We start from the raw sequence: 72,089 nt of genomic DNA on the forward strand, positions 1-72,089 counted from the left end.
TGTGATGAGTGCCAAAGAGCTGGTGGAATTTCCAAGAAGAATGAAATGCCCCTCACCAATATTCATGAGATTGATATTTTCGATATGTGGGGCATCGACTTTATGGGGCCATTTGTGAGTTCATGTGGAAACACTTATATTCTGGTTGCTGTTGATTATGTTTCCAAATGGGTTGAAGCTATGGCTTTGTCCAACAATGAGGCACGGAGTTTGGTGGCTTTCTTAAAGAAAAATATCTTCACAAGGTTCGGCACCCCAAGGGCTATCATTAGTGATGGGGGTTCTCATTTTTGCAACAAAGCCTTCGACACTTTACTTTCTAAGTATGGTGTTAATCATAAGGTGCCAACCCCTTATCACCCACAGGCTAGTGGACAAATTGAGATCTCCAACAGGGAGATCAAGAGCATATTATCCAAGACTGTCAATGCAAACCGGACTAATTGGTCAAGGAAACTTGATGATGCTTTATGGGCATATCCTACAGCTTACAAGACTCCAATTGGTATGTCTCCGTACCGGTTGGTATTTGGGAAAGCATGCCATTTCTCGGTTGAATTAGACTACAAGGACATGCGGGCGCTGAAGAAGTTGAACCTTGAATGGGATGTAGCTACCAATCTCCGGGTAGAGCAACTAAATGAACTTGATGAGTTCCGGTTCCATGTTTATTCCAGATCGTCCTTATATAAGGACAAGATGAAGTACTTACATAACAAATATATCCAGAACAAAGAATTCAAGGAGGGTGACTTGGTTCTTTTATTCAACACTCGGTTACGGATGTTTCTGGTAAAGCTCAAGTCAAAGTGGAGTGGCCCATTTGAAGTGGTGCATGTAACTCCGTTTAGTGCTCTCGATTTGAAAACCAAAAATGGTGAAATCTTTAGAGTCAATGGACACTAACTGAAGCATTACCTTGGTAAGATTGATGATAGCCACGTAGTGGCCATGATCCATTTCAAATGATGATGGTAATATGCGTCATGCCGCGACGTTAAATCAGGCGCTTCTTGTGAGGCAACTCATGCGTTTTTATTTCTTTTGATCTTCTTCTTAGATTAGACATTGTTTTGGATTAACTGTGTGTGAAGTGTATGTAGGAACTGGTTGTGTAGTGCAGGATTTTGACTGGAAAAATTTGGCTAAGTGTTGGACGTTCGTGGACCTCACCCAAAATTTTGCGGTCCGCGTGAGCATTTCACAGCATCACATTTTTTTCCGCGGACGCGTACTTGATAAGAGCAAAATTCCAACTCTCTAAAGTTGGACTGTGAAAAATATTCTTTAGATATCGCGTCCGCATTGAATTTCGCGGCGGCGGCCAATATTCCGCGGATCACGCCCATGTGCTTGAAGCTGGTCTATATAAGGGTTCAACATTTCATTAGTATAAATAAGGGTTCTTTAAACATTTTACAGTTTTCGAACCCTAACGTTTCACCGCACAAAAAAAAGAACTGTTCATCTCATCCTGCTCTCAATTTTCATCTCATTCACATTAAGAGTTCATTTCCTACTACAATCATACAACTGGTATGTTCAAATCCATGATGTGATTTTGTATTTTTCTTTTCTTCTCTCTTTGTTTTAATTTTTCTTTGTTAGTTAGAGTTAGATGCATGCCATGATCTCAAATTAATGCTTAATTGATACTTAAATATATGTGGGTAGTGTTTATATACCTAATGTGGGCTGGGGTTACTAACTTTGCATGGTTAATTGAACTAATTTTTGAACACTTAGTGAAAACCCTAGTTATCAGTGTTCTTAGTACCGATATTATTGGAATTTCACGGTTGCCGTCAGTTTTACGCGATCCGCGATAGGGTAGGTGGCCATGTTCATTTTTTGCGGTCTACGCTACCCCAGCTTTTAGTTACTGAGTAATTGCTAAGAGTCCGCGGTTACTTTTACGCAGTCTGCGGTTACTTTTACGCGGTCCACGGTTGGTCCTTCGCGGCTGCATTCAAGTTTTCGCGGTCCGCGCCTGTGAACTTCAAAGAGTCTGTTAATTGCTTTCGCGGCCGCGTTCAGTTTTTCGGGGTTCGCGATTGGTCATTCGCGGCTGCGTCAAATTTTTTGCGGTTCACATGTGCCCAAGATCAGAGAGTCAGGGGTCTGAACCTGACCTCTTTGCGGCCACGTTCAATTTTTCGGGTCCGTGATGGACATTCCGCGGCCACGGCCACTTTTTTACGGTCCACGATGCCCTATTTTGAGAAGCCCTGTTCTTTATTTCATCTGTACTGCTTTAAGGCATGATTGAACCCCAATTCTAATTATCTTACACTAATTGTGTGTTTACAGAAAATGGTGTGATCTCGTGGAGCAGACAAATCAAAAGGGAGGGCATAATCCTCCCGAGGCCAGGGCAAAGGAAAGTAGGCTTTACCCTTAGCAGCTCAAAGAATCATAAGCAAAAAGAAAACCCTCACTAGACCTCCTGCCGATTCATCAGACACAAGTGAATATCTCTCATCCCGAGATATTTCTGAGGGGGAATCTACACAACCTCGACAAGAGGCCCAATCACAACTCTTTCGCCTAATCGATGAAACTACCTCCTCTTCTGGGTCGTATGATGGCTCAGAAGGAGATAGTGAGGCATCAGAGCCATCTTCCCCACCTGTTGCAACTCCGGCCTCAACAACTGCTCCTATCAGTGTAGATGAAGATGACGAGGTCCCGGATGACGGGAGAGGTTGTGATACCAATGTGGGTGATCTTGCTAAATCAAGGAAACCCGAGGTGTGGGCGAATATATTCGTGAGCGAGAAAGCATACCTCAAATTCCGAGAATGGTGGCCCCAAAGATCGCTCATCCTTGAGAGATAGTTTATAGAAAGAGATCTCCTTCCTCACAATCCAAATGTCAAGATTCAGTTTGAGGAGATAAAAGGGTGGAAGTGCTTCACCAGCAAGATCCTGGATGCCAATGAGTACCTTGTCAAGGAGTTCTACACAAATGTTGCCCATATCAAAAAGGGCACAACTGTGACAAAGTTACGGAACTTGAAGATACGGTTTGATGGCGACACCTTGAACAAATATGCCGGTTTTGAGGATGTGGAAGTGGTACAGTATTTATAGAAGATGACCCTAGATGAAGCAGCCTGGCCTTGGCTAGCATAAGTAATAGCCATCCCAGGGACAACACCGGCCTGGCTCGCAGCTGGAGTCCCAATCGCCAGAAACACCCTCAGCTTTGAAGCCAATGGGTGGTGCACATTTGTATGTAGCCAGCTTGATCCTAGCCATCATGATAGTGACATCCCACTCTCCCGAGCGATCCTAATAGCTTCCATCATGGCGGGGTATCCAATCAATGTGGGGAACCTCATGTCCCACCACATCTCCAAAGGAACCGGAAAAGAAGAAAGGTCCTACCCCTACCCTGACTTCATCACTGTGTATCTCGAGGACCAAGGGGTAGAGGGGATGCACTATGACACAAAGGTGAAGCCAAAGAATCCTTTCTCCTGGTATAGACTTCAAGGACTAGACAACCCTAAAGCAAAGGGTAAAGCCACTTTCTCCACTGGCCAGTCTGAAGAGCCAAGGGTAGTGGCCACCGGGTCAGAGCTTTCCACAGCAGAAGAACCTTCAGCTACCATGCCTCCTCCTTCATCCGGGCCATCCATCACTGTGCCACTATCTATGCCCCCATCTTCTATTTACCCCCAGACTGCACTGCAGGTTTCTCAGAACTTATCCAGCATCAACAACTGGATGCAGGTAGCTACATCAAAGTTGTCTGTCTTATCCAGTGCATTAGCAGCACAGTCAGCCCCAGCATAGCTTCGGGTACCTCCATCAGTGGATGATTCATTGACGGAGCTTCTGTCCAACCAGAAGAAGCTCCTGGATAACTAAACGAAGATCCTGGAGACTTTGGATACTCATGGCAAGGTGATCAAGGATCTGGGCAAGCAGGTAAAGAAGATGAGAAAAACTCAGGCGTCAAAGGAGTTAGTGGAGAAGCTGAAGAGGGAGATAGAGAATTTCACTTATGCTGTAGACATCCCACTTGACTTGCTTATGGAAGAGACTGCCCCACCAGCACAGGCAGTAGAGCATAAGGCAGACAGAGCTCCAGTTAGAAGATTTATGGTTCCTCAGTCAGAGGATTTGGAGATCCAGTTAGAGGACCCAGAGGGAGCTGATGATCCCATACAGACAGAGACCACATAGGGAATTTTCTTTACTCTCTAACCCTTCCCTGATCTTATTTTGATTTTATTTGGGGGGGTGGGGTTGGGTGGTGGTGGTCCATTTTGATTTGGTGATGATTTGATAACATTGGTATGTAATAATTATGATACTATTTTTCTTTACCTTTATTTATCGCTAGTTTCACTTTCGTTGTTTTTTCACTTTTGGTATGTATATAACTTTACCATTCTATGTATTTATTCATTTCCATTTTGTATATATTCGTTCACTCCATTATTGTACATATTCATTTTTACTTTCCGTAGTTTACTTTATAACTTCTTTCTTATTTTTCCTTAATAGCTTAGCTTCTTATTTTCTTTAGTAGCTTATTTTTGAGTTTTTACCTTCTTTTTACTTTCTGCATGATCAATAAGCCTTTGGTTTTCTTAATGCCACGGTTCATTTCAAATATGGAGGTTGTATGAACCGGGTGGCTCTTCCCAATGATGGATGGCGTGACAACCTTCTTAAGGGATCGAGTTCATTTTCTTTTTGTTTTGGTGTATATAGTAGCAGTAATGAATAAAAGTGTCTAAAGAAGGTTTCACTTGGTTCTAACACATTTACCTTCGACCTCATGGTAAGATACAAGTTTATTGGCAAAGATTAGCTCTAGTTGTGACCTTTAGACTCTTTCGTTAGCTAAAACAATCATCGAGTGGTTTCCTTGAGCCATTTGTGATTTTCAAATCTTAGCTAGGGTTGTTGTGGGCCCTAGACTTTGTTCTCTTTAACAATCCAGTGGCTTGAGAAGTGGGGTACTGAATTGCAAGTCCATGTCCCGTGCCAATAAGTCTAGAACTTGCCCTGAATGTTTGTCTAGGCAAAATTCTAAGTGTAGCTCGACTTGAAAAATGATTGTAGGCTCTCCTTGGTCCAAGTTGAACTTTGAAAGCTTCCGTAGCCTACCAATATGATATCCCTAGTCAACCCCTTTGAGCCTAAGCCTTTTTCATTCAATAGCCATATTACAAGCCTTTATCCATTCTATAATAACCCTCTCTTGGCACCCAATCTTTCCTTAGCATTCATGATGAACAATTGGCAAAAGCATAAGTTTGGGGGAGAGACGAGTAATTTGAAAATGATAAAAGGTTTAAAGAAGAAAAGGAATTGTTGAAAAGGAAGGGAAAAGAAAAGGAAGAAAAGCCAAAAATAAATACATCAAAAAGAAAGAGAAGGTTGAAGGGATTCAAAGAACATAATGATGAAAGGCAAGGAATGATGAGAAAAGGAGAAAAATGATTGTCATGAGTAAGAAAGAGTGACGGTTTATCTCTCTAGTTCCCCTAAGGAAGAAGAAAAATGACTCAAAGAGTCAAGAAAGTATGAGCCGAAATGAGAAAATGGAGTGCTTAAGGAAAAATGAAACCATCATAGTTCGTTAAGTCCTATCTTGATCCAAAAGCCTTCATTACATCCTTGCTAAAGCCCTATATGATTTCAAGTTGAGTGAGCTTACATTAGTGGTGATTTACATAAGGGGCAAGCTTATGGTACTTAGAGCCGGACTTGTAGCATTCTTTTGAGAGTGATGAGCGCACTTCTTCACAATCCTTATTTTGAGTGTTACATTCTAAAAGGCGAGATTTGCTCATGGAGAGTAGAAGAGGAGGAGTTTGGGATCCACAATGACCTACGTGAGAGAGCGAGCTTCCTTGATGAATTGAGTCAACTCTTGATGCTCTAGTGTCACATTAGAACTATGGAACTCAAAAAGTCATAACACGATGTTTTTGATAATTCATTAGTGTTGAAGGTAATTCTTAGTCCCAGTTGATGCTTGATGAAGTCACCTTAGGCCAGCTGAAATATCCTTTTCTTTTTCTTGTGATGGTGGGAATTATCTTATTTGCTTGAGGACAAGCAAAAGCTTAAGTTTGGGGGAGTTGATAAGTAGGGATTTTAGCCTATTAATTGCTCTCTTTTTTGTGTTTTGGGCCAAAATTGCGTGAAGGTATTTCTGAAAACTAACTTAATATGCTTGCTTGCAGGGATTGTTCAAAATAAGCCAAAGGAGCCATAATCAACTCATAAAGGAGTCAAAAATTGAACAAAAACCAAAACTGGGCGAAGAGGTGTGGAATGCAGACCGCGACAAAATAGTGCGGCCGAGAAAGTATCAACGCGGACGCGGCCATTATTTCGCGGTCCGTGATATGAAGAATCAGATAGATGGTTTTTTGGGCACAAACATGAACGCGAACCGTGACAAGAAGTTGCGGCCGTGAAAGTACCAGTGCGACCGTGATGGGAATTTTGCGGACCGCGGTTGCTAAGGTTCAGAGAGTGCATAATCCAAGAAAAAATGAGAAGTGCAGTCCGCGGCAAAATTACACGGCCGCGGAAGTCTCTCACACGGACGCGGTAAAAATTACGCGGTCCGTGAAACAAGGTTCAACCCAGGTCCAGATGTGAAGAAACACGGACCGTGATCAGAATTACGCGGTCGCGAAAGCAAGTGTGCGGCCGCAGTCAGAATTACGCGGCCGTGAAACTTCCGCAGGGGTATTTTTGTCCAGAAATTTCCACTTAGGATAAATAGATCTTTTTGTCAATTTTAGGTTATGTTATGTTTTTGCTGAGTACGTGAGACGGCTAGGTTTTCCTCTTTGGGCAATATTTTACAAGATTTACTTTACAACATTAGATTTTCATATTTTAATTTAGTATTATGGATTATATCTTCTCTTTATCTTTGATTTCTGCTATTATTATGAGTAGCTAGACCCATAGCTAGGGTCGTGATTCAACCCTAGTGTGGGTATTTAATGGGTCTTGAATTTTAGGACTTGAATGTTTATGGGTTAGTGATATTTAGCCTAGTTCTTGCTAGAATTATAGAATTAGTGGTTGCAAATATTGATTCATGCCTTTATGATTTTGTCTCTTCTTGAGTTAGAGGGATTAAGTTTGGGAAAACTAGGCTAACAAGTAATTGGGGTGAACTCAAGAAATTGATAGCCCCAGATAAAGGGTTAAACCTAGAGATAGTAATACCCGATTTGAGCTAATATCACATGACTTGCATGAATACCTAGTTGGACTTGAGAAAGCCAAATTGGGCAAAATCACTCAAACTATCGAGAGATATAAAGTGAGTACTTGGGTGTGATGGCTATATTACGATCCCAAATTAATCAAGCTTACCCTAGATTCTTACTACCCGTTCGATGTCCACCTAGGCGAAAGTCACTACCCCAGTACTTTTAAACACTTGAAAACCAACATCAAAAATATTGTACTTAGCTTTAATCTTAGCATACAATAGAAATAGAAATAGAAGTAGAATCAGCACCTTCATGTTTGGAAGTGCAATTAGGAACAAAACACACAGCTAGACTTAGATATCAACCTAATTCCAAATCAATTAACTCCCTGTGGATTCAATCCCGACCTTGTTGGGTAAAACTGCATCGACCATCCTCGCTACTCAATAGTAGTGTAGGCTTGGACACGATCACTTGGCCACACAAAATGCCCTGTACTTCCAATATACGAAACTCCGGGTTTTTGGTAAGATTTTACGGGGCCTTATAATATACTTATTCTGTTGGGACCCACTGTGGTCATTTCTGTTGTTGAGTTATTTGGATTAATTGTAATTACATACTTAGTCATATTCATTCGTTTACATATCATATCTCGCTCTTTGTTATCATTTGTTGTCACATCATGTTATCATTGTTTGGGCTGCCTTGCATGAGATTTGTGAGCTCGAGAGACTAGAGATGTTGACCGAGTGAGGCTCAGGGCCTGATTGTGAGTGATATTGATGGGATGGCAGCACGCCGCAGTAGGCTTTATTGATTCATGATGAGATCAGACTACTCGCCGCAGCATGCCATGATTGGCTTATATTAGCGCTTGGATAGGATCCGCCACTCCGGAGTATGACATACCAGCAGTTAACACAGGTACCTACTGAGTACGAGTGCCGAGTGCAAGTGCTGAGTGGTTGAGAGGGCTGAGTGATTGGGAGGTGCAGAGTGATTGAGAGTGTTTAGTAATTGGGAGGTGCTAAGTGATTCAGCGTGCTGGGTGAGGTTAAATACTCTGAGAGTATGAGCATATGAGTTTTATCACTATGATGCATTACATTTGACATGCATACTTGGCATGTAGGCATAGAGATGCATTTCCTCATGCTAAATGGTATTTTGGCATTCATGACTTCACAAGCACAATGACATATAGGCATAGAGATGTACTTTCCTCATGATATCTGAGAATGGAATCACCTTATCTGTTGTTGACCGTTTTTGGGAAAAATCATAGTTTTCTGATACTCTGATATTTTGGAGATTTTGGTGAAAGATTTGGGTTTTACTGTTATACCTGAAAAGCATGCCTATTTTCATTAATTGCAAACGAGTTGAGCATCACATCTTTGAGTTATTACTTGTCATGTTTTTATTATATTGTTACGAGTTGTTCTTGGCTATTGGTGTTGGACTCTGACCGTTGTCCAAGATCGTCACTATTTTCAACCTAAGGTTTGGTTTGTTACTTATTAAGTACATCGGGTCGGTTGTACTCATACTACACTTCTGCACCTTGCGTGCAGATATTGGAGTTGATGTTGCTGCATGTGGCGGGAGCTGGCCTTGAAGATGTACTTGCGTTCCGATTACAATTGCCTCTTGTTCTTGGTAGTTTTGATTTATAAATTTGATCATGTACATTTCGAATAGATGAGGTATTTATTTCATACCAGCTTTGTAAACTCTAAGTCTTAGAAGCTCATGATTTGTACTACCAGTCCTTGGGGAGTAGTATAAAATTCAGTTATTTCATTCTTGACTCTTATCACTATCATTATATTGTGGTTTATTGTTAATTGGCTTACGTAGTGGGTTGGGTTAGGTGCCATCATGACTAGTTAGATTTTGGGTCATGACAAGTTGGTATTAGAGCTCTAGGTTCATAGGTTCTATGAGTCATGAGCAAGTGTCTAGTAGAGTCTTACGGATCGGTATGATGATGTCCATACCTATCTTCGATAGGCTAAAGGCCATTTAGGATACTCTTCCCAACTTTTTTCCTTTATCGTGTGGCATTGATTCAGCTTGAAATGTAGCTCTCTGAATTCCTTCCACTCACTCGTATGTACATGTGAGCACTTGGTATCAACTATACATCGTCGACTTGTGGATTTCACGGATGAGGTGTAAGATGTATTTCCGTGTTTTGGTGATGACCCAGTCTGGAGGACTTGAGGCCCGATTTGGACCACTACTTAGGCTTGGTAGTTTTAGTTATGTGAGGATGTGCTTTTGGACATCTATGTCCAGTGGTGTCCCTATGAGTGGGACTGGTGGCTCGGTGAGTGGTTGGATGGCTATATGATTAGTAAGATGTGACTACGGGATGTGTTCAGATGGTTTGATGTGACGGGAAGAGTTTGTTTTAGATGTGAAAAGGAATATTGGATGCTTAATTTCTGTGGATGTGTCATACAGTCTTGAGTTATGAAGGTTTTGGGAGATTCTTTCCTATTATTTCACTTGTGGAACGAAGTAGATTTCGATGTCTTGTTGATGAGTTCAAACTTAGGAAGATTAAGTGATTACGTAGTAGTTATGGTTGTGAAAGGGTATAGAGAGATGCCAGTTTGAGGCTAAGTAGGTGAGTTATCACCTATGGGGTAATCTACGGATGTATGAGGGGTATATGGCGCGTTATGATTTTATCCTAGATGGGATCAAGCGGAAGGTTTCTAACTGATCAGGTATGTATTTTGCTGGTGACTCAGAGTTGATTATGAGATTCTCATATTTTTCATATGATGGCACGATAGATGCGGTGTGTTGTGTGGGATTAAGATTCGCATATGCAAGGTCACAGTTTAGTTTTGAAGGGAAGGTCATGAATTATTAGACAAAATGGACTGTTTCAGATGACTAGATAAATTCTATTACTACTTGGTATTGCTTGAGAAGGGTACGCATTTTAGAAGGCGCATTATATGTTGACTTGCGGATGCTTCATTGATATTGTGGTACTCGCATGGTTGATCGACTGCTGATATTCAGATTTTTGCTATGTGGTACGGAAGATTTATAAATGTATTTCTCGTGGGAATGATTATGTATGAGAGATGCGTTAGTCATTCGAGTGGTGGAGTTGGGATCGACTATGGTGATTCATGTGTTCTATGGATTTGGAGACTAGGAGTTCTCAAAAGCAGATTGTTTCGGAGTGGCGGACTGTGAAGATGTGGCCAAAGTTTGCTAGATGACAGTAGGTGCTATAGTTAGGTCATTGTGGATGCTTGGAGGGCCATTTATCCATTTGGGGATGATCGGAGTTGATTTATGGGCTTATTGGTAGGCCCAATGATGATGTGCATTCTACATCGGGTCGGATTTGTTGACTCAACATCATGATTGCTAAAAGGTGTGCCATTCAGTTAGAGTTAAGCATGTTAGTGTTCAGATATGTTCTATGTATTACTCCCCTGTGCTACAAGGGGTGGTGATTCGTTGGTTATATGAACACATGGTGTGGTCATGTTTGGGCCTTATAGCAGAATCCGAGCGAGATGGTGATTTGGGTGTGGAATGGTTGATCGTACCATGGTTATGGTCTTTTCGGGTTGTGGTATATTGTGTTATTTACTTCTCCATGGTTTTGGTCATGCACTTCGTGTACTAGCTATCGAATTGCATATGGTTGATGATTTTGAGCATTGTGGCTTGAGGTATTTCATAGGACCAGTATTGGATGTGGTCACGCATTGAAACAGAGTTATGTTGGGATATGCTCCTTTGTGTCATATTCGTGTGTCTTGGTTATACTATGTATGATGGGTTCATATCATTGCGGTTGTGGTGGTACTTGTTGAGCTTGCGGGATGGTTCTCTCATTTGAGTCATTTTTCATTTTTGGGTGCATTTGAATTGTTGTGTATTGGAGCACATACTGCATGGTTTGTGGCTTAAGGTTTTATTGATATGGCATGTCAGTAGAGTGGTTGTATTGATGAGATGGGGTCGTTGGACCTAGAATGGATGTATTTGATTATGGTATGTATGGAGGAATAATATCGGAAGTCAGCATAGGATTTGGATTTGGTTCTTGGTGGACGAGAAAGGGCTCCATGACTTGTTGATCTAATGAGTGGTTATGAGTTTCTGTATGTTTCTTTCATCATCGGAAGAGTACGAAGGTTTTGAATGAGGTTTTACTTGATACGAGGTTTATTACAGGTTTTGGGTTTGTTTTGAGTAGCTACTATGATCGAGAATTATTGCTACAAGTATACGAGTTATGTGGTATATCATATGATTACATCTTGGGTTATATTTATGGCTTGATACAACTTGTTCACACTTATACAGTGTGTAGATGCGAGATTCGAATCTTGTATAAAATTTCGGATGTTGGAAGTTGGGTTCTAAGTTTATGAGCAAAGGTTGAATTAAGGATTTTCAGTTATGTTGTGTTGTCAGACTTATATGGGTTGGGGTGACACGGGATTTCCGCTGGGTATGTGCATGGTAAGGTTACATTGCGATTTGATGGCTTTGGAACGACTCTTGGCATGTTCGAGGACGAACGCATGCTTAAGTGGGGGATAATGTAACGACCTGATCGATCGTTTTGAGCTTTAGCATTCCATTCGGTGGTTTGACACTTTGAGTAGCTTCATATTATGTATTATGACGTGCGTGTATGGTTGGTTTTGGTTTTCGAGTGGTTTAGGATTGATTTGGCAGAATGATTCTCGTTTAGAAGCATTAAATTGGAAGAGTTGACCAAAGTTTGACTTTTGGATAAACAGACTCGGAAACGGGTTTTAATTATTCTAATAGGTTTGTATGATGATTTTGGATAAGTTTGGGTTGTATGGTGATTATTTTCGGTTTCAACGTCGATTTGAGCATAAAGGTTACCATATTGAGAAAATGGCATTTGATTCTTGTTTTGACTAAACCATTATATACGTATCATAATTTTGGAACCATAGCAACTGAAATCATCAAGTTTCGACATCATATGCGAAATTTATGGTCATTTTACTAAGAATTGGGTTGTTAAATTTTTCAGATTGTTCATTTGTTCATATTTTGAGTTGGGAATCTCGGATTTGGGCGATTTTCACCACATAGGTTGGGGTAAGTATTCTATACTCCGTTTTGGTTATATTTTATCAATCCATCTTCCTTTTTTGCATTTGATTGATGATTTAGAAGTTAAATTTGGGGGGGTTTGTCTAAATTTTCATAAAGTGAATTTTTTGACTTTTGAACATCAATTAAGAGTCGAATTTGAGTGAAACTAGTGTGGTTGAGTGGTAATTGAATGGGTTGTTTTATTTTGTGAGTTTCATCGGATTCCGAGGTGCGTGCCTGGGTTTAACGTTTTGGTTGACTTTGGGATTTTGATTAAAGATTCGACCTTTACCAATTGGGTTTGTTTCCTTTGGCATTATTTGATGTTTTGGAGTTGCTTTTGGCTAGTTTCAAGCCATTCGAAGGTCGGTACGCACGGGATGGCATTTCTAAAGTATTGTTTGGCTTCTTCGGTGTTGGATTCAGCTTGTTCGAGGTAAGTAACACTTCTAAACTTGGTACTGAGGGTATGGATCACTGAATATATCTGTTATGTGTTGGGCTTGAGGTGACACACATGCTAAGTGATGGGGATGTGGGCGTGTGGGAGTGCATCGTGTGAATTATGACTCGATTGATTCTTTGGTACTGTGCAGTTATCTATCTTGTTTCTATCCATGAAATTCATATGTGTTAGAGTAATTGATTTGTGATCCATGTTAGAAATCATGTTTAGGCCATATACGTATTCTGTTGGACCCACTGAGGTTATTTCTATTGTTGAGTTATTTTCTTAAATTGCAATTACATACTCAGTCATATTGATTCATTTGCATATCATATCTCAGTCTCTGTTATCATTTGTTGTCACATCATGTTATCATTGTTTTGGCTGACTGGCATGAGATTTGTGAGTCCGATAGACTGAAGAGATTGATGACTGAGTGAAGCCCATGGCCTGATTGTGAGTGATATTTAGGAATCGAGTTGCACGCCACAGCAAGCTTTATTGATTCATGATGGATCAGGTTGCACGCTGCAGCAAGCTTTATTGATTCATGATGGATCGGGTTGTATGCCACAGCATGCCATGATTGGCTTAGATTAGTGTTTGGGTAGGATTCGCCCCTCCGGAGTCTGACATACCAGCAGTGAGTGCAGGTACCTACTGAGTGCGAGTGCCAAGTGTTGAGTGATTGGGAGGTGCTGAGTGATTGAGTGTCTTGAGTGATTGGGAGGTGCTGAGTGATTGAGCATGCTGAGTGAGGTTGAATACTCATAAAGTATGAGCACATGAGTTTTATCATTGTGATGCATACTTGGCATGTAGGCATAGAGATGCATTTCCTCATGCTAAACGGTACTGTTGCATTCATGACTTCACATGCACATTGACATGTAGGTATAGAGATGTACTTTCCTCATGCTATCTGACAATGGAATACCTTATTTGTTGTTGAAAGTTTATGGAAAAAATCAGAGTTTTCTGATACTCTCATATTTGGTGATTTCGGTGAAAGATTTGGGTTTTACTGTTACACCCGAAAAGCATGCCTATTTTCCGTAATTGCGAATGAGCTGAGCTGAGCATCTTTGAGTTATTACTTGTCATGTTTTTATTATATTGTTACGAGTTGTTCTTGGCTATTGGTGTTGAACTCTAACCGTTGTCCAAGATCGTCACTATTTTCAACCTAAGGTTTGGGTTGTTACTTATTAAGTACATGGGGTCGGTTGTACTGATACTGCACTTCTGCACCTTGCGTGCAGATATTGGAGTTGATGTTGCTGCATGTGGCGGGAGATGGCCTTGAAGATGTACTTGCATTCCGGTTACAACTGCCTCTTGTTCTTGGTAGTTTTGATTTATAAATCTGTTCATGTATATTTTGAATAGATGATGTATTTATTTCATACCAGCTTTGTAAACTCTAAGTCTTAGAAGCTTATGATTTGTACTACCAGTCCTTGGGGAGTTGTATAAAATTCAGTTATTTCATTCTTAACTCTTATTATTATCATTATATTATTGTTTATTGTTAATTGGCTTACCTAGCGGGTTACGTTAGGTGCCATCACGACTAGTTGGATTTTGGGTCGTGACAGATATACCTAAAAGAGAACTTGGTTCCAACAGCTTGCTCATACACAACTGCCAATTTAAAGAGTCTTAAGGACATACTTGAAATTGACGGAGAAGGATTTTCATCAACCTAGAGAGAATTTGATTAACGTGTTAGCTTTAAATATATTAATTGGCTTACCTAGCGGGTTGCGTTAGGTGCCATCACGACTAGTTGGATTTTGGGTCGTGACAGATATACCTAAAAGAGAACTTGGTTCCAACAGCTTGCTCATACACAACTGCCAATTTAAAGAGTCTTAAGGACATACTTGAAATTGACGGAGAAGGATTTTCATCAACCTAGAGAGAATTTGATTAACGTGTTAGCTTTATATATATATATATATATATATATATATATATATATATATATATATATATATATATATATATATATATATATATATATGTGTGTGTGGAAAATAAAAAGATGACTCGGGAAGGAGATGCTGAATTACATCAAGTGTTGAAAACCCTTGAGGACAGAAAGAGTTGAACATTTTCTCTTGTGATGGAGTAATTTCAAATATTTATTATTTATATATAAGGATTCAAAGCCAACACCAAAAACCAAGGTCATAGAATATTTTCATATGGAAAATATGAAAGACAACGTAGAAATGCAAAAAGGTTTTCATTTTGAAACATAGCTTAGACTGAGACAGACATTGACACAGGTAATAGTTGAGTCACCTTGTGGCCTTTCCGAAAAAAGATTTGATAGAAAATACTAATACATAAGGTGCCTCCCATTATATGATTCTTTCAGGCTCCTGACGCTGTAACATGCCGTGGTCCATTTGGATGGTACACTTTCTTCTTACACTACAATTACGTAAGAAGAAATTAGAACGATGCATTAACGTTCTATACATTCAATAGCTTAGTACTTCTTATATATGTAAACATAACTTATTTTTTAAAATATATAACATCCTGACCGGTCATTTTGAGTTCAATTTGATAGTTTGAGGTCATGAGCATTGTTATATGGTATATTATGACTTGTGTGTATCGTCAGTTTTGGTTATCTAGTGGTTCAGGATTGATTTGGAAGAATTATTCTCAACTAGGAAGCTTTAAGTTGGAAGAGTTGATTAAGTTTGACTTTTGTGTATTTGACCTCGGATCATAGTTTTTATGGTTCTGTTAGATCCAGATGGTAATTTTGGACTTGGGAGTATGCCTGGATTTGCATTTGGATGTTTCAAGACGGTTTTGGCTCTAATTGGCGAAAGTTGGCAATTTGAAGGTTTGGAAAGTTCATAGGTTTGACTGTAAGTTTACTTTGATATTATCGGACTTAGATTGTTGTTCCGGGAGTTGAAGTATGTTTCTTATGTCATTTGAAACTTGTGTGTAAAATGTGAGGTGATTCCGAGTTTTTTAGACGTGTTCGGCGTAAGTTTGGAATTTGGATTTTAAATAGTTCATAAAACTTGAATTGGGGTACTATTTGTTGTTTTATACTATTTTATGAGATTTGAGGCCTGGAGTATTCCGTATTATATTTTGTAACTTGTTGGTATGTTCGGACGGGGCCCCGAGGGGCTTGGGTGTGTTTCAGATTGATTTCAGATCATTTCTCTCATGTTTGTCTTGCTGGTTTTTGCTGGTGTAAGTTGTGAATAAGGAATTGGACTGGAGGATATTTGTTCTTCATGTTCGTGTCCAATCTCGGTTAGCATAAAGTCAACCCTCGATCAAACCTTTTAACTCTCCAAACATCAAGTTTTCCAACTTTTGCCACTTCAAGCCGAAATCATCTACGAACTTTCAAATCAACATCCGGGCACACTCCTAAGTCCAAAATAACCATAAGGAGCTATCGAAACCATCAAAATTCTATTCCGGAGTCATTTACACATAAGTCACTATCCGGTCAACTCTTTCAACTTAGGCTTCTAACCTTGACACTAAGTGTCCTAACTCATTCCGACACATCCCCGAAACTAAACCAACTACTGCGGTAAGTCACATAACAACAAATGATCATAGAATAAGGAATAAATGGGGGAATGGGGCTATAATACTCAAAACGACCGGTTGGGTCGTTACAAATACCCACTCTTATACCACCGCGTGTGTATCAATATCACAACACAATAATCAACTTGCACGACATGTGCCCGTATGCCACAACATTACCAAATTAACAATAACAATGTTGCCGGACCTCAAATCAATCTTAAAGAACACCTTCGCTCCCTAAAGCTGGTCAAAACGATCATGAATGTGCGGCAAAGGATACGTGTTCTTGATTGTAACTTTGTTCAACTACCTATAGTCGATTCACATCCGCATAGTACCATCCTTCTTCTTAACAAACAGAACTGGTGCACCCCACGGCAACAAACTAGGCCTGATAAATCACTTATCAAGAAGTTCCTGAAGATGATATTTCAATTCCTTCAACTCAGTTGGTGCCATATGATAAGGAGGAATATAAATGGGCTGAGTGCCCAACACCAAATCAATACAAAAATCAATATCCCTGTAGGGTGGCATGCCCGACAGCTCTGTAGGAATCACATCCGACAAGTCTTGTACCACCTGAACAAAATCAATAGTAGAGGTATCAACATCAACATCCCTCACAAAGGCAAAATATGATAGACACCCCTTCCCAACCATCCGTTGGGCCTTTAAATAAGAAATCACCCTGCTGGGAGCATAATCTAGAGAACCTCTCCACTCGAACCTTGGCATCCCCGACATTGGCGATCTTAGCATGACAATCCAGAATAGCATGACATGGAGACAACCACTCCATACCCAAAATCACGTCGAAATCGACCATACTAAGCAATAAAAGATCGACTCTAGTCTCCAATCCCCCAATAGTCACTACACACGACCGATATACACGGTCCACAATAATAGTATCACCCACCGGCATAGATAGATGAACATGTGAAACTAACGACTCATGGGGCATATCCAAATAATGAATAAAATAGGATGATACATAGGGATAAATAGAACCACGGTAAAATAATATGGAAGCTTCATTGTACCACACTGAGAAAATACATGTGATCACTACATCTGAAGCAACAACATCTGGCTGGCAGGAATAACATAGAATCAGGCCTGACCACCACCTGATCGGCCTCCCCCTCTAGGGCGACATGTAGCTACTTGGGACCTACCCTGAGCTCGTTGGGCAGGTGGTGAAGTGACTAGTGAGGAAGTCATAGCCTGAACCCTCTGTTCAACTGGAACTCCCGGGCAACGAGGAAACTGTCTCCACATATGCCCAAACTTCCCGCACTCAAATAAACTCCCTGCTGGTGATGGTGGGTGCTAGAATGGGCCTCGAGTACCACAGTGACTACTAGAAGGACCTGGCACAGATGAACCCTGAACCGATGGAGCACGGGATGAACTCTGAGCTGGGAGAGCATTGAGAGATGACTGACCCGGACGAGCACTGTACGAACCATGGCTAGTTGATGCATCATGATGAACTAGATGAGTTATCCGAGCGGGCCTATAAGGACGACCCCTACTGTAGGAGAACAGCCCCCCATAAGGAACACCACTGAAACTACTCAAACCACGACGCCTCTTTGCCTCCTTCTCCTCACGCTCCTGACTATGGACCATCTCTAGCTGCCGAGTAATATCAACCACCTCGTCAAACCTAGCACCTGATACACTCTCCCGAGTCATAACAAAATGCAACTAATAGTGAAGGCCATCAATGAACCTCTAAATCCTTTTCCCAACCAAACTGCGTGACGAGCCAACTCTGAAAATCTCATCTCATACTAGGTCACAGACATGTCCTCCTGACGTAGCTACTCGAACTGCCTGCGCAGCTCCTCCCTGCGGGTCTGTGGAACAAACTTCTCCAAGAAGATAAAGGAGAACTCATGCCATGAAAGTGGTGTAGCATTGACTGGCCTGCTCCTCTCATAGGCCTCCTACCATCTGAAGGCAACCCCTGATAACTGAAAAGTAGTAAAGGAGACTCCACTAGTCTCCAGAATACCCGCTATGCGAATAATCCTGAGCATCCTCTGACTCGGCCCCACTGAATGATGGAGACCTGAGCCTCCCGAATCTCTCCAGCCTCTTCTGCTCCTCATCAGTCATAATGGGACCCACCTGGGCTTGACCAATTACAATCGGCTAGGATTGTAGTACCCCCGATATCTGAAGTCCCTGCATCATCTGCTCTGGAGTATGGGCGGCGGGAGTCTGAATATCTCCTTGAGCAAGGTTGGTGCACACAGTCAATATCTAAGCCAAAGCCTCCTGAAAGATTGGAATCACAATGGGCACACCTTGAGCCTGAGCTGGCCCCACTGGCTCAACAACATCTGGAACCTGCTCTTCAACTGGAGCAACTGGTGGATCTGCAGGTGCTGCTCTAGCCGCTCTCCGAGCTGCACCTCTGCCCTTACCGTGACCCCTACCACAGCCCCAACCTCTCACGGCCCTAGTCGGTGGTAGTAGTAGTTGTCCATCCGGTCTGGTAGCACGTGTCCTAACCATCTTTGAGAGAATAGAATAAAAGAAGTTTAGTTCCCGGAATCAACAATTCGCATGACAAGTATACAATAATGTGAACTTTTCCTAAGGATTCAACAGCCTCGCGAAGATAAGTACAGACATCTCTGTACCGATCCGCAAGACTCTACTATACCTGCTCATGGCTTGTGAGACCTATGTAACCTAGGCTCTGATACCAACTTGTCACGACCCAAAACTCAACCTGTCTTGATGGAGCCTATCATGCTACTAGGCAAGCGGACAACTAAACATACCAACACTTTCAAAGTTAAAATATACTAAAACAGGTTTAAATAAGTAAAAATCTCATAAAACTGGATAAACCATCATGACTCGATACAGAAGATTCCTAAAACTATGGTGTCATTGAGTACATGAGCATCTATACAAATACAAGGTCTGATACACTGTCTAAAAAACAAAAACTGAATAAATAAAATTGAGGGATAGGGGAGGAGAGTCAAGGTCTGTAGACGCCAGGGCAGCTACCTCAATAATCTCTGAATTACTAGAAACTCTGAAAATTAGCAACCACCATTTCCGGAAATGCGTGGATCTGCACACGAAGTGCAGGGTGTAGCGTGAGTACAACTAACTCAATAAGTAACAAGTGGAATTGTTGGGCTGAAAGCAGTGATGAGCTTCACATGTACGGGTCAATTACAGAATTATAGTACAGAAATGTAGGCATGCTTCCAAGTTTAATAGTTAAAGCTCAAACAGGTAAGATATGTCAAGTTCAATTCAAACAAGATATGGTACATATCGATATCAACATGTCAGTTACGTATGCTAACTGAAGTACAAAATAGTAATGAAATCATATGCATACTCTCAGAGTATCAATCACCTAATCCTCCTATTAACTCCATCCTCACAATCACTCCATCCTCACAGTCACTCAATATTCCCAATCGCTCGGCACTCGCACTCGCACTAAGTAGGTACTTGCGTTCACTGTGCGTGTGCAGACTCTGGAGGGGCAAATCCAGCCCAAGCACTATAAAATGCCAATCATGGCATGAATCAATAAAACATGATGCGGCGAGTAGCCCGATCCCATAAATGTCCTCACAATCAGGCCCTCGACCTCACTCAATCATCAATCTCTCCAATCTCTCGGGCTTACAAGAATCATGATAATCAGCCCAAGTAATTATGATACGATGTATCAATAAATGACAACATAGATTGAGATATGATATGCAAATAATCGCGGTGATTGAGTACATAATTGCAATTTAAGCAAATAATTTCAACATGCAACACGACCTCTGTGGGTCCCAACGGTACCAACATGTATCCTAAGCATGATTTCTAAAATGACCTGCAGCTCAATTTCTCTAACACATGGAGAATATACGGATAACGACAATATTACTCAACCATACAATTCCATGGAATTGACCAAGTCACATTAGCTACGGTGCACGCCCACACACCCGTCACCTAGCATATGTGTCACCTCAACACCAACCACATAACACGTAATTTGAGGTTTCATACCCTCAGAACCTAGTTTAGAAGTGTTACTTACCTCAAATAGTGCAAATCTCTACTCCAATAAGCCCTTGTCGTGCAAATCGGCCTCTGAATGCCTCGAATCTATCCACAAACAATTTGATCCAATCAAAACGAGCTAAAAGAATCAATTCCATATGAAAATACTAAGTTCTTAATCAAAAGTCAAAAAGTCAACTCAAAAGTCGACCCCCGGACCCACGTTTTAGAATCCGATAAAAGTTACAAAATCCGGAAGTAATCCACTATGAGTCCAACCATACCAAATTCTGACTCCAAATCGTCACTCAAATCCCCAAATTTAACTCTCCAAATCCCTAGCCTCCAACACCCAAAATTTCACCTCAAAAACACACAAACTAGGTGGGAAATTCAATGGGGAAATAATATTATTGAATAAAAATTATCACAAGGGACTTATCTCAAGAAACCCCTCGAAATCCCTCTCAAAAATCGCCTTAGTCCGAGTTTGCAAAGTCCAAAATGAGAAAAATCACGAAACCCTCGAATTAAATATTCTGCCCAGTGCTTTCGCTTCTACGGTACCGCTTTTGTGGTCAAAAATCCGCTTCTGCGGAAAACACTCAACTCCCATCCTCTCCCACCTGCAGCCAATCTTCTGCATCTACTGGTGCGCTTCTACGAGATATCGACCACTTCTGCGGACCTAACCTTGCCTCCAATAATCCACATCTGAGGGCTCACATATGCGGAAAATCCTTCAATTTTAACTTTTAATTCGTTAATCATCCGAACTCCACCCAAGGCCCCCGAGACCTAAACTAAGCATACCAACAAGTCCTAAAACACGATACAAACTTAGTCGAGGCCTCAAATCACGTCAAACAATATCAAAAACATGAATCGCACCTCAATTCCAGCCAAACAAAAACTAGGAAATTCCAACTTCTACAATCGATGCTGAAACCTATCACATTAAGTCTGATTGACCCAAAATTTTGCACACAAGTCATAAATGATACAACGGACCAACTCCAACTCCTGAAACCCAAATCTGATCTCGGTAACCACAAAGTCAACTCTCGATCAAACTTCTCAATTTCCAAAACTTCTAATTTTGCAATTTTTGCCATTTCAAGCCTACATCAATTACAGACCTCCAAATCACTATCTGGACACATTTCTAAGTCCAAAATCACTCAACGGGGCTATCAGAACCATCAAAACTCCATTTTGGAGCCATTTACATGTAAGTCAATATTCGGTCAACCTTTTCAACTTAAGCTTCCAACCTTGAGACTAAGTGTCTCAACTCATTCGGAAGCATCCCTGAAATCAAACCAACTGCCCTAGCAAGTCACATAACGACAATTGCGCATAACATAATGTAAGACCCAAATGGTCATTTGCACTTCGCTCGGTAGTTTAGGGGCATGAGTAGCTCCGTATGATGTATTATGTCTGGAGTGTATCATCGGTTTTGGTTTTCAGGTGATCCGGAGTTTGATTTGGAAGAATGAATATCATTGTTGAAGCTTTAAGTAGGAAGAGTTGACCAAGTTTGACTTTTGTGAATTTGACCTTGAAATGGCATTGTGATGGTTCTGTTAGGTCCGGATGGCGATTTTAAACCCGAGCGTATGCCCGAATTTGCATTTGGATATTTTTAGAAATATTTGGCACTAATTGACAAAAATGTGAAATTTGAAGGATTGGAAAGTTCATAATTTTGATTGAGAGTTGACCTTGTGGATATCGTACGGAGTGTGGTTTCAGGAATTGGAATAGCTTCGTTATGTCATTTGGGACTTATGTGCAAAGTTTGAGTTCATTCAGAGTTGATTTGTTATGTTTCGATGTGACTTTTAAAAGTTGAAAGTTGAAAGTTCATTTAGGTTTGAATTGAGGTGCGATTCATCGTTTCAATTTTTTATCTGTGATTTGAGCCCTCGAGTTGGTCTGTGCTATGTTATGGGACTTGTTGGTATATTTGGATGGGATCCCGAGTGGCCCGGGTGAGTTTCCGGCGAGGTTCGGGTTATTTTCATTTTATGTTGCATTGCTGAAGGTATGCTGGTTCTGGTGCTTCTGCATCTGCAGAAGATGGACGCATATGCGGATAATTAGTCGCAGAAGCGCACCTGTGTGTGCACAGAGGCAACGATGTGGAGCGCAGGTGTGAAGGTTTTCGCAGCAGCAAAATGTTTCTACCGCAGGTGCGAGGTGAACTGGGTCTAGCTATTTTCCCAGAAGCGAAACATTTTACCGCATAAGTGGGGGTCGTAGATGCGACAATGTGACCGCATATGCAGAATTTCTGGGCAGAAGCTATAAAATCGAAGTTTTTTGTTCTTTTATCATATTTTGAGATTTGGGGCTCGGGGTGAAGCGATTTTGGAGGCAAATTTCATCACAAGGATTGGGGTAAGTGTTTTATACTCGGTTTTGATTATATTTTGTGATTCTATCTTCTTTTTCGGTAATTGGATTATGAATTTTAAAGGAAAATTGGGGGTTTTAGCCTAATGTTTCATAGAGTGAATTTTGGAGTTTTCAACATCGATTCGGAGTCGGATTTGGGTAAAACTAGTATGGTTGGACTCGTAAGTGAATGGGTTGTGAAATTTTATAAGTTTTGTCGAGTTCTAAGGTGCAGGCCTGGGTTGGAATTTTGGGTTGATTTTGGGCTTTTGATTAATGATTCGACCTTTATCGACTGGGTTTGCTTCCTTTAGCATTATTTGATGTATTTGAGTTGCTTTTGGCTAGTTTCGAGCCGTTCATAGGTCGGTACGCGCATGCGAGGTGACGAGCGCGTGGGCGTGCACTATGTGAATTGTGATTTAGTCACTTCCATGGAACTGTATAACCATCTTATCTAAACATTTTTACTGTACACTATGTGTTAGAGCACTTGAGCTGTAATTTATGCTAGAAATCATGTTTAGGCTATATACTGGCACAATTGGGACCCACAGTGGTCATTATTTGTTGTTGAGTTATTTGCTTAATTGCAGTTATGTACTCAGTCGCATTCATCATTTCATATCATATCTCAATCTCTGTTGTATATTGTCTCGTATCATTGATTAGGTCCGCTTAGTATGAGTGTTATGAGCCCGAGAGAGTGAAAAGATTGGTGACTGAGTTGGAACCTGAGTGTCGTGCTGTAAGTGATATATATATATATATATATATATATATATATATATATATATATATATATATATATATATATATATGTAATCAAACAGTATTGTATATTCGGTCCTCGTGATCATTTTATGTATTCAGTTAGAGTTCGTGACTGAATACTACCAGTCTTGGGAGGTTGTATACTCATATTTATTCCGCTGTTAGTTTTGGTTACTTATTTAATTAAAAAGAAATGACTTCAAAATGTAATAGAAATCGGCTTACCTAGTCTTAGAGATTTGGTGCCATCACGACGCCTGTGGTGGGATTTTGGGTCGTGACATATATGTGGATCGGGCTATACGCCGCAAAAGGTATTGTACAATGACTGAGTGTACTGAGTATTGAGCATGGTGAGAGAGAATATGAGACAGTGAGATTGAGTACTCTGAGAGTGTGAGTACATGAGTTCATCACTGAGATACATTGCATTTGACATGCGTACTTGAGATACATGCATAGAGATGCATTCCCTTCTGCTTCCTAGTTTTGGTAACGTTCATGATTTCACCTGTATATTTACATGTACGCATAGAGATATATTTTTCTCATGCAATATGAAAATGAATCATCTTATTTATTGTTGAATGTTTTTTGGAGAAATCATAGTTTTCAAACTTACTCATATGCTTTTGGGGTTTTCGGTGAAATATTTGGGATTTACTGTTATACTTGAAAAGCATGTCTATTTTTCCATAACTGTGAACGAGTTGGGCATCTTACCTCTGAGTTATTTTCATGTACCCTTTTATTATATCGTTATGAATTGTTAATGGTTATTGGAGTTGGACTCTGAACCTTGTCCCAGCTCCTCTCTACTTTCAACCTAAGGTACGTTTGTTACTTGTTGCGTACATGTGTCAGTTGTACTCATACTACACTTCTGCACCTTGCGTGCAGATATTGGATGCTGATGTAGCTGCGTACGGCAGGAGCTGGATCTGAAGATGTACTTGAGTTCCAGTCATAGCTGCCTCTTGATCTTGGTAGCTTTAGTATTTAGGATCTGTTCATGCATATTTCTAACAGATGGTATATTTTATTTCAAACCAGCTTTGTAAACTCTATATCTTAGAAGCTTATGATTTGTACTACCAGTCCTTGGGAAATTCATGTATAAAAGCAATTGTATTCTCATTTTTTTCTTAATAAATCTCATTAAATTGGATGGTTGTTATATGGCATACCTGACGGGTTAGGTTAGGTTCCATCATGACTAGTTGGATTTTGGGTCGTGACAATTTGGATCGGTATGATGACGTCCATACCTATCTTTGAGAGGATACAGGGCATTTAGGATAATTTCCCATCTTTCTTTCCTTATCGTTCGAAATTGATTCAGCTTGAAACATAACCCTTTGAATTCCTTCCACGTATTCATATGTGCATGTGAGCGCTCGGTATCAGTCGTGCATCGCCGGCTTGTGATTCTGTGGATGAGGTGCGAGATATGATTTATGTGTGTTGATAATGGGCCAGTCTGGAGGACTTAAGGCCGGGTTATGACTGTAACTTGAGCACTGGGATTTCGGTTGTGTGAGCACGTGCTTTTGGATTTATATGTCTGGTAGCATCCCTATGAGTGGAATTTGTGACTCGATGAATGGCTGCATGGCTATATGATGAGTATGATGTGACTACAGGATGTGTTCAGATGGTTTGATTGTGACAAGAATAGTTCGCTTGAGATGTAAAAAGGGCTATTGGGTGCTTGATTTGTAAGGCCCCATTAAAAATTTCCTAATGATTTATGATTTTAAAGTGTGCCAGCGATATTTAAGGATAACGTATTCGAATATTAAAGGAGTCCTATGGGATAGGACCACATCACTTTGAAATGAAAATATATGTTTAAGGTGTGTTGGAACATAATAAGGAGTTTTGTGAATGGTAAGAATTTGTGTGGAACAAGTTTGATACATTAAGTTGAAAGGATGTCTTAATTAGCACAAGACCCGACTTCAAACGAATAGAAATACCACAATATAAATACTTAGGTGGTGATATACCTATCAAATTAAATCCGTGTGAGTCTAGTTTCTAACTCTTCAAATCGTTTGTCATTTGGACATTTCTGCAAGAAGTTATGACCAAATTACCAAAGGCTAGCAGAGGAGTGAACTGCGGATGCAAAGCATCCGAGGCCGCATCCGAAAGAAGGGCTGGCAGTGAACTGCTGCCATAGCATCTGGGGAAGCATCCAAAACCCAGAAATCTGGGCCTATAACTACAATTTCGGGGTTCATTTCCCTCACTTCACTTGGACGAATTTTGGAGCTCTTCTCAACTCTCTCAAGACCACCAACTCCCCTCTTCTTCAAGGTAAGCAATCCCCATTATCTTGGTGTGAAATTCCATCATTTCTACACTAGTATTGATGAAATCTACACATAAAATACTTAGATCTTCAAGAAATTTCTTCAAGAACTTAAAGGAGGGTTTTTCAAGATTTCTTCCAAAAGGTAATCCTACACCCTTAGACTTACATGTATGCATATATTATGTGAATATGAGTGAGAATTAAGTATTGGAATTTATGGTATGGTGGTTGGAAGCCATAAGTTCTCAATTTAAATATATAACCATTGTAGAGATTGAAAAGTGATTATTTGATGGAATTTTGTTGGTTGGGTGTGGATGGATGGTCATGTATGTGATGTTGGAAGTTATGAATTGTTTAAGAATGATAGTGGGATAAATTATTGGTAAATGGTAGTAGTTGGATGAATTAATTCTATGGTTAAGAAGTGTAGAGATTCATGCCTACTAGGTGTTTGATAAAATGCCTAAATGGCCTAAATTATGGAATTTGTTACTAATATTTGTCCCATTAGATGTTGTTATTATAGATTGAAGTTTCTTAGTGTAGTGGATCAGTGTAGTATCACTAAGGGATGGATTTGAGGTATGTTGGCTAAACTACTCTCTTAGAATTGAATTCCATGCTTTTCTCGTGAGTTTCAAGTATGGTTGGCTCAAGTTCCTAATTCCTATGTTCTGAGTTATTCCTTATAAACTTGACTACTGCGAATGAGCCTTATGTCGAAATATATATGTTCAAAGTATGGGTTGTGTATTAAAATATTATGGCTTTGTGTCGTGTTCCAAATGAAAGCTAGTATTCCAAATTGTGTGAGAAAAACTCGATATGCTTAAGACTCTAAATTGCTCGTATGTACTCAAGTCGTGCCCAAATGTTTTTGATGAATTTCATCATTGAAGCTTTAAGTTGGAAGAGTTGACCAAGTTTGACTTTGGTAAATTTGACCTCGGAACAGAGTTGTGATGGTTCCGTTAGGTCCGGATGGAAAATTTGGACTCAGGCCCATGCCAGGATTTGCATTTGGATATTTCTAAAAGGATTCAGCACTAATTGGCAAAAATTAGAAATTTGAAGGATTGGAAAGTTCATACGTTTGACCGAGAGTTAACCTTGTGGATATCGGATTCGGATTGTGGTTCCGAGAATTAGAATAGCATCGTTATGTCATTGGGGACATGTGTGCCAAATTTGACTTCATTCTGAGTTGATATGTTATGTTTCGACGCGAGTTTTGGAAGTTGAAAGTTTATTTAAGTTCGAATTGAGGTGAGATTCATTGTTTCGATGTTTTTATGTGTGATTTAAGGCCTCAAGTAGGTACGTGCTATGTTATGGGACTTGTTGGTATATTTGGACAGGATCCCGAGCAATCCGGGTGAGTTTCGGATGAGGTTCGAATCATTTTCATTTTATGTTGCATTGCTGAAGGTATGCTGGTTCTGGTGCCTCTGCATCTGTTGAAGAATGGACGCAGATGCGGATAAGTGGTCGTAGAAGAGCTAACAGGCTTGGCTGGAGATCATCGCAGATGCAGAGGAAGAGGCGCACCTGCGTGTGCATAGAAGCGACGATTTGGAATGCAGGTGCGAAGGTTTTTGCAGCAGCGGAATTTTTCTACCGTAGGTGCGAGGTGAGCTGGGTCTAGCTATTTTCGCAGAAGCGAAACATATTACTGCAAAAGCGGGGTCGCAGATGCGACAGTGTGACCATATATACGAAATATTTGGGTAGAAGCTAGAAAATCGAGGTATGGTGTTCTTTTATCATATTTTGAGATTTGGGGCTCGGGGTGAAGCGATTTTGGAGGCAAATTTCATCACAAGGATTAGGGTAAGTGTTTTATACTCGGTTTTGATTATATTTCATGATTCTATCTTCGTCTTTGGTAATTGGATTATGAATTTTAAAGAGAAATTGGAAGTTTTAGCCTAAGGTTTCAAAGAGTGAGTTTTTGAGTTTTGAACATCGATTCGGAGTCGGATTTGGGTGAAAATAGTATGGTTGGACTCGTAATTGACTGGGTTGTCAGATTTTATAAGTTTCATCGAGTTTCAAGGTGTGGGCCTAGGTTGGACTTTTGGGTTGATTTTATGCTTTTGATTAAAGATTCGACCTTTATCGATTGGGTTTGTTTCTTTTGGCATAATTTGATGTATTTAAGTTACTTTTGGATAGTTTTGAGTCATTCCGAGGTCGGTACGCGTGTGATGGCATTTTTATAGCATCGCTTTGCTTACTCGGTATTGGATTTGTCTTGTTCGAGGTAAGTAACACTTATAAACTTGGTGCAGAGGGTATGAAACCATGAATTACGTGTTATGTGATTGATGTGAAGGTGACGCGCATGCTAGGTAACGGGCGCGTGGGCATGCACCATATGAATTGTGATTTAGTCGCTTTCATGGAATTGTGTAGCCATCTTATCTGAACATTTTTACTGTACACTATGTGTTAGAGCATTTGAGTTGTAATCTATGCTAGAAATCATATTTAGGTTGTATGCTGGCACAATTGGGACCCACAGTGGTCATTCTTCGCTGTTGAGTTATTTGCTTAATTACGGTTATGTACTCAGTCTCATTCATCATTTCATATCATATCTCAGTCTCTGTTATTGTATATTGTCACATCTTGAATCATTGATTAGGACCGCTTAGTATGAGCGTTGTAAGCCCGAGAGACTAGAGAGATTGGTGACTGAGTTTTTGTGGGTGGTATATATATATATATGTGTTGTGAGTGATATCTATATATATGTGGATCGGGTTGCACGCCGCAACAAGCCTTATGGCTATATATATGTGGATCGGGTTGCACGCCGCAACAAGCCTTATGGCTATATATATGTGGATCGGATTGCATACTGCAACTATCGTAAGGCTATATATGTGTGTGTGTGTGTGTGTGTGTGTGTGTGTGTGTGTGTGTGTGTGTGTGTGTGTCTGCGTGTATATGGATCGGGTTGCATGCCGCAACAAGCCTTATGGCTATAGATATGTGGATGGGGTTGCACGCCGATACATGCCTTATGTCTATATATGGATCGAGCTGCACGCCGCAACAAGTTTTGTACAGTGCTAAGTGACTGAGTGTATTGAGTATTGAGCATGGTGAGAAAGAATACGAGACAGTGAGATTGAATACTCTGAGAGTGTGAGTATATGAGTTCATCACTAAGATACATTGCATTTGACATGCATACTTGAGATACATTCATAGAGATGCATGCCCTTCTGCTACCTAGTTTTGGTGACGTTCATGATTTCATATGTATATTGACATGTAGGCATAGAGATGTATTTTCCTCATGCTATCTGAAAATGAAACATCTTATTTATTGTTGAATATTTTTTGGAGAAATCACATGTTTTCAAACATACTCATATGCTTTTGGGGTTTTCGGTGATAAATTTGGGATTTACTGTTATACTTGAAAAGCATGTCTATTTTTCCATAACTGTGAAAGAGTTGGGAATCTTACCTCTGAGTTATTTTCATGTACCCTTTTATTATATCGTTATGAACTGTTTCTGGTTATTACACTTTTGTCACGACCCAAACCGATGGGCCGCGACGAGTACCCGAGTCCTACCTGTCGAACACCTCTGAGCATGCAACTAAGATATAAACATGATTAACATCTGCTAAATTACGAGAATAACATACACGAGGGAAATCTGCCCAAAAGACATATGTACATATACGTGCGGAATATGTAGGGCGAGCCAACAAGGTTGCTATAGACATCTATATACCCCAAAACTGGAAGCCAGCAAGTACACATACTATCCAACTATACATATTGTCTACAGATATCTAATAGAATATACTACTGTACAAGGACGGGCTGGGTCACGTCATACCCATATATGTATACAAGCATATCATACCACAATCAAAAGCAGCTACGGATCAAATGGAGCATGCCAACTCTCGCTGATCGAGGTTCCTAAGAAGGGGAACCGTCTGCTTGTTTACTTACACCTGCGGGCATGAAACACAGGCCCAGGGAAATAGGGCATCAGTACGAATAATGTACTGAGTATGTAAGGCATAAAAATTAGTACATAAGAGACATAGATGAAACATGGAATAAAACATTCCGTCTGTAAGTGTAAATCACTTTGTAAATCCTGAAATATTTATAATGTCATGCACGTGCGTATAAGTGTCGTGTCATGCATAGGTAAAGGTGTACATATCATCATCAAGCCACTGAGGGCAACCCATCATATCATCTCGGCCACTGTGGGCAAAATCATCACGCGTACCAGCTGATTAGGTGGTGCTGCGTATATAACGATGTAACCTTTTCCCATATCCCATATACATGTAATATACGCGTATATAACGCCATCTTGTCATGGGTCAATGTACATGTATAAATGCATAAGAAATACGTTAATAAGATTTCTCGAAATATCATAAAAATCAATATGCCTTTCGGATAAACTTTATCAAATACGTATTTTTCTGAGACCCATGAACAGAAGATATAATAATAATTCATATGGGGAATCAAGAATATAAACACCCCTAGTATTTCTATGAATAGAGTCATTTATGAAAGTTGCGTATTTTGCTCGTTTCATTTATATTATTTGGATAATGCCAAAAAGAAAGAAAGGATAGCCTTAACATACATGAGTCAATTTTCTTGACAACCCCTCTAACACACGTTAATTGCGACAAAACAGATGGCAAGATCGGAGTAGGGAAAAGTCCATATGAAATGCTCGAAGCAATAACGTTGCTATGCAAAGATAATCTTGGCTAAAACTCTTTCTCAATAACGTGCTATGTTCCTTTGGATGAAACTCTTTCTCAATAACCTTGCTATGTTCCTTGGCTGAAACTCTCTTAAGAGATTAGAAAATGATTTGAATTAGGAATGTTATCCTTAACTTTTAGGTAGGCCCCACATTTCAAGCTTGGTGTCACATTTCTTTCTTAAAGTGTGACACCTTTCAACCTTTATTAATAGTCATTAAATGAGAAAGGGATGCTTGCCACGTTTTGGAGGGTTAAATCTTATCCCAAGGTTATTAGTTAATTACCCACTAATTTTAATTAACTAGCTAATTCTCCCATTAACCAATAATCCACATTATTAAGAATTATCTCAAATTACTTAAAATACTACTCACTTTTAATACACTTTACGTACCCTACTATCGTGGTCATGGGGTACCTTGTATGGCATTAGTCCATAAATGTCGGGTATTGTAGCTCGGACCGTATTTTATCCTAAATCGACTACCCTCAACGAAACTCATTTTATTTGATTTATTTACCCTTTATCCTTCACGGAACTTACTTATCACTTGTTATAAATAGCATAAATGCGTATAACCTCAAGATAATCACATCCCCGAGTCTACGTCGATTAACTTATGGCGAAACGTTAACGTACGAAAATGCGAGATAGAACATCCTTCCCCCCTTAGAAACATTCATCCTCGAATGTTTAATTCCCCGGTATCTATATAAACCTTGGCAGAGTCGCTTTTGTAATAGTACTACTATCAATCCTTCACGTAGAGAACTCAATAATTCAATGCCACATATTGCCACAATTATCACTCACGACAATGGCCCCACACGACCAATGATAATAACTAATAAAAGAATACATACATGCACCTTAAGGCTGTGATGTCTTAGTCGGACCCTTCTCTGGGAGAGGAAATAAGTTAGGATATCTAGACTTCATGTCTTCTTCAGCCTCCCAAGTCATTTCTTCCACATTGTTGTTTCTCCAAAGTACTTTCACTGAAGCTACGTCTTTAGTCCTCAATCTCCGAACCTGTCTATCTAGTATAGCAATGGGAGTTTCCTCGTATGATAGGTGTTCTGTGACCTGAACATCGTCAACTGACACAACTCTGGAGGGATCTCCGATACATTTATGAAGCATACACACATGAAAGACTGGATGTACAGATTCCAAGTCATAAGGCAAGTCTAATTCATACGCTACCTGTCCTACCCTACGTATGATCTTATATGGTCCAATGTACCGAGGGCTAAGTTTTCCTTTCTTTTTGAACCTCATAACGCCTTTCATCGGTGATACCTTTAGGAATACCCAATCTTCAACCTGGAATTTCAAGTCTCGCCGTCGATTATCCGCATAAGACTTCTGACGGCTTTGAGCTGCTAATAACCTTTCCTGTATAAGCTTAATTTTCTCGATTGCCTTATGTACCAATTCTGGTCCTATTAATATAGTTTCCCCAACATCGAACCACCCTATAGGTGACCTATACTTTCGTTCGTAAAGAGCTTCGTATGGAGCCATCTGAATACTAGAATGATAACTATTATTATATGCGAACTCAATAAGTGGAAGATAATCATCCCAGCTACCCTTGAAGTCTATCACACAAGCCCGTAACATATCCTTAAGTGTTTGAATAGTACGCTCAGCCTGTCCGTCTGTCTAGGGATGAAATGTTGTACTAAGACTTACCTGAGTCCCCAATCCTTTTTGGAAGGACCTCCAGAAATTATCTATAAACTGAGCTCCAGAAATTATCTATGGACACCATGCAGTCGTATTATCTCCTTAATGTAAAGCCTTGCATAATCCTTTGCGGAATTTGTAGATCTAACGGGCAAAAAATGGGTTGATTTTGTAAGTCTATCAACAATTATGCATATAGAATCGAACTTACGCTGGGTACGAGGTACGCCTACGATGAAATCCATATTGATTACTTTCCACTTCCAAGTCGGAATCTTCATAGCCTGCAATAATCCACCGGGTTTTTGATGCTCAATTTTGACTTGCTGACAGTCAGGGCACTTAGCAACGAACTCTGCTATATCCTTTTTCATTCCATCCCACCAATATATTTCCCTGATATCATGATACATCTTTGTTGCTCCTGGATGAATGGAATAACGGGAATAGTGAGTTTCTCCCATGACATGCCGACACAGCCCTGCAACATTAGGGACACATAATCGTCCTCGATATATGAGGACCCCATCTTCTGTAATCTCAAATGGTGTCTTCTCCTTCTGAAAGGTTGTATCCTTATAATGAGGTAACACAGGATCCTTGTATTGGCGTTTCTTTACTTCTGTTACTAAAGAGGATGTTGTCGTGTCCTAAATAGTAATTTTGGTATCACCTGAATCCAATAATCGCACTCCAAGACTAGCTAGCCGATGAATCTCCTGGGCTATTCCCCTCTTCTCTGATTGTAAATATGATAAGCTACCCATAAATCTATGACTGAGGGCGTCGGCTACTACGTTCGCCTTCCCCGGATGATGTAAAATATCAACGTCATAGTCTTTAAGTAGCTCCAACCATCTCCTTTGACACAAATTCAATTCCTTTTTCTTGAAGATATACTAGAGTCTCTTATGATCCGTATAAATATCAACATGAATGCCATACAAGTAGTACCTCCACATATTTAGCGCATGAATCACTGCGGCTAACTCTAAATCGTGTGTCGGGTAATTCTTCTCGTGCTTTCTAGAAGCATAAGCTACAACCTTACCATGCTGCATCAGTACACAACCCAATCTAATTCCCGAAGCATCATAATAGAAAACATAACCATCAGTCCCTTTTGGGAGCGTTAGAACTGGTGCTGAAGTTAATCTGTCCTTCAGTGCCTGGAAAATTCGTTTGCAAGCATCAGTCCATTGAAACTTTGCTCCCTTCTAAGTCAACTTTGTCAAAGGTGCCAAAAGAGAAGAAAACCTATCTATAAACCTCCTGTAATAACCTGCCAAACTGGGAAAGCTACGAACCTCTATCGGTGTCGTGGGTATAGGCCAAGTCTTTACTGCCTCAATCTTTTGTGTATCAAAACGAATACCTTCACTTGAAATGGCATGCCCAAGGAAAGCTACAGAACTCAACCAGAATTCACACTTAGAGAATTTTGCATACAACTTTCCTTTTTGTAGAACTTTGAGCACAGTACGCAAATGATTTGCATGCTCAGTCTCTAAACGAGAATACACCAATATATCATCAATAAATACAATTATGAACAGATCTAGAAAAGGTTTGAACACACGATTCATCAATTCCATGAATACTGCTGGGGAATTAGTTAAACCGAATGACATAACACAAAACTCAAAGTACCTGTATCTGGTCCTGAATGTTGTCTTCGGAATATCTTTCTCCTTAACCCTTACCTGATGCTACCTGGACCTCAAGTCTATTTTTGAGAAACACTTGGCACTTTGCAACTGATCAAATAAATCATCAACCCTCGGGAGGGGGTACTTATTCTTGATCATCACCTTAATCAACTATCTATAATCTATGCACATTCGCAAGGAATCATCTTTCTTTCTCACAATTAACACAGGTGCTCCCCACGGAGATGTACTAGGTCTGATAAAGCCTTTTTCAAGCAAGCCCTTTAGTTGTTCCTTCAACTCTTTCAGCTCTGCGGGGGCCATTCTATAGGGACGAATAGATAGTGGTTGAGTATCTGGTAGTAGGTCAATAGCAAACTCAATTTCTTGCTCTGGCGGAAGACCCGGAAGCTCATCGGGAAACTCATTAACCACAGGGATAGATTGAATGGTTGGTGACTCTACTTTCATATCCTGAACCCGAACTAAGTGATAAATATAGCCCTTTCTTTTAATCTTCTTTGCCTTGAGATAGGAAATAAATTTACCTCTCGGCGATGCCGTATTACCTTTCCACTCCAAAATAGGCTCCCCTGGAAATTAAAATCAGACCATCTTCGATCTATAATCAACGTTGGCATGACAAGAAGCCAGCCAATCCATACCCATTATAACATCAAATTCTACCATATCTAACTCGATTAGGTCCGCTACTGTAGATCGAATATGAACTATTATTATATAAACTCTATATACTCGCCTAGCTATCACTGAGTCCCCAACAGGTGTAGATACCTCAAAAGGTTTAACCAATTCAGGTTTTATTCCAAACTTACTAGCAACCAACAGAGTGACATATGATAAGGTGGAACATGGGTCAATCAGTGCATATACATCATATGAGGAGACTGATAATATACATGTAACAACATCGGGTGATGATTCTTGATCCTATCGTCCTGCTAATGCATAAATGCGATTCTGAGGACCTCTCAAGCTAGATGCTCTAACTTTACCTCTACCACGACCCATTGGTACTTGTGAACCTTGCCCAAGGGGCTGAGCTATGCTTGCATCACCTCTCGTCGGACAATCCCCCATAACGTGGCCTGGATAACCACAAGTATAACAAACACCCAACCCCATACGGCACTGTCCGGCATGTTGCTTAGTACACTGAGCACATCGCGGCAAGGGCAGCCTTATCTGACTTGACTCACCCCTATACTGAGAACTTGAGGCCTTGGAATTCTGACGAGGACCTAAATATGTGGAACGATCAAATCTCTTACCGCCATACTGAGGGGGTGCGCTAGTCGATGACTGGGCTGGATGCCTTGGGTATTGTGGTCTCTGACCACCTCGAAACTCACCAAAAAGACCTGAAGACCTCGCTCTCTTATTCTGGGCCCTATCATGCTCACGATCGGCCCTTTACTTCTGCTTACGCTCCTCTACACCCTGAGCATATGCCTGAATATGGGAAATATCCATGCCTCACTAAAGTGACACCGACATACAATCGTTAAGAAAGTGCGGCTCTAACCCCATTACGAACCGGTGAACCCGATCCTCCATCTTAGATACAATAGTGGGAGCATACCTAGCCAACAAGTAAAACTGAAGACTGTACTCCCGAACACTCATGTTACCCTGCCGAAAGGTCAAGAACTTATCAACTCTGGCCCGTTTGAGCTCTGGTGGCAGATAATGATGAAGAAAACCCTTTGTAAACTCCTGCCATATTGTTGAAGGGGCATCCTTACCTCTGGACAACTCCCAAGACTCGTACCAATTTACTGCAATATCCTGAAGTCTATAGGAAGCAAGCTCAACTGACTCAGTTGCACTGGCCTTCATTACCCTCAAAGTCCTCCGCATTCTATTAATAAATACCAGTGAATATCGGAGGGTCCAAATTAATGAAATCAAAACCCTCGAACTGACGGACCTATCTGCATGAATAATACCTATATCATGACGGCGAGCCTGTGCAGCTACTAATCAAGTTAATACTTGAATAGCATCACTCATCTCTTGACCCGGTACATCTGGTTGAGGAGCTGGACATATAGAGGCAGACGCTGGAGCTGGTGCCCCTCGGAGCTCTTCTGGAGGGGGCGGGGTACGTGAAGTCTGAGATGGAATCTCATTATGAGAATCTCCCCGAGCCCTGGTAACTCGTGGCGCTCGACTAGTAGTCCCACCAACCATGGACTTGCCCTTCTGGGCGGCTGTAGTCTTCGGAGGCATCGCTGAAAATGTAACATATCGTTAGGAACATGAATTCGTATATCGTACAATATAAGATAAGAAGGGAGGATAACATCCTATATGTCTTATAGCCTCCTATGTATAAGTATGGCACACAACACACCCATAAACAAGACTCTACTAGACACGGTCTATAGACAACCCTAGGAGAGAACTGCTCTGATACCACTTTTGTCACGACCCAAACCGATGGGCCACGATGAATGCTCGCGTCCTACCTGTCGAACACCTCTAAGCATGCAACTAAGATATAAACATGAATAACATCTGCTGAATTACGAGAATAACATACATGAAGGAAATTTGCCCAAAAGACATATGTACATATACGTGTGGAATATGTAGGGCGAGCCGACAAGGCTGTTATAGACAACTATATACCCCAAAACTGGAAGCCGTCAAGGCCACATACTATCCAACTATACACACTATCTACAGATATCTTACCACAATCAAAAGCAACTCTGGATCAAATGGAGCATGCCAACTCTCGCTGATCAAGGATCCTAAGAAGGGGGACCGTCTGCTTGTCTACCTGCACCTACGGGCATGAAATGCAGGCCCCGCGAAATAGGGCATCAGTACGAATAACGTACTGAGTATGTAACGCATAAAAATCAGTATATAACAGACATAGATGAAACATAGAATAAAAAATCCGCCTGTAAATATAAATCACTTTGTAAATCCTGAAATATTTATAATGTCATGCACGTGCGTATAAATGTCGTGTCATGCATAGGTATAGGTGTACATATCATCATCAAGCCTCTGAGGGCATCCCATCATATCATATCGGCCTCTGTGGGCAAAATCATCACACGTACCAGTTGATCAGGTGGTGGTGCGTATATAGCGTCGTAATCTTTTCCCATATCCCATATACATGTAATATACGCGTATATAACGTCAACTAGTCATGGGTCAATGTACATGTATAAATGCATGAATTGCATAAGAAATACATTAATAAGATTTCTCGGAATGTCATAAAAATCAATATGCCTTTCGGATAAACTTTATCAAATACATATTTTTCTGAGACCCATGAATAGAAGATATAATAATAATTCACATGGGGAATCAAGAATATAGACACATCTAGTATTTCTATGAATAAAGTCATTTATGAAAGTTGCGTATTTTGCTCGTTTCATTTGTATTATTTGGATCATGCCAAAGAGAAAGAAGGGATAGCCCTAACATACCTAAGTCAATTTTCTTGACAACCCCTCTAACACACGTTAATTGCGACAAAACACGTGACGGCAAGATCGAAGTAGGGAAAATCCGTATGAAATGCTCGAACCAATAACGTTGCTATGCAAAGATAAATTGGCTAAACCTTGTTCTCAATAACGTCGCTATGTTCCTTTGGCTGAAACTCTTTCTTAATAATGTTGTTATGTTCCTTGGCTGAAACTCTCTTAAGAGATTAGAAAATGATTTGAATTAGGAATATTATCCTTAACTTTTAGGTAGGCCCCACATTTCAAGCTTGGTGTCACATTTCTTTCTTAAAGTGTGACACCTTTCAACCTTTATTAATAGTCATTAAATGGGAAAGAGATGCTTGCCACGTTTGGGGGGTTAAATCTAATCCCAATGTTATTAATTAATTACCTACTAATTTTAATTAACTAGCTAATTTCCCCATTAACCAAAAATCCACATAATTAAGAATTATCTCAAATTACTTAAAATACTACTCACTTTTAATACACTTTACGCACCCTACTATCGTGGTCATGGGGTACCTTGTATGGTATTAGTCCATAAATGCCGGGTATTGTAGCTCAGACCGTATTTTATCCCAAATCGACCACCTTCAACGAAACTCATTTTCTTTGATTTGTTTACCCTTTATCCTTCACGACACTTGCTTATCACTTGTTATAAATAGCATAAATGCGTATAACCTCAAGATAATCTCATCCCCGAGTCTACATCGATTAACTTACGGCGAAACTTTAATGTACGAAAATGCGAGATATAACAGAGTTGGACTTTGACCCTTGTCCTAGCTCGTCTCTACTTTCAACCTAAGGTTAGGTTTGTTACTTATTGAGTACATGGGGTCGGTCTTACTCATACTACACTTTTGCACCTTTCGTCCAGATGTTGGATGTTGGTGTAGCTGTGTTCGGCGGGATCTAGATCTGAAGATGTACCGGCGTTCCTGTCATAGTTTCCTCTTGATATTGGTAGCTTTAGTATTTGGGATATGTTCATGTATATTTCTAACAGATGGTGTATTTTATTTCAAACCAGCTTTGTAAACTCTATATCGTAGAAGCTCATGATTTGTACTACCAGTCCTTGGAAAATTCATGCATAAAAGCAATTGTATTATCATTTCTTTCTTAATAAATCTCATTAAATTGGATAGTTGTTAATTGGCTTACCAGATGGGTTGGGTTATGTGCCATCACGACTAGTTGGATTTTGGGTCATGACACATAAGCAGCAAATGGGGGAACAGGGCTACAACACTCAAAACGACTGGTCGGGTCGTTACATATCGTCGGCCTCGACCCTGATATTTGACTGGTACCTGTTGTGGATGTCAGCCTAGGTTATGTCACGCCCCAAACTCAGGGAGTGCGACCGACGCAAAACCAATTGAACTCGGTTGAGTAAGCCTATTAGAGTTCTTTCTGCCCAACTCATCCATGAATAAAGAGATTAAATAATTTTGTTAATCAAACAATAAAGTGATCATGTCAGCAATACCAATTTCTTACCATTAGTTACTTTATTTTAAAGTCTCAAATTTCACACACATTCTTCATAGTATGAAGTGAAAATAGTAATCCGAACACAATATAACTATTTTGACTTCTCCAGCACCAATATACAACCCACACTATGTCTACGGAGCCTCTAATAGATACAAAAGAGTACTATGATAATTCCGGTAACAAGGCCCCGGCTGTACCTCAAACACAATACACGAGGAACAAAAGATGCATGACTCCGAAATTAAGTGGGGCTCACTAAGTCTGCTGGAAAGAGAGTGTACCGCTATCACTGATCAGTGTCTTCTGCTGTGGAACCACCTGCATCCATTGAAGATGCAGCGCCCCGGCAAAAGGGACGTTAGTACATATGGAATAGTACTAGTATGAATGACAAAATACCCTCTCAATAGAATAATAAATAATACAACAAGAATATCATAATATCAATGGAATCCTTAAACAACATCAAACCTCAATTTAGGATCAAGACAGTGTTCAAATAAATTTCCATATTTTTAAGTTGGAGATTCTTAGTACCGATATACCCTCGTTCATAATACCATTATTCATAATAACAGTACCACTGTACTCTTAGCACGGACTCCGATCACGACCCGATCGGCTATGCTATCTCATTAGAGAATCAACCACAATCACTCTCAATATCAATACCACCGTACCTTTAACACGGAGCCCGATCACGATCCGATCGTCTAGCCTATCTCATTAGAGACATCGACCACAATCACAATTTTAATTATAATTTCCAGCACAATCACCACCATGTATGCGGCATGGTGTCCGATCACGACCCGATCGACTAGGCTATCTTATTTGAGACATCAACCCTTTTTATATCAATCATCTCATTTCATACGTCTTTCACATCTGTTCATTTCATTGGCACTAATGGCCATAATTATAAAATTATTCTTGGCACATTGGCCGTATTTAGTATTTTATGCTCACCTTTTCACTTTGAAACATCAACATCATCATCACCAACAACAACAATTCAAATCAAGGTGTGTAGTGCACATGTGAGCAATTAAGAGTCTAAGGCACATATAAATTCTTCACAAAATATGGCATAATAGCCTTCGTTTGAATTTGACTTGAAATCGAACATTTTTAATGCACAACCCATATTTTTAACACATACTCAATTGATAACGTAACATAAATAAAGCATTTAGGATACTTGTTGAACATATATCTGTCAACCCAATATTACTCGGAATAGCCAATTTTATAATGAACCACTCGGGACTTACATAAATTACCCGAATATCATGGGATTCAATTCTAAGAGAAGTGTTTAACCAACATAACTCAATAGAGCTTCCTTAACTCTAAATTGTTCCGGAATTCTTAACAACTTCAATCTATTGTAGAAATATATCAAATTAAACCAAAATTAGGAGGATGATCATAGTTCTAGCTCATTTGAGCATTTTATCAAACACTAGGTGTGCATTAAGGTTTCAAGGTCCTTTTATGGAGGATTCCATCATCCCACAATCCATTCTTTACCATTTTTGGCTCAACAATCTTCCTACACCTTTTGATAGCACATGCATGTAAGATAGACAACTCCCATGCTCAAAGATTATCTTACTAATTACCCAATTCTAGACAAAATTTGATATTGAGGGTTAGGGTGTAGAATCTTACCTTTAGGATGAAGGCCTAGTGAGTTTTCCTTGTTAATCTTCCAAGATTCGAGCAAGAATTGAAGAACAAATTGTTAAAGAAGACCTTCTCACTCTAGGGTACTCTCTCACTCAAAAAGTGTTAGCTTTTTGGTCAAAAAAGGTACGAATCATCTATTTAATAAGTGGGGTCGGGTTATAAAAATCCAAAAAATATTGCCCCGGAGAGGATCTGAGATCGCATAATTGATATATGGTGCGCGAAATGGCCCTTCAGAACGGGGCTAGCCAGCCCCAGTGTCCAACCGTTATGCGGTCCGCATATCAGTTCTGTGGCCGCACAGTGCATCGCAGACCTGTTCTGCGGTCGCATAACGCGTCATAGAACCTCCCTCCACAGAATTTCCAAACTGGTTCAATGATTAATGTGCTGCCCGTGAAATCGTTTTGCGGTCGCATAACGGACCGCAAAATAACAAAAAAAATTCCCCAGTTACATGCCTCACCCTGCGGCCATTATGCGGTCCGCAGAGTGATTCTTAGGCTGCATAGTGGGCCGCAGAAGTGTCTTTCTTTTGCCAAATGTTCCCTCTACTTTCTATTGCATTGTTCAACCCAAAAGGTCCTTTACTTTCCTCAAACACGTAAGCCCAATTTGGCACCACGAAACATTATTTCCTTTTGCGAAATTTTAGTGGGCTTTATACGTAAATATTTTTAAATTTTCCGGGGTGTTACATTCTCCCCCGCTTGGGATCATTCGTCCTCTAATAACGGTAAAAATTTGCTATTAGCATCAAATGTGGCCTAACTATTAATTCTCACTCACCAGTAGATTTAAATTTTGGCTAACTCCCTAAATTTCCAAAACTTTTACCAAAGTCTCCCTTGTAACTTGGCCTATCCACCTACCAGAGAACCCCAAAAACACATCCTAACAACATATACTTAATACAACGACATAACATAACACAAAACAACACCAACTGTGGCCTCACAAGAAATATATTACCAAAACGGAACACCCTTAACGCCAATTGTACAAATGATACATAATTCATAGAACTCTTAGAATTTTCATAAATCACAACTTTGTAATTACATAGCTATTGAAACAAGTAAGGATACTTTTTCTTCATTTCTTCCTCCGCCTCCCAAGTAGCCTCTTCAACATGTTAGTTTCTCCATAACACTTTCACGGAGGTAATTTCTTTATTTCTCAACTTTCAGACTTGCCGATCGATAATAAAAACTGGAATCTCTTCATAAGTCAATTTCTCATTAACCTCTATAGTCTCAACCGTAAGAATGAGTGTCGGGTATCCAACTACTTTCTTCAACATAGACACATGAAACATCGGGTGCTCTAATGAAATCTCAGGTGGTAGTTCAAGCTTGTACGCCACTTCACCGACCCTCTTAATGACTCTGTACGGTCCAACATACCTCAGACTCAATTTCCCTTTCATACCAAATCGCATTACACCCTTCATGGGGGAAACCTTCAAGACTACTCAATCATCTTTTTTGAACTCCAAATCCCTACGACGAACGTCCGAATATGACTTCTGATGCTTCTGAGTAGTCTTCAATGGCTCTTTAATGATATTAACATTTTTCATAGCCTGATGCGCGAGGTCTGGCCCTATCAACTCTGCTTCCCCAATTTTGAACCACCCAATGGGAGATCTACATCTCCTCCCATATAAAGCCTCGAATGGTGCCATCTGAATTCTAGAATGATAACTATTGTTGTAGGAAAATTCTATGAGTGGAAAATGATCATCCCAGCTACCTTTGAAGTCTAGAACACAAGCGCGCAACATATCCTCAAGCATCTGAATAGTCCACTCTACCTGCCCGTCAGTCTGCGGGTGAAAGGTTGTACTAAGATTCACTTGAGTACCCAAACCTTGCTGAAATTTCTTCCAAATATTAGCAGCGAAGTGTGCTCCCTGATCAGAAATGATAGAAACTGGAGTTCCATGCAACCTGACTATTTCTTTGATATACAACTGAGCAAACTGTTTCTCTCTGTCGGTAGCCTTAACCAGAAAAAAGTGAGCTGATTTCGTGAGTCGATCCATAATCACCCAAATTGAGTCAAACTTGCGCGGAGTGCAAGGTAGTCATACCACAAAGTCCATACTAATCATTTCCCACTTCCACATTGGAATTTCTATGTTCTGTGCCAACCCACCGGGCCTTTGGTGTTCGGCCTTCACTTGTTGATGATTTGGACATCTCGCCACAAAGTACGCTACATTTCTAGTCATATATTCATAGAACCCAGGTGCACGGAATACCTAGAAGTGTGAGCCTTTGTCATGATTCGTTCCCAGAGACCATCTACATTTGGAACACATAGACGCCCTTGGTACCTTGGTGTACCATCACCCACGCCAAGAGAAAAGGCCATGGTCTTATGTTTATGAACAATGGATCGTTGTATTGCTTCTCTTTGACTTCCACAACAAGCGATCATTCAGCCCTATTTTGCACAATTACCCCTCCTTCACTAGAGTCTGCAAGACGAAATCCCAAACTAGCCAATCGGTAAACTTCCTTGGCCAATGGTCTTTGATATAACTCTAAGTGTGCTAAACTACCCGTAGATTTCCGGCTAAGAGTATCCGCCAAAACATTTGCCTTTCCCGGATGATATAGAATATCAATGTCGTAGTCCTTGAGTAACTCAAGCCATCTTCTATGCCTAAGATTCAATTCCTTCTGCTTGAAAATATATTGAAGGCTCTTATGGTCCGTGAATATATCCGCTTAGACCACATAAAGGTAATGACGCCAAATCTTCAACGCAAATACAACTGCTGCAAGTTCTAAATCATATGTTGGATAGTTCTTTTCGTGATTCTTGAGTTGCCTAGAAGCATAAGCTATCACCTTGTCGTGTTGCATTAATACACACCTAAGTCCGATTCATGAAGCATCACAATATACTACAAACCCATCTGAACCGTCTGGTAGAGTCAACACTGGTGTCGTAGTCAATCTCGATTTCAACTCCTGGAAGCTCCTTTCACAAGCATCTGACAATTGGAACTTAATTGACTTCTGGGTCAATTTAGCCAACGGAAAGGCAAGGGTTGAGAACCCTTCCACAAACTTTTTGTAATACCCCGCTAAGCCTAAGAAATTGCGAATCTCTGTTGGGGTTGTAGGCCTCTACCAATTCTTCATAGCTACAATTTTCTGAGTAACAACCTTAATTCCTTCACTAGAGACGACATGACCCAAGAATGTGACAGATTCTAGTCAAAACTCACATTTTGAAAACTTTGCATACAATTGGTGCTGATACAGAATCTGCAGAACTGCCCTAAGATGATCGACATGGTCCTCCCGACTCCGCGAATAAACAAGAATATCGTCAATGAACACTATCACAAAAGAGTCAAGAAAAGGCTTGAAGACTCGATTCATAAGGTCCATGAAAGCTGTTGGGGCATTTGTTAGCCCAGAAGACATTACCAAAAATTCAAAGTGCCCATATCGGGTTCTAAAAGCTGTTTTCGGAACGTCCTGCTCCCTGATCTTCAATTGGTGATACCCGGATCGTAAATCAATTTTGAAGAAGTACTTAGAACCTTGCAATTGGTCAAATAAGTTATCTATCCTTGGCAATGGGTACTTATTCTTGATTGTGACCTTATTAAGATGCCGATAGTCAATACACATTCTCAATGACCCATCTTTATTTCTTACAAAAAGGACCGGTGCACCCCAAGGCGACACACTCGGTCAGATAAAACCCTTTTTCTAACAAGTCTCTCAATTGTTCCTTTAGCTCCTTTAATTCTGCTGGTACCATTATGTAGGGCGGAATAGATATAGGATGTGTGCCTGGCATCACATCAATACCAAAATCAATCTCCCTATCTGGTGGGATCCCAGGGAGTTCATCCGGAAAGACACCCAGAAATTCATTGACAACAGGTACGGACTCAAGTGTAGGTGCCTCAGCATCGGTGTCCGTAACCCGGACCAAATGGTAAATGCACCCCTTGTTGATCATTTTTGTGGCCTTAAGGTAAGAAATACACCTACCCTTCGGCACTACATCATCACCATTCCACTCAATAACTGGCTCATTTGGAAATTTGAACCTAACAGTCCTGGTTCGGCAATCAAGCTTGGCAAAACAAGAATAAAGCTAGTCTATCCCCATTATCATATCAAAATTGACCGTTCTCAATTCAATAAGATTGGCCACGATGTCCCGACCACGCAACGTGACAACGCAATCCCTATAAACCCGCGCGGCCAAAATAGACTCACCAACTGGAGTAGATACAGAGAACGTCTCATGAAGTTGTTCCGGTTCTATCCCAAATTCCATAGCAACATAAGGTGTGACATATGACAAAGTGCAACCGGCATCAATAAGAGCATACACATCATGATATTGGATAGTTAATATACCTGTGACAACATCTGGAGAAGCCTCTGAATTCTGGCAACCGCTCATAGCATAGAAACGGCCGGATCCTCCCGAACTCTATGCTCCACCCCTAGTTGTACCACGCCATGCGGGTGTTGGATTGCCTTGAGCTGGAGGAGCTGTTGTGGATGTAGTAGCTGCAGAACTGGCTGGTTGTGCCATGCTCGCACCCTGGTAGGACGAACGACAATCCCTTTGAATGTGACCCCTCAATCCGCACCCGTAGCATCTGGGTAAGCCAGTGTAGCATATTCCTAGGTGCATCTTTCCACATCTAGGGCATGGGGCCTCCTCTACTGCTGGAATCTACCACCATGATGACCTTGCTTGTAGAATCCCCCATTGCCTAGACTAGGCCTGAAACGGTTCCATTGCTATTGCTGGTAGAGCCCTGATGGCGGTGCACTAGCTGAAGACTGGGCAAAGGACTGATATGGCCCTGACAACCCTCCCATGAACGTTGACTTGCCACCACCAGAAGAACCACCCAAGTTACCCGCAGACCGGGCCTTATTACTACTCTTAGAATTCAAGGTTGTTGTAGCGGCCTCATTAATTACCAAGAGACTAAGTCCCTTCATAACTCGGCTCACTCTAGCCTCCATAGTAGGCAACATGTAAATAGCATACTTGGACAGGTTATCATATGGTAATCCCACACACTCAGGCTACCTTGCCTCAGGTTCTCAAACTCAGCAACACGGGCTGCCTTAGTCTCGACAGGCAAGAAATGATCAATGAAGGCATCTAAAAACTCTCCCCACCTCGCCGAAGGGCTCCCTTCTTCACGGGACTCTTCCTACAGTTAAAACCAAGAATATGCTACCTCTTTCAGGCGGTAGGAGGCCAATTCCACTGTCTCCGTCTTAGTAGCATGCATAACTCGGAGAGTCTTGTGCATCTCATCAATGGAGTCCTGGGGGTCCTCCTCTGGGTTAGTACCCGTGAACACTGGAGGATCCAACTGGAGAAACCTGTTCACCCTGGAACTAGTAGAATCGCATGGCTGACTGGAAGAAGTGGGTGCAACATTTGATATCTGGGCCTAGGAAGCCACTATCCGAGACAACATCTGTATGGATCCCCTAAGATCAACATCATAAACACCAGAATTGGAAGCTGGAACTGGAGATGGAGATGGTATATCAGTGGGAGGGATCGTTTCACCCTCAGTAGGTGTAGGGACAAGTGTGGTCTGGTCAGTTGTAGTAGAATCAGGCAGTGTAGTAACCGGAGGAATATTCTCACTCCTTGGGTTCTCACCCGCATCATCAAATATAGGATCAACTGTCACTCTTGGGGTGACATTGGCTCTTTGGCCAGTTCTTGCCTTCTTCTTAGGTTCCATGTACTAAAAGTTAAAGTAAAGCAGGAGTTAAAGGAAGAACAATCTTGCCATCAGCTTTATCGTACGATCGAGAACATGAAAGAAGGGTATTATTCCTAAATGCCCAAGTAGCATCCTAATTATAGATGTGGTCGACAACACACCGATAAGAAGGACTCTACTAGACGCGGCTCCGAGAAATCCTAGGACACATTAAAACCTTAGGCTATGATACCAAGTTTGTCACGCCCCAAGCTCGGGGAGCGCGACCGGTGCTCAATCGAGTGAACCCGGCCGAGAAAGCCTATTAGATTTCCTTCTACCCAAATCATCCATGAATAAAGATAGTAAATAATTTTGTTAATCAAACAATAAACTGATCATGTCCGCAATACCAATTTCTTACCATCAGTTACTTCATTTTAAGGCCTCAAATTTCACACACATTCTTCATAGTATGAAGTGGAAATAGTAATCCAAACATAATATAACTATTTTGACTTCCCCACCACCAATATACAACCCACACTATGTCTACGGAGCCTCTAATAGATACAAAAGAGTACTATGATAATGCCAGCAAGAAGACCCCGGCTATACCTCAAACACATTACACGAGGAACAAAAGATCCATGACCCCAAAATGAAGTGGGGCTCAGCAAGTCTGCTGGAAAGAGGGTGTACCGCTATCACTGATCAGTGTCTCCTGCTATGGAACCACCTGCATCCATTGAAGATGTCGTGCCCCCGGTAAAAGGGACGTTAGTGCATATGGAATAGTTCTAGTATGAATGACAAAACACCCTCTCAATAGAATAATATATAATACAAATAAGAATATCATAATATCAATAGAAGCCTTAAACAACATCAAACCTCAATTTAGGATCTAGATAGTGTTCAAATAAATTTCCATGTTTTTAAGTTGGAGATTCTTAGTACCGATATACCCTCGTTCACAATACCATTATTCACAATAACAATACCACCGTACTCTTAACACGGAGTCCGATCACAACCCGATTGGTAAGGCTATCTCATTAGAGACATCAACCACAATCACTATCAATATAAATACCCTTGTACCTTTAACACGAATTCCGATCACGGCCCGATCGGCTAGGCTATCTCATTAGAGACATCTACCACAATCACAATTTCAATTATAATTTCTAGCACAATCACCACCATGTATGCGGCATGGTGTCCGATCACGACCTAATAGACTAGGATGTCTTATTCGATACATCAACCCTTTTTATATCAATCATCACATTTCATACTTCTTTCACATCTTTTCTTTTCATTGACACTAGTGGCCATAATTATAAAATCATTCTTAGCACGTTGGCCGTATTTAGTATTTCATGCTCACCTTTTCACTTTCAAACATCAACATCATCATCACCAACAACGACAATTCAAATCAACATGTGTAGTACACATGTGAGCAACTAAGAGTCTAAGGGACATAGAAATTCTTCACAAAATTTGGCATAATTGCCTTCGTTTGAATTTGACTTGAAGTCGAACATTTTTAATGCACATCCCATATTTTTAATACATCCTCAATTGATAAAATAACATAAATAAAGCATTTGGGATACTTGTTGAACATATATCTTTCAACTCAATCTTACTCGGAATAGCCAATTTTATAATGAACCACTCAGGACTTATATAAATTACACGAATATCGTGGTATTTTATTCTAAGAGAAGAGTTTAGCCAACATACCTAAATAGAGCTTCGTTAACTCTAAATTGCTTCGGAATTCTTAGCAACTTCAATCTATTGTAGAAATATAATAAATTTAACAAAAATTAGGAGGATGATCATAGTTCTAGCTCATTTGAGCATTTTATCCAACACTAGGTGTGCATTATGATTTCAAGGTCCTTTCATGGAGGATTACATCATCCCACAACCCATTCTTTACCATTTTTAGCTCAACAATCTTCCCACACCCTTTGATAACACATGCATGTACGATGGACAACACCCATGCTCAAATATTATCTTACTAATTACCCAATTCTAGACAAAATTCGAAATTGAGGGTTAGGGTGTAGAATCTTACCTTTAGGATGAAGGCCTAGTGAGTTTTTCTTGTTAATCTTCCAAGATTCGAGCAAGAATTGAAGAACATATTGTTGAGGAACATCTTCTCACTCTAGGGTACTCTCTCACTCTAAAAGTGTCAGATTTTTTGTCAAAAAATGGTACAAATCATCTATATAACGAAGTAGGATCGGGTTATAAAAACCCAAAAAATGTTGCCTCAGACATGATCTTCGATCGCATAATTGATATGTAGTGCGCGAAATGGGCCGCGAAATGGCCCTCCGGAACTGGGCTGGCCTGCCTCGCTGTGCGACCGTTATGCGGTCTGCAGATCAGTTCTACGGTCGCACAGTGCATCGCAGACCTGTTCTGCGGTCGCATAACGTGTCGTAGAACCTCCTTCCGCAGAATTTCCAAACTTGTTCTGCGATTAATGTGCGGCTCGCGGAATCATTTTGCGGACGCAAAATGGACCGAGAAATGACAAATGTTTTTCCCTAGTTGCATGCCTTACTCTGCGGTCCACAGAGTGATTCTGCGGCCGCATAGTAGGCCGCAGAAGTGCCTTTCTTTTGCCCAAATTTTTCCTTTACTTTCTAGTGCATTGTTCAACCTAAAAGGTTCGAGCCCAATTCGACACCACGGAATATTATTTTCTTTTGTGAAATTTTAGTGGGCTTTACACTTAAGTATTTCGAAATTTTTCGGGGTGTTACAGGTTACCACCAGGTACTTCATAGAATTTTGTTTTAGCTATTAAGAGGCCAAGGAACTTCGGGGGTTGAGCCCCTAAGTGAATACCTGAACGGACCAATAATCTACAACAGGAAGAAGGTCCATCTGATCCATTTGGAACCTTGACACGAACTTCCTGAGTATCTCGTTGTCCTTCTGTTTGACCTTGAAAAGGTCTGACTTTCTGGTCTTGACCTTGATGGCCCCGGCATGGGCTTTTATGAAATCATCTGCAAGCATAGCAAATGAATCAATAGAGTTTGGGGGCACGTTGTGATACCATATCATTTCTTCCTTGGACAAAGTCTACCCAAACTTCTTAAGTAATATCGATTCGATCTCATCGTTTTCCAGATTGTTCCCCTTGATTGCGCATGTGTAAGAGGTTACATGGTCATTTGGATCCATGGTCCCATTGTATTTTGGGATGTCGAGCATATGAAACCTCTTTGGGATTGGCTTTGGTACCGCGCTCGGAGTAAAAGGCTTCTGGATAAGTGTTTTGGACTCCGGTCCTTTCAATATCGGGGTGCCCCCGGGATCCGATCGACCCTAGAGTTGGATGTTCCACCTTCTTGTCGTTAGCCTCAATCTTTTTCTCACCCGACTCTACTCAATTTTTCAAATCATCAAGCATCTTCATCACCTCAGGATTTACCCCGGGCTCGGCTTCACCCAGTCTCTTGATAATCTGTTCATCTCTTCGAGTGCTTTCCCGGGATTGTTCGGGCTCGACCCTGTTGGGGACATGGATTTGATTCTGCAATTGAGCTATCGCCGCCTGTTGAGCCTGCAACATTTCTAAGATTAGTCGTAGGCTTACCCCATTGTCTTCTCCTTCGGGCGCTTCCCGAGCTGTTGGTCGGGGTCCCCCGTGAACACTATTTTCGGGATAAGTTGGCAAATTGACGTTGATGGCCACCTGCGAGTTAGCATCGACCAGATCGGCAGCTGGGACACTGTTGGGATCAGTAGGAGGTACCTTGTTACTGGGCACCAAATTATTATTTTCGTCGTGATGGCCAAACTCAGCGTCAACGTTCAAGTGAGCAGACTGAGAGTTTGATATTTTTGGGTTGACCTGAAATTAAGATTTCAAAGAACAAACGTAAAATAGGGTGTGTTATGGAGATTCATATCAAATCACCACTATTATCATTAGCTCCACTGTGGGTGTCAAACAATTTACCCCAACATTGGGTAACAATTAAATTTGTACACGATTTTAAAGATATGTGGTTTAATCCAATATGAATAATTAAGAATATCAAATAAATAAATTAGAAATGAAATAAACATCAAATCAGTTGCAATATTATGGCCATGCCTAAATTTAGACCGACTAATGACCTTATCCTCGGTTGGATCCTCGATTCAAGCCTAGTCGTGAATGAAGAATAGAACAAATGAGCAAAACTTTAACAATAGCTAAAAGGCAGAAAATAAACTGGTATTGCTTTGATTCGCGTGTGACAATATGTCCAATAAAAAGAAAAGCCTCCCCTTTATATAGTAGGAGAGTTTTAGTCCTAATATAAGTTTCAAAAAGGTAAAAATCTTTCTTTCGTGATAATTGTTGATCCACAATCGACATCAAGTGAGATTCGCACCGTGATATCTGGTTGAGAGCAAGTATCACAATCCTCTATTCGCCATGCACAACCGTTCATCGTGTCTCCCGAGGTCTATACCTTATACTTGGCCCGAGTTGCGTTGCTTTACCACATCTGATGATGCTTACATTGTTTTCTCCCTTTGGGTCTCTATATGAAGGGTCTCAGACCTCGATTACAACCTCGTGGACCCATGTTCTCCCTTCATTTCCTCGTCGAGAAATCGGGGTAGACTTTGACCCCCGATTTTACCCGTATACATGTGTACTACGACTTGATTGGATTTTTGAGTAATATTAGTTATGTTCTAAACATTGGAGTATTATTTTCTTTCAGTAATATAAATAAATAGATATATCAGATTATATTTTTTTCATACTATACCATCTTTACTAACATATAGTCTACGTGATTTTTGTTAATTTGAACTAATTTATGGATAGATTATCTTTTTGGATTGTACTCAGAAGTAAGCAAATATGCATTAATTAGAATTAATCTATGGATATATTTTATTTTTGGATTGTACTCACAAGTCAGAAGTAAGCAAATATGCATTAACATAAAATCTTCTGTAAATTCTGGTAATCGTACTTAAGAAAGTTACATTAATTTAAAAGACTTCTACGAACTCTGTAATATACCATTTTACTCATACTGCCAAGGTAATTACAAGTGCTCCAAACTTCATCTCTCATATATACATCTAGTGAATCAAGTAAGTTTACCATTTGTTGCTTTCATGTTGTATTAATATGCAGTTAGCTCGTTTAGTATATTTTTTCTTGTGTTAATTAATTTATTTTTTTAAAATATTAGTTTGTTTTACATACGTATATATTTTGACATTAATACCTGTAAAAATAAATTCTTGAATTCAGGCGATGGTGATGAATCAAAAAGTTATGCGACAAACTTTGTTGGTTCTATATTTTCTTCTTCTGAGATATAATGGGGTTCAAGGAGAAACAAAGAGGTATTCGGAACTACAGGACTTGGAATTGGAAAAGTAACTTAAACTTTTGAACAAGCCAGTCGTCAAAACAATAAAGGTATACATTTTGGTTGAAAACTATTATAGTTCTAATTAGTCTCTCGAGTGATAATTGTATTTGTGTTCTAAGATAGACAATTGATATTCAGAATCCATGGTCTCGATTCGTCCAAATTTGTATCACATAGGGCTCATTAATAGACGAACTACTCCATAACAAATCTTTTTTATTTTTAATGCTCGAACCTAAATTAATCTTTGGTTAAGGGCGGATGAATATCAATATCCCAGCATACCTCTTTGGTGGTGAGCAAATCATCCATCTTTGACCACGAAGATTTAAAAACATCAAACTAAACTTTCTTAGATAGACTTTTTTTTTCCTTTTTGAAAATATATGTTGTATTAAAAATAAAGAACCTTCTATATCACAGTACTTCTTATGTGTTTATATTAATTTCGTCATCTTAATAAAGTCAAAACATTTAGTTTGATAAAAGTCTTTTTTGGCTGTTGAAACTCAAATTAAATATGGATAAAATGATAAATTATGAGATTGGTTATTATTCTAGTTTTTATGTATTCAAAATTTACAAATCGGATAGCAAGATATGCAATCAGTATATTAGAGATTATTTATTTTATGATTTTTTTGCCACGTAGACTACATATGGGGATTTATACGATTGTATAAATTTTTACAAGCATCCTGTACTTGATCATCCATTGCTGCGGAATCATAATTTTCATCCTGAGGCGTGTCTCTAATCTCCATTTACCATGGACTTTTTTATAAAAATATAAAATTGTGACATACAATCTTCTTAATTTTGGATGGACAGGCGAAACCTACTTTACATAGGTTAAAGCAGAATTCAGGTACCTCTACAACTAGTGGGTTATCAACAATATGGCTAAACGGTGAAGGTTGTCCCGTTGGAACAGTTCCTATTAAAAGAATTGGCAAAGAAGATCTTATTAAACAAAGACATATTCCACCACCTGAAGATATAACATTTGATATCCAATTGACTGTTGTAAGATAATTTTATACTAATTAATAGCTTTAGCTTGAATAATTCACGTTCAAACAATATAATCTTTATAGATATAACGTATAAAAATTCATCAAACTAAGTAAGACTTACAAAAAAGTCATGCATTAAGAGATTAAATATGTTTACTTCTCAAGTACCGCGACTAATCGCATATATATTTATATACTAGGAGAGGGATGGCCCATGTTGTGCATGGGCCCAATATTTAATTGCAGAAATAATTTTTCTAAAGAGATTTTTTTCATTTCTATATAATATTTAAAATTTATTTACTAAAATTATCTTAGATCTAACTATGTTTTTCTTACAATCCATTATTAGCGCCTTAAATTAGGGGATTCAGTTAGACCACTTTTTTTTTTCTTTTTTTTCTCCTCTCCTCTTTCTCTATTCTCTTCCACCTCTCTCCATATATAATCCATTATTAGTACCTTAAATTAGGGGATACAGTTACACAATTTTCCTTTTTTCTCTTCTCTCCGCTTTCCCTATTCTCTGCTGCCTACAAATTAAAAATAAAATTTCGTACAAATTTGATACATCTGAAACAACATATAAACTAAAAATAATTGTTATACAATAAATTATATAGTATACAACTTATTTATAACTTATCTACAACTTTCATCTATCATTTTTACTCAGTTAAATAAACCTGCAATATCATACTACTTAAATACAATCTTCATATAAATTTTATACAAAATATGTCTTTTGTATATAATTTGTATGTATTTTGTATGCGATGTGTTCTTCTTCCTCTCTGAAATTCCAATCAAAATTTCCTCTCTTGATACAATTTTAATACATATCAATGACTTTATATAAAATAATAGTATTTATAACTTAAATACAAATTTCATACAACTATTCATAAATTATACAACTATTTTTCAACTTTTATAAAATATTTAAATAAAAAATGTATATAACTACAAGAGAATACAACTTAAATGCAACTATAATATAACTTTAATACAATTTTGTATATATATTGAATGTCATGTGTTTTTCTTCTTCCTTTTTGAATTTCAATCTGAAATCTAGCCAAAATCAACTCTAATCTTCACAAAACAATATTTTATATAACACTTACTCGATTTATATAGCTTAGAAAATAGAAAGTATGGCCTTTATTTTTTGTTAGACCTTTTATGTTGGGAATTTTAGTCTATGGTTATTGGATTTATCACTTAACTAATCTTTTGTTTTCATTGGTGATAAAAATCAGATTAATTTGAAACTGGTATCTCTTTGGGAGATTTATTTATATAGCTTAGCAAAATATGTGTTTTGGGATTTTTTTTGTTGAATCGATTTCATGTCTTTTATTGTTGGCTTACGAAACTTTATAAGAATCAGATTTTGGGTTATTCTTGACTTTAGATGTGATAAAAATAAAACTTCAAGTGAACACTAGTATTTTGTTGGAATTTTATTTTACAGTTATTCGATTATTGTAGCTTAGCAAATATTATGTTTTCGGTTATTTTTTGTTGGACAGATTTTGGTCATTTGATGTGATTTCATGCCTTTGATTGTTTCTTTATATCATGAAAGCTTTATAAGAATCAGATTTTTCTTTGGATAACTATTATCTTGTCAGAATCTTTCTTTACCGTTCTTCAATTTCTATGGCTTTATATATCTTTTGTTTTGGGGTTTTATTTGTTTGCATGATTTTGGTTATTTTTCATGCCTTGGAATGTTATTTTAGTTATGAAACCTTTTTAAATCGTTTTTTTCCTTGAAGAACTGGTATCATGTCGGGAGTTTCATTATTTCAGTTGTTTTAGTTAGCCTTATTTTTGTTATTTGATTTTGTTTATGCCTAATATGTTTGTCTCTGTCATGAATCTATAGGTCAGAGGATCTCTCCTTTTGGGTTGTTTTTATAGGTCAATCTTGTTACTTGTTATGTTTTCATGCCTTTGCTTGTTGTCTTTGTCCTGAAATCTCTCCCCTCTTCTTTTTTCATTCCCATCTCTTAATTTTGTATCTCAAAATTTCTCTTTCTTCCTTCCTTGCTTTTCTCCTCTTTTTTGTCCTTCCAGAGCCGAAGGTTTATTGGAAACAACCTCTCTATTTGCATTAAGTAAAAGTAAAATCTGCGTACAGACTACTCTTCCCAAACTTTATCTATTAGAATCATACAGGGTTTATTGTTGTTGCTATTATTGTCGTGGTTGTTCTTTCTTTGATGAACATTGTTCAAAATATGTACTTAATAGGAGAGAGAGACACATGACTGTCCAAAGATTCAAAATGTTGCAAAGCGACAACAACGTGTACAATAAAAGATCAGGTGGGACCCTTTCTAGAAAAGCCTTTGGATACTGTGATGATGAATGATGAGATAAGCAAGGGATAATTTAGCCAGGTCACTAAAATATTCATATGGGAGCTACGGTAGGGTTCCTTTTTCTCCCAATCATGTTCCTCTATTTCACTTGAATTTACCAGAATAGCCTCAAAGTGCCGGACAGGCATGTTGATGATACAGCCACCTCACTGTTTCTTCTAATATAGGAGAATTTACCTGCTTGTTCACGGGCTAACAATAGTGAGCCAAAAAGAAAATACAAATCTTCGCAAGGATACAAGGTATACATGTGGAGGAATAGAGTTGATATGTAGAATTTCTTTTGTTTCTTTTTTGAGCTAAGCTTACTTGATACTTCCTCCGTTCATTTTCACTTGTCCAAAATAGACTTTGCACACTACCTTTAAAAAATAATGAATGAAATACATATTTTATCATATACTTATAATAATGACAATATTTCAAAAAAATTTGAAAAATAATTTAGGAATAAGTAGTTAATGATAAGAGTAATATATGAAAAATAATTTATTTTCTTAATTTTAAAATTATAAAGGAGAATAATGTACAAATAGCACCTTAGTAGTGTGAGTGGCTTTTCTTTGTCAACTTGCCTTCACTTGTCTTAGAGTAGGCACAAATTAAGTCTTACTCAAGCTCTCTTTTAATTTCTCACTTCTTCCTTGGCCCCTCATTGTTTGTTGTAAAATAAATATTAAGATTTCAAGCAAATATGAACATGCTAAATTTGGATGCACTTAATTTTACCATGAATTAATTATTATATTCAGGTTGCAATAGCTCGAACTCAAAATGATCCAAATAATAAGTTTGGGGGAGCAACAATGGCAGCTAGTTTATGGAATCCTCATGTTGAAGGTCAGCAACATAGTGCATGTCGATTGAAAATTCATAAAGGGTCAAATATTTTACAAGTTGGATGGAGAGTAAGTTCAATACTTATGCTATAAAATTAATTATTTTCTTTTCTATTTGACATCATTATTTCTTTTTAAGTTATTTATTCTTTTGAGTAGGGTAGGATAGGGGTGTACATGGACCGGGTTGGTTCAGATTTTATCAAAACCAAACCAAACCAATTATATCGGTTTGGATTGGTTCGGTTTTGTCGGATTTTTCGGATTTTTTGTTACATGAATATTATTTCAATCATGCATTATTAAAGTTATAAATAAAATTTTGATAAGTGAATATATGTTTACTAAAAATTAACAAAACAATAACAAACATATGAACTATTAAAGTGATCTTATGAGAGAATTTTTTTAGTAACACATAATAGTTTACTTTCTTAGTCGTCTACCAATAATTTTTGGTTGATGTACGCTTTCAGGGTTAACCAAATTTAATAATTAAACATAAAAATCAATATGATACCTAAATAATGATATGTTATATGTAATTTTAGATTATCGAAATACCACTTCAAATTCGAAAAACATATAATAAATCTTGACATATGAATATGAAAGAACAAAGAGATGATTGACGCATTTCAATAACACATAACAAGAAAGTGATACAATTTATTATTTAAAGTAAATAAAAATGAATGCACTTTATAGTTTTATTAAATATTATATCCCATGAGAGGATCTCAAATATTTCTAGACATCTTTAGATTAACATTCTATATAAAGTCTTAAAATTATATATAAAAAATTATCTATTTATATGTTGATTTGGTTCGAATTTTTTTTACTCAATACCAAACCAAATCAAACCAAACCTAGTCGGGTATTTTAATCGGTTTGGTTTGACTTTTCGATTTGGTGCATTTTTCGGAGGAAAAGACGATGTGATAAGTTTTGAATATATACTATACTCTAGATGCAAGTTTAAATTGTTACCAGTAAGTTTCCACTCAATTATCATGATAAATTTATTTCGTGCTCTAGGTGGATCCAACACTTTACGGGGATACTAAAACTAGGCTATTTATACATTTTCAGGTAAGTTAAATATCTAAATATACTCCTATGATTTTATTATCAAGTACATAAAATTTGGTTTATCTATGTACCTTAATTTTCATAACTTATATAAGAGAAATTTTTATAAATAGGCTGGTAATATACATTGCTTCAATATACTATGCCCTGGCTTTGTATTGGTGAACACTAAGATACCTATTGATATGGTATACGATACTATTTCACAAATTGGAGAAAATTCATGGGAGAACACCATGTCCATCAATCGGGTACACTTTATGTTTCTTTTATTAAGTTTCCATAAAATCTTTTAGTGTATACACAAAAATACTAACCTAGACACTTGTTATTAAAAATAAAAAAATTTAGTCAACGGGAATTGGTGGCTCTTGCTTGAAGAGGACTATAAACAAATTGGATTTTGGCCTCAAAGGATCTTCACTGATTTAAAAAGTTTTGCTACAAATGTTGAGTGGGGAGGAGTAGTATATAGTTCATCAAGTGTACCTGGACCCCAATGGGCTCCGGACTTTTTTCCATTGGAAACACAGGTCATGAAGCTTATTGTAGAAAGATTACAGCTCTAAATGATAAAGGTGAGACCATAGATGAAGATAAAACTACCGCATATGCAGACAATCCTAATTTATACAAGGTTGTTGATATACCTCATTGGCAAGCTGCAGAGCGTCAACATTTTGTACTCTATGGGTGTACCTGGTGAGAATAGACAAGTCTAGGTCTTCTAGCCTTGTATATTTATGAAGTATGCTTTAGCTAGTTGTACTAGAAATCAAAGCCCGTGAAATGCACATGTACGATATTTGATTAAACAATTCAGTTCATGTAGACAACAACCTTCAAATTTATTGGATGGATAAGCAGTAAGGTGTGATCATTTATATCCAATACTTATTTATATTTTGCCGCTTTTTTTATTTTGCAAAAGTTAATCTAAAAAATTGAATATGTGATTCAAAACATAATTTTTGATGTAAAATGTTAGTAACAATCCAGATGAGTGCCATGGTACATAATAAGATTCGAGGAACATGATCAACAACTTGCAATCACAATATAAGCATACTAGAAGTACTATTTCAAAGAAAATGGACCACAATAATCAATCAAAGAAATATAGGATGATGCACAGTTGCATAAAGATAATTCATTCTCCTATAGAACTGTAAATAAAAGAAGGTACAAAAAAAAGAATAGGGCGATAAATTTAGAAGATGTAGAATGGAGTTCAGTTGCACAAAAAATGTCATATAGTCTCCTAAAAGATAGTGATTAAAAGAATCTATAAGCAGAAGTATGACGGATCATTTGATGGAGAGTGCTTTTTTGTGCCGTAGTTCTCAATTTATGTTGTCCTGTTAAAGTATGTGAATCTTTCTTTATATCCCAGGACCCCACTATCCCATATGACATTCCACCACAATGGCACCTAAATTGCATGCTCGAGTCCGATAAAAGATTTCACAATGTGAATTGATAAATACAGAAATTCCTAATATTTTATCATAGGTAAAATAAAACCTTTCTTAATTCAGCCTTCAGGTGTCTTTATTGTCCATTAGAACTTTTCAATTTTAGTGACATACTTAAAAGAGCACTTGGTGCCAACATAGTCAATCCCGGGCTCGCACCCTAGAATCCGGTCAAACTCACAAATTCGGAACACCCATTCAATTATAAGTTCAACCATATCAATTTCATCTAATTCCGACCTCGATTTGACCTTCAAATCCTCGATTTTCATTTTAGGATGTTTTTACTAAAATCCCCCATTTCACTACAAAAAAGGCCTAAATTGCGGCAGTTTAATAGCGGGGGTCAGTTTCAACCCCCGCAAATTTCGTTAAATAGCAGGGGTTTACTTAACCGACACAATATAAGCAAATACCGGCGGCTCGAAACCTACGCCACCTAGAAAATAAATTAGTGCGCTAACATTTACCACACTTTTTTGGCTTTGCTCATTTTTTTGGCTGAAACAAAATACAAATATTGAGAGATTAACTCAAATATAACAAAACCTCAAAAGTTCTGCCACTTCTCACTAATAGTTTTCCACAACTCAAGGTAATGGTCTGAATTTTGAGAGATTAACTCAAATTTTATGCTTCCTTCTACTTTAATTTTCTTAAAATCGGAAGTTTTGTGTAAATCTCTCATTCTGTTTGTAAGATTTGAACTCAATCCTCGTTTTCTCCTTATGTTTCCTTCGATTTTCCTCACTTTTTTCCCTATACAGTGGCATAAGCATATCAATCACTGGCATAGCAATTGACAGGTATCTTCAATTACAATACGTTTTTCTACCCTATTTTTGGTTTTGTGTAATGTTATTTCTTCAAAATGGGTCTTTCATCTTTCCCATAATCGGGTTTGTATAATGGGGTGATGATCCTAGTCATTAGGAGAGACTCAATGATTTGTTGACTCGGCACTTGGTTATGAATTTCTACACGTCTCTTCCGTCGTGGCGGTATTGTAAGAATTGGAACCAGACTTATATATGTCATGAGGTGCATGGTAAGCATCAAATTCGGGAAATGTCGGCTATTATAATCAGAGAATGTTATTATGGTCATTTGAATGTTGCGGTGCATGGTGTGAATTCAACAAAGGTACGCAGTCATGTTCTGGTACATCGTGTGGTGATTGATACGGTGATCGTATGTTGGAAACAAGCCTAGCAGAAGATTCCGGATGTTGGAATTTGGCTCTAAGGCTAGTTTGACTAAACAAAAAGGGGAATCTTCAGATTTACCCGAGTTAGTGTGCTCAACTGAGTTGTAGTAGCACAGGTAGGTGCATGAGGTGCTAATAAGTGATTTTGGATAACTCCAGCGCAATTCTTAGCACGTTCGAGGATGAACTTATGTTTAAGTGGGAGAGAATGTAATGACCCGACCAGTCGTTTTGAGCTCCAGCGCGTCGTTCGGCGGTTTGAGGCCTTGAGTAGCTTCACTTCAGATATTATGACTTGTACGCATGGTTGGAATTTAATTTCGGGAAGTTCGGAGTTGATTTGGAATGAAATTTCTCATTTCGAAAGCCTTAAGTTGAAAGAATTGACTAGTTTTGGAGCGTTGGGGATCGATTTGAGTTGATTGAATGGATTAGGAGCCGGTTATGAAACTTCAGAGCGAGGTAAGTCTCCTTTCTAACCTTGTAAGAGGGAATTAACCCCATAGGTAAACTAAATTATTGTGTGCTTCTATTTGTGGGGCCTACGTGCGTATGAGGTGACGAAAGTTTGTATGTAGCTACTAGCTACGCTTACGTCCGGGTAGTTGTAGGCTCACATCATGCTTTGTATATATTGTTATTGATTTATATTTATTGTTTGCCTTGAAATGGAGCGAGATTGAGTCTGTTTATTAAATATTTTTGAAAGAAGTTGAAATTGAAGAACTTAAGTTTTAAAAGATTGCATTTGAACTTCGAAATTTTGAAAAGAATTGAGGAATATCATAAAAGCTGAAGAAATCTATGTGTAACCGCATCGCATGTATGTTTCGCGAGTGGGGTAATTTCCATAAAAAGTTTCAAGTTGAATTTCTATTATTTTAAAAAGAATCAAGAAAGAGATATGATTTAAATGTTAAACTTATATTTGGCCGCATCGCAGGTATGATTCGCGAGCGGGGTATTTCCTTAAATTTATATTTGACCGCATCGCATGTATGATTCGCGAGCGGGGAAATTTATAGATGCATCTATGGTTTGCGCCATTCGACCCTATGGTAGTGCATATTTTAAATAATTGTTGGATCGAGCCGTACGACCTCGGCATGATTTGCGCATGCTTGTATTGCTTGCCTTGAAATTTATAAATAACGATATTGCCTCCCTGGTCTGAGATAAATTAATAATTTGATATGGCCTCATTGGCCAGAGATATAAATTGTTAAAAGATGAAAATAAATTTAAAAATCCCCTATTGACGAGAAAATTTATTACCTGTCTCATGTTATTGTGTTTACCGTTGCCTAATGAAAATTCATAATTTATCATATCCCTGGTATATTGATTATAGCCAATAGTAAGTGTCTGAGTCGACCCCTCGTTACTACTTCTTCAAGGTTAGGCGGGATACTTACTTGGTACACGTTGATTTATGTACTCATGTTACACTTGCTGCATATTTTTGGGCAGGTACACATATGTTAAGCGTCCTTGTGGGTGAAGAGGCGCGATTATGGCAGGGACTTAGGTGAGCTGCATTCTATACGACGTTCCGCAACCAACAGAGTCTGCTTCAGAGTACTTACATTTTTCCTGTCCAATTGTATTCCAGACAATTATTGTATTTTATTTTACATTCTTAGTAAATGCTCATGCACTTGTGACACCGGATTTTGGGATGATTATGGGTTGCACTATATTGGAAATTCTTTTAAAGATATTACTACGTATTTTGTAAAATCCATCTTCTGCTATTTAATTGAGGGAATAACTACGAATTCAAAATATTAAAATGGAAATTTACTAATTATTGGTGTTGGCTTGCCTGACAGTAGTGTCCGGCGCCATCACGACCTTTCAAGAATTTTGGGTCGTGACAACATGGTATCAGAGCACTAGGTTCACTTAGGTCTCACGAGTCATGAGCGAGTCTAGTAGAGTCTTACGGATCAGTACGGAGACGTCTGTACTTATCTTCGAGAAACTACAGGGTTGTTAGGAACACTTCCCTATTTGATTCCTTTGAGGCTTATGCCTTCATTTATTTTCCATTCAATCTTATGCAACGTGAAGCGCTGGTTATATATCGGGAATTGAGGAATTGTAATGGTACTACAGATGTGGTGTGGATGTTTCTCCCTGCATAGTTGATTGGGCTATTGTCGTCGCCTTGTGGAAGGATATTCTATCATTTCAGCTCAGTAGCTATATTTCTGAGAGCTTTGAGCTATGCAAAGGTTGCTATGATGCTCATCAGTTGTTATCGCACAGTATTGATGTGATGGTAGGATGCATGCTTATGTGACGGGGCAGTGAATGACTTGAAAAGAGGTTTTCTCAGTGTATGATACAAAGATTCGGTATTTTACTTCCGACGGAGGAAAGGCAATCGAACTAAGAATGTTCAAACTTGGGTTGATGGAGTAGCGGGACTCGATAGTTTCGAGCGTGGTGGTATCTTTGCTTGGGATATGGCGTCATCGTCCTTGATTTGTTATAATGTGTTAAGTCCGCCAGTGTTATGGTTTCTTTCAATTCGCCTTGGGGCAAAGTATTATAAATGGTGCCGAGAAAGCGGCTGTCAGAGGTCGCAGCGTGCAAAGGTTCAGGATCGAATCGGCATTCCTTGTATTGATGGCTCGAGAAAGATGATTTCTGCGAAGGTTTAAAGTTGGTAGCTACCTATTGGTTCAAGTGCTACAGAGATAGATTTTGGTTTAAGGCAACAACTGGGTAGCGAAGGATGAGGAAGGACATGTGGGAAATGCCTTGCGATGGATAAACTTATATAAGGCCAAGTGTGAGAAACAGGAGTCGGGTAGTTACTTAAAGGAGTGAGTTTGACCAAAGTGGGAGAGTGGCAAGGTAGCATATGGGTTCGGTGGTAGGATGACTACACTCCTTGAGAAAAGTTTAGAGTGATTTGGGATTCATGGTGGACAATGACTAGGTCTACGGGCTTAATTTGGAATATTGGCTGCTATATTGAGGAAGATTGGGTATGACAGAAAGGAGTTGCTTGACATGAAGAAGGATACAGCATGACCTTGGATTGGAACGTATAGTCACACCTTGTCCATAAGGAGTGAACGGATTTGACAACCGATGAATGAGCACGGACACAGGATGGGTTGTTGATTTCATAGTAATTGTACCCAGTGCAGCGTCGTTGGATGATGTCGGCATAAAGTTTCCACATGTGGGTCATCTCCTGTGAGTGGGTTAGCGGTTGCGTGGTGTTGACGAAGCTCTTATGGAGAATTTCTACTGACTATCCAGGAAGAGGTCGAATATGTGCATATGGATAGTGATTCAGAGTATTCATGAAGTGTTTAACAGAAAGGATTTCGAGGAATTTGGCGGGTTGATTGTGCTAGATCATGTCGATCAAGGAAGTATCTTGGTGGGTTTCAGGTTTATGCAATAGTAGCTTCAAGCTAAGTGGGAGAGTTCCACCGCCTAGGATTGTGTTGTTGTCTGTTTGTGAGATTTCTGGTTATCGGTATATTGATGGGTTATTGCGACTAAGGAAAGAGAACATCAGTAGTAAATTGAGCAAAGGATTTGAGGAATATGTGTTATAATTGGCCTTATTGACTCATGTTCATGCTCTTGGAAGGTTCATGATTTATGCTCAGTACAGAGGCAATTTGCAAGGAAGGTGATTCAGTCGGGTACTTCAGTGAGAAGGCGTTCATGTGCTAGTGGAGCCTGGGAGTTTGATTATATTAGGGACCAAGTCAGAGTGGGTCACTCTCGATAATGGTCCTAGTGGATTCAAAAGTTAAGGTGTGGTACCTAAGGATTTCGAGTCCATAGTATGGTTGAATATCGAGCTTTTGCAGCGGATTATAAAAGTGGCTTGGAGTGTTCTATGTTATCTTCAGTATGCGGTGTAGCAATGGAAGAATGGGAGAAAATAACTTCGGAATCGTAAAGGAAATATCAGAATGGGTGTACCAGCTAAAGATGCGGATGTGTGCACAAGGAGGGTGTGAGATGGTTCGTTGGTTTTGGGGACAATGTGGTCTCGTGAGATAGGGTCACCCGAGATGAGTGCGGATTTAGGTTCGTGATATAATGAATAGAGCTATTATTATTTCTAAGGCAAGTTAAGAATAAATTGGGAAAAGACGGGTTGGCTAACAATGGTTGAATTGGCATGATGGTGGCAATGATCAGTTCCTTCAGCGCATTGGGTTATGCATGTGATTTGGGGTGGCGTGCACGAGGCTTGACGGCCTCCGTAATTGATTGTATTTGAATTCATTCGGGTATTATATCCCGTTATGTGTGGGCAGGTCCCGGAAGAGTTATGGTGGCTAGACCACTATCTGAGTATTTGTGTGTTCTACGGTTATGCGAATTCAGTCATGTGTTGCAATGATTCTTCTGAAATGAGTAAAGTGAAAGATTCTACAAAGTGAAGTATATATCCTATTAGCGGTTTATGAGTTATGATGAAATTTTTGGGTTCTCACGTATTGGTAAGATAAGTGTGGTGAGCGGCACGAAATTTGAAAGTTAAGGATGAAGTTTGTAGTTTGGTGTCGACAAGAAGGTCAAGGAGCTCGGATGAGCGGGAAAGGATTCAGATGGTTAGAGTAAGCTGGTATTGTCTTTAGCGTCACCTAAGGTCGATGTCATGTGTTAGAGGCCTTGTGTATTGATTTGTGGATTCTTGATTTGCTTTACAGCTTTAGTGCTGTCGGTGGTATGGATGTGCATAATTGTTACCTGGTGAGGAAGGTCGTGGGAGTGTATCCCACGGGAAGATTGTATAAGTGTAACGTGTAGTCACTTGATTGATTGAAGAATTGAAACCAAGTATGAAGATTGTGGTAATATCGCTAATTTGAAAATTTATGCCTGGAGGGCGCTCGGTTCATTTAGTTGTCGACTGTGGAAGTTTGTTCCGGTTATGATGGTTGTTCTCATGTGTTATGGGAAAAAGGGTTATTATGGATCCTTGAAAGGTTATTAGCCTAGTACGGTGCGATCAAAATCGGCTTAAGTTATGTGGATGAATTTAAATATGAATATGGGCTCTATATAAGGCCGGATGTGTTCATTTCATCATAGCGCTCCTTATGGAGGAGTATTTGGACGTTGGATGTTATTTCGTCGTCGGATATTTCATGTAATATTATATTGTGCCGTGTGAGTTGTGAAACGGCTTGGTGATTTCAAATGTATTAAGGTTCCGCATAGCGATGTTGTTATGTAAGCAGGATGGCTCTCGAGAGTTAGATCATATATCGCACCTTAGTTGTGCTTGAGTTTTGTAGCATATGGCGCTGTCTGTCTCCTGAGGGACGGTATTATGCATTTAGCGTGCTTGTGGCCGATATTCGGGTATTTTGTAATAATAGGCATTCCAGCTTAGTATCTCCTTATATAGAGTTTATGTGTGGATCAAAATGGCACGCCGCCACATGGATGTTTTTTGGATCGGGTTGCGCGCCGCAACAGTGTGATGTTGAGTGCAGTCCCCTATATTCTATTTTGTGTGTTTTGTATAACATTTTCTGAGGAAGGTTCGTAACACCTTTTCGGTTGTCTAGTTAGTTACGTGAGGTTGAGTAGTGCTTTCCAGAGTTCATTTTCCTCATACATCACGTCGCGTTTGTAGCTTATTGGCACATTGTGGCATCACATGAGACTTTTTGGCAACTTCTGAGGTGGCTTATTGTTTGAACATCTTATGCTGGGAGAGACGAGATTATTGGATCCGGGATTAGTGCGATCGGATTATATGAAGTATAGTAAAGAGCAAATACCATTATTGTGTTATAATGGGGTGATGATTCTAGTCAGTTGGAGAGACTCAATGATTTGTTGACTCGGTAGCTGGTTATGAATTTCTACACGTCTTTCTGTCGTGGCGGTATTGTAAGAATTGGAACCAGACTTATATATGTCATGAGGTGCATAGTGAGCATCAGATTCGGGGAATGTCGGCTATTATGATCAGAGAATGTTATTATGGCCATGTGAATATTGCGGTGCATGGTGTGAATTGAGCAAAGGTACACAGTCATGTTTTGGTACATCATGTGGTGATTGATACGGTGATCGTATGTTGGAAACAGGCCTAGCAGAAGATTCCGGATGTTGGAATTTGGCTCTAAGGCTAGTTTGACTAAATAAAAATGGGAATCTTCAGATTTACTCGAGTCAGTGTGATCAACTGAGTTGTGGTAGAACTGGTAGGTGCATGAGGTGCTAATCAGTGATTTAGGACAACTCAAGTGCAATTCTTAGCACGTTCGCGGACGAACGTATATTTAAGTGGGAGAGAATGTAACGACCCGACCGGTCATTTTGAGCTCCAGTGCGTCGTTCAGTGGTTTGAAGCCTTGAGTAGATTCACTTCAGGTATTATGACTTGTACGCATGGTCGGAATTTAATTTCGGGATGTTCAGAGTTGATTTGGAAAGAAACTTTTCAGTTTGAAAGCCTTAAGTTGAAAGAATTGACTAGTTTTGGAGCGTTGGGCATCGATTTGAGTTGATTGAATGGCTTGTAAGTCTCCTTTCTAACCTTGTAAGAGGGAATTAACCCCATAGGTGAACTAAATTCTTGTGTGCTTCTATTTGTAGGGGCTACGTGCACACGAGGTAACGAGAGTCCGCACGTAACTACTAGCTATGCCTACGTCCGGGTAGTTGTAGGCTCACATCATGCCTTGTTGATATTGTTATTGATTTATGTTTACTGTTTGCCTTTAGATGGAGCGAGATTGAGTCTGCTTATTAAATGGTTTTGAAAAGAGTTGAAATTGAAGAACTTAAGTTTTAAAAGGTTTCATTTGAACTTCGAAATTTCAAAAAGAATTGAGGAATATCATAAAAGCTGAAGAAATCTATGTGTAACCGCGTCGCATGTATGTTTAGCGAGCGGGGTAATTTCCTTATATTTGGCTAAACTTATAAAAGAATCAAGATAGAGATATGATTTAAATGCTAAACTTATATTTGGCCGCGTCGCAGGTATGATTTGCGAGCAGGGTATTTCCTTAAATTTATATTTTACCGTGTCACATGTATGATTCGCGAGCGGGAAAATTTATAGATGCATCTATGGTTCGCGCCATTCAACCCTCTGGCAGTGCACAATTTAAACAATTGTTGGATCGGGCCTGTAAGGACCCGAAAAATTTTTTAACCAAAAACTCGGGGTTTCGTGGTGCCAAGTTAGATTCCTGCGTTATTATAGTCACAATAAAAAACAAATACCCATTGCCTAGAATAGATGATTTGTTTGATCAATTACAAGGTGCTAAGTTCTTCTCCAAAATTGATTTGCAGTCCGGGTATAATCAATTGAAGGTAAGGGAGTAAGATATTCCAAAAACAGCTTTTAGAACTCGGTATGGGCACTTTGAATTTTTAGTAATGTCTTTCGGGCTAACAAATGCCCTGGCAACTTTCATGGATCTTATGAATCGAGTCTTCAAGCCGTTCCTCGACTCCTTTGCGATAGTATTCATTGACGACATCCTTGTGTATTCACGAAGTCGAGAGAATCACGCCGATCACCTCAAGGAAATTCTGCAAATTCTTCATCAACACCAATTGTATGCAAAGTTCTCGAAATGCGAATTTTGGCTTGAATCTGTTATATTCCTAGGTCATGTCATATCTGGAGAAGGAATTAAGGTTGATCCTCAAAAGATTGCAGCGGCGAAAGATTGGCCTAGACCTACTACTCCAACAGAGATTCACAGTTTCTTGGGTTTGGCCGGGTATTATAGGAGGTTCGTGGAGGGGTTCTCCACTCTTGCCTCCCCATTGACTAAATTGACGCAGAAGACGGTTAAGTTCCAGTGGTCCGATGCTTGTGAAAGGAGCTTCCAGGAATTGAAATCATGATTGACTTCGGCGCCGGTATTGACCCTGCCAGAGGGTACCGAGGGGTTTGTGGTGTATTGCGATGCTTCAAGGATCGGTCTTGGGTGTGTAGTAATGCAACATGGTAAGGTTATAGCATAGGCTTCAAGGCAACTTAAAAATCATGAAAAGAATTATCCAACTCATGATTTAGAGCTTGCGGCGGTGGTTTTTGGATTAAAACTTTGGCGTCATTATTTATATGGAGTCCATGTAGATGTATTCACAGACCACAAGAGTCTTCAGTACATTTTTAAGCAAAAGGAATTGAACTTAAGGTAGAGAAGGTGGCTTGAATTGCTAAAAGATTATGACATCAACATTTTGTATCATCCGGGAAAAGCTAATGTGGTGGCGGATGCTCTTAGTCAGAAGTCTATGGGTAGTTTGGCTCACTTGGAGGCATGTCAAAGGCCCTTGGCCCGGGAGGTTCACCAGTTGGCAAGTTTAGGAGTTCGTCTTGCGGACTCTAATGAAGGGGGAGTGATTGTGCGGAATAGGGGGAATCATCGCTTGTGATGGAGGTCAAGGAGAAGCACTACAATGATCCAGTGTTGGTGCAACTGAAGGAGGGGATTCATAAACACAAGACTACGGCCTTTTCCCTTGGCGTGGATGACGGTACATTACGGTACCAAGGGCGACTATGTGTTCCAAACGTAGATGGTCTGCGGGAAAGAATCATGGCAGAAGCTCATACTTCTAGATATTCCGTGCACCCAGGTTCTACAAAAATGTATCATGACCTCAACGAAGTTTACTGGTGGAATAACATGAAGAGGGGTGTGGCGGACTTTGTGGAAAAATGTTCAAACTGTCAACAAGTGAAGGCCGAGCATCAAAGGCCCGGTGGGTTAGCTCAGAGTATAGAAATTCCAATATGGAAATGGGAAATGATCAACATGGACTTTGTGGTAGGGTTATCGCGCACTCTGCGTAAGTTTGACTCAATTTGAGTGATCATGGACCGACTCACGAAATCAGCACACTTTTTATCAGTGAAATCCACCGACACTGCAGAACAATATGCTCAGTTGTATATCAAGGAAATAGTCAGGCTTCATGGAACTCCAGTTTCCATCATTTCCAATCGAGGGGCCCAATTCACAGCTAATTTCTGGAAGAAGTTTCAGCAAGGTTTGGGTACGCAGGTAAATCTTAGCACGGATATTCCATCCACAGACTAACGGGCAAGCAGAGCGGACTATTCAAATGCTTGAGGACATGTTGCGTGCGTGTGTGCTTGACTTCAAGGGTAGCTGGGATGATCATTTTCCGCTCATAGAATTTTCTTATAACAACAGCTTCCATGCCAGTATTCAGATGGCGCCGTTTGAGGCCTTGTATAGTAGGAGATGTAGATCGCCGATTGGGTGGTTCGAGATTGGAGAAGCTGACCTAATAGGACCAGACCTTGTGCATCAGGCTATGAAAAAGGTTAAGATCATAAAAAAGCGGTTGAAAACTGCTTAGAGTCGTCAAAAATCCTACTCGGATGTTCGTCGCATAGACTTAGAGTTCAAAGAAGATGATTGGGTGTTCTTGAAGATATATCACATGAAGGGGATCATGCGGTTTGGAAAGAAAGGGAAACTAAGTCCGAGGTATGTCGGGCTATATAAAATCATTTAATGGATAGGTCAGGTGGCGTACAAGCTTGTACTACCACCTGAGATGTCATTAGTACACCCGGTATTCCATGTGTCCATGTTGAAGAAGGTAGTTGGAGATCCGTCCGCTATTGTGCCGGTTGAGACCATCGAGGTTAGTGAATAATTGTCATATGAAGAAATTCCGGTTGCTATTCTTGATAGGCAGGTCCGAAAATTGAGAAACAAAGAAATTGCATCCGTGAAGGTGTTATGGCGAAACCAACAAGTCGAAGAAGCTACTTGGGGAGCCGAGAATGAAATGAAAGAAAAGTACCCTCATTTGTTTGAATAGCCATGTAATAGTTTTATGAAGTTGTTTCCCCTAAAGTTTGTATCGCTTGTTCGGCTAATATAAAGACACTCCTTTCTAGTTATATGTCTCCTATGAGGCTTCGGTTGGTGTTATTTTGCATTCTGTTATGTCATTTAATTCTATATATGTTGCCAAGGTGTGTTTCGGGGGCTCTCTGGCTGGTGGATAGGCCTAAATACAAAGGAAACTCTGGAAAAAATTTCAAAAAGTTAGGAAGTACGGCAAATTTGGGGCTGACGGTATGTGGCATGACTGAAACTGTGTTAAGTGAACCTTGATCCTCATTCGAGGACGAATGATCTTAAGTGGGGGAGGATGTAAGGACCCGTAAAATGTTTTTAACCAAAAACTCGGGGTTTCGTGGTGCCAAGTTAGATTCGCGGCTAGCTTGCTTGCCGCGGTTTGAACTTTTTGGATTGAACAGTACCCTACGGACTGAGAGGAAAATATTTCGCAGAAGAGCGCATTTCTATGGCCCATTATGCGGCCGCATAATCACTCTGCGGACTGCATAATAGCAGCAGAGTGAAGCAGTAAGTTTGGAAAATTTGAGGTTAGTTATGCGACCGCATAATCGATATGCGGACCGCATATCGGTGGCATAATTCCTCTTGGGTTTCTGCGGAGGGAGTTCTGCGGTGCATTATGCGACCACAAAACAAGTATGCGGGCCGCATGCTGGTCGCATACCTGAGCCGAAAGTTTAGGCCCCTGAGGGCCATTTCTGCGGTCATTTTGCGGACCGCATAACCATTATGCGGTCGCATATGCGACCGCAGACCTGTGGCGGGGCAACATTTTTCTTAATTTAAAACCCGACCCCCATTCCGTTAAAACACCCCTCAGGTCTATTTTGGGCTCATTTTCTGATACTTCTAGAGTGAGAGAGAGAGAGGGTTCAAAAGGGAGGGCCTAATTTTCATCAATCAATCTTCAACCATCACTCAAAGCTTGGAAATACTCAAGTAGAGCACCCAATTTCTTCATCCAAAAAGGTAAGATTTCATCACCCCAGCTCTTAATTTCAAACATAGCTATAATGGGGTACTAGGATAATACTTCATGGGTATGAGAGTGGTTCATCTTGCATGCATGTGATAAAGAGTGTGGGAAAAATAAAAAGTGAACTAGAACTATGAACATTTTCCTAATTTTGGGTTCAATTTGTATATTGCAAAAATAGATTGAGATTGCTAAGGGTACCGGATAATTGTAGAGTCTAAAGAAGCGCAATTGAGGTATGTATGGCTAACTCTCTTCTTCTTAGAATCGATCTCTTGGTGTCCGAATAATTGGTGTAAGTTCCAACTTGATTGTACTATAATTGTTTGCCTTAGTGTGTTTGATTGAAAGATTCATTTTCCCTCATTGTTTTAGATGGTTACCATGTCATCATGATATTTTAGAACGTAATTATGATTTTCCAAGCTACTTCCCTTATGTGTGAAATGCCTTATGTGATGGTACTTATCGACATGAATGATGATGTTATTTGAACAAATAAAAAGGGAAAGACTTGAATTGTAAAATGTGCCCAAGTGCCAAGAAGTACTTAATAAATGAGGTTGTTTGTGCCATGTAATGAAGATGGGAAAGAAATGTGAATTGAGTGGACAGTTGAAAGAGGTTATGTCTCATGTGAGATGGCTTAGCCGATTGGGCCGAGATCGTATGACATGTTGTACACATGGTGGCATTTGTATTGGAATTATTGAATTACATTGTGGATATGGATATGTCTCACTTGAGATGGCTTAGCCGGTCGGGACGAGACCGGACTCTGTGTAAAAACATGGTGGCATTGTGAGTTGTGGCTTGGCACTAAAGATTATTAATCTAAAAAGATGGAAACATTGAATTGGAAACTATGTGATCCTTACTTGGTGTTTTCTTTGTATTTCTATGAAGTACTTATTGATTATTATGACTGTCTTCTCATTGTTTCACTATTCATTCTACTAAGATTAGTGTTTGCCTTACATACTAGTACTATTCGACAGTACTAATGTCCCTTTTTCCGGGGGTGCTACATCTTTGAATGGATGCAGGTAGTTCCATCGTAGATAGTGCCGATCGTAGATAGTGGTGCTCTCTTTCTCTCCTCACAGCAGTTTTGGTGAGCCCCATTTCTCCCAGGGGTCATGTAGTCCTTCTTTTGTATAAGTTTTCACATTTTGAGGTATAGCCGGGGCCTTGTTGCCGGCATTGTCATATTTCTTGTTTGTTTCCTTAGAGGTTCTGTAGACGTTTTTATGGGTCATATATGTATGTTAGGGCAGTCGTTGAATCGAGTTGTATTT

Source organism: Nicotiana tabacum, chromosome 4, assembly GCF_000715075.1.
Source record: "Nicotiana tabacum cultivar K326 chromosome 4, ASM71507v2, whole genome shotgun sequence".
Lineage (NCBI taxonomy): Eukaryota > Viridiplantae > Streptophyta > Magnoliopsida > Solanales > Solanaceae > Nicotiana > Nicotiana tabacum.